Source organism: Dermacentor albipictus, chromosome 5 (genome assembly GCF_038994185.2).
Source record: "Dermacentor albipictus isolate Rhodes 1998 colony chromosome 5, USDA_Dalb.pri_finalv2, whole genome shotgun sequence".
Lineage (NCBI taxonomy): Eukaryota > Metazoa > Arthropoda > Arachnida > Ixodida > Ixodidae > Dermacentor > Dermacentor albipictus.
In genome coordinates, this window is record NC_091825.1 from 3,083,344 (window position 1) to 3,155,432 (window position 72,089).

A 72,089-nucleotide genomic window follows, 5' to 3' on the forward strand; every position below is an offset into this window, starting at 1 on the left:
TCTTTGTACGTGACTGTCACGCACAGGCACCTCCGGCACCGTGCACACCACGATCTGCACCTGAGGGGATAGCTCGCGCAAGTCGTCCACCCCCTTCGCCAAGCGCTGGGCTAGTCCTGGCCCTTTCCTGTTTAGGACGTCATTTAGCCCACCTGCTACTACGACAAGGTTGCGTACGTGGGCATTTTCCGTAAGCTTTTCTTTTGCTCGCTCCATGACAGCACTCAGTGTCCGCCCTGGAAATGTGCCCACCGCCACTCTTTTGTCGCCTTTCACCCTCTCCACAATTGCTTTTGAGCACCCAGCCATGTTTGAGTCGCCTGCGATAATCACCCTTTCACTCTCTCCTACCTCTCCCTGCTTCCCTGTGTCCTTTTCCGCGTGATTCTGACTCGACAAAGGGCATTGTCCCCTGGGCTCCTGCTTTTTCCGCGTGGCCTCAAGGTAGGTGCCGCTCTTTCTAGCTTCCTGTGGCTGCAGCGTCGCCTCACTCGGGGCGTGTTGCGCTGCTTCACTATAGCTACGCCGATTCACCGGTGGCGAGCTGGCGACCGCTTGCTTTGGCTCCCTGCCTCCCACTTCGCCTGTAGGGTCTACCCTACTTTCTGAGTCTTTGCCACCGCTTTGGTGTCCTGACCCGACATTCTCCGCTGCACGCGTCTCAAGTGCGTCGAGCCGCTTTTTCAGTTCGGCGCTCCTTTCTTTCCCTTCGTCAAGCTCGGCCACGGTCCTTACTAACTGCGCGGCCTGCACCGCTTCCACCTTGACCAACTCGGCGACTTTCGCCTGCAAAGCTACCCGCTTCTCCCGCTCCTCCTTCAGGTCTGCTTTCAGCTCTTCGAACTTGGCTGTCCAATTTCCTTCCAGTTTTTGGACTGCTTCCCTGACCCCTTCGCACAGCCTGCACGTAAAGCTAGACTCCTCCGCGTCTGCTAAGCTCTGGAAACTGGTCTCGTCGAGGGAGCACCAGCGCAGGCACTCGTCGCACTGCACTTGCTCCGCGTCCCCCGCGGCCTTCCCTTTCTTCGGTTTCATCGCTAGGCCTACGTCCTTAGGCTCAACGAGCACGTCCGCCAAATCACTCACGCAAAGCCGACCTCGACCACTATCCCAAACAAAACTAAAGAATTATCACTCCCTACTCCATGTAAGCATCCGAAGAGCTAGCTGAAAGAATTAAATAAGCCTATCAAATAGGTCCCTCCTACCACCTAGGCCTAACGGGGGAGCCGCCAGACCTAGACAAAGCCGGTACGTTTACTGACGCGTTTACTACTCCTACCAAGAATTCAAAATTTGCGCCCCTACTCCATGCAAAAGAAAACACTTCAAAACACTAGCTAATAAAGATAAAGGAGTACTTAGCTACGAACGAAGTCGCTGAAGCCTCGTGCACAGGAGCGTCCGCGAGCCACTTCCATTCCATCATTCTTTACACGGATGGATGGATGGAAGGTAGGAGCGTCCCCTTTGAAACGGGGCGATGGCAGTTGCCACCATGCTCAGATTTTTATTTTGCCTTTTATTTTTATCTGTGTTGTGTGTTATTCAATTTCTTGATTTCCTTTAAATACGTCTTCCTAGCCTTTTAACCTTATGTCACCTCTCTGCTTTTGAGCCACCAATCCTCCAATCGCCTTTTGCTAATTTCCACCGCACATTTATTTACATGACTATCATTATCTCTGAACCCTAGGGCCTCAGGAAAGGTGACTGTGGCCGCATCGACATCGGGATTGGTACCATCACATTTTAGTATGAGGTGTTCCATTGTCTCTACATATTTACCACACACAGTACATGTGTCTTCTTCGTTAAATTTCTTTTTATAGCTCCGCGTTCTAAGACATCCTGATCTAGCTTCAAAGAGTAGGGCACTGCCTCTTGAGTTATCATAAAACGCTTCCTTCCTGATCCGCTGTTTCCAGTATCGATATAGTTCTACACTATACTTCTTTTCCATTGAATTTATCCAATTTTTACCTTCCGCATTTTTAACCTGTCGTTTAATGCTCTGTCCTTTTTCGTCCTCGCGTCTGGCATACTTATTGGTTAGCTTCCAAGTTCTTTTCCGCCATTGTGAGTCAACGCTCTTTCTGTATAGGTATTTAAGCACCTTAGCTGCCCACCTGTTATCATCCAATTTCCTCAGCCGTTTTTCGTATAGGATTTTACTCTGAGCTTCCCTTGCTTCGAATGATGCCCAGCCCATATCTCCATGTACTGCTTCGTTTGTGGTTTTCCCGTGGGCACCTAGTGCTAACCTTCCCACAGCTCTCTGATATACTCCTAGTCTCGACTGAACCTCTGCGCTTAAACACAGGACCGCATTCCCGAAAGTAAGCCCCGGCACCATAACTCCCTTCCAAATGCCTCTCAGTACCTCATACCTGTTGTAACCCCACAATGCCTTATGTTTCATTATCCCGGCATCTCTTCGCTCTTTTACTATTAGAGACTGTTCGTGCTTTTCCGTGTACATCTGCCCTTTGTTTATCCATACCCCGAGATACTTGTATTCGGCCACTCGGGGTATTTCGTGGCCTTGTATTGTAAGCTCCTGATCAGTTGTATCGTTGAAAAACATCCCACCGGACTTAGCTGCACTAAAACTGAAACCTAAACTGTCTCCTTCGTCCCCACAGTAATTAACCAGAGTTTGCAAATCTTCCTGGCTATCTGCTAACAGTACAATATCGTCCGCATACATTAAACCCGGTAGTCGTTGCTCAACAACCTTTTCGCCTAATCTGTACGACAGATTATACCCTAGATTGCTTCGTTGTAACCTTCTTTCCATGCTTATCATATAAAGCATGATCAGCAGCGGTGATAGAGGACAACCTTGCCTTAATCCTTTGTGAACCTCGATAGTTGTCGTACTCTTGATTCCTTCCCATGTTATTTGAACATTATTTTCTCGATATAGTTCCTGTAGAAAATCAATTACCTCATTACCGATACCTTCAGCTTTTAATATGTTCCACAGGAGTTCCCTGTTCACATTGTCGTACGCACCACTTATGTCCAGGAAGGCTAAATACAGAGGTCTATTTTCCGCCTTAGCTATTTCTATGCACTGGGTAAGCACGAACAGGCTATCATCTAAGCGCCTACCACTTCTCAACCCGTTCTGAAGTTCTCCAAGTATTCCATTGCTTTCTACCCATGACTGCATTTTTAATTTCACCGCCTGCATCGCCAGCCTATATATAACTGATGTTATCGTAATTGGTCGGAAAGATTTTATGTTCTTCTTATCACCTCTCCCTTTATAAATCAAATTCATTTTACTCTGCTTCCAGCTGTGCGGAATTTGCTTATTTGTTATGACTGCCTCCGATGCTATTTGTTATGACTGCCTCCGATCAGCGTTTCCTTGCTTCTTGGGCCAAGTTCATTAATTAACTTGATTGGAATTTCGTCTATCCCCGCGGACGTGCATTTTGGAACATTTGCTTCCGCCTTTTTCCAGTTTAGATTGGTCAGTTCTAAGCTGTTTTCTATTATGCTATCCTGTGTTGCTCCCTCATTTGGGGCGATTACCCTATCGTCTTTCCTAAATGACTCTGCTATAACTGAACCAATGTAGTTCACAGCGTCATCTCCCTCTAAACAATTTCCTTCGGTATCGTGAATCTGTTCCTCTTTTCTGTGATTAGCTTTACCCAGCCAGCTTATATGGTTCCAGAATTTTCTTGACCCCCCTTTAGTTGCATCGCGAACTTCAGCCAGCCAGCGATCAGAGGACTGCTTTATTTTTGCCTGGACGAGGACCTGCACTTGTTGTTTCTTTTGTCGATAGTATTCCCATTTTTGGCCTATTTCCTCTTCAGATAACTGCGCCTTCTTTGCTTCTCTGTGTTCCCGAGATGCCCACCGTCGTTGTTCGATGGCCTCTCTAATTTCCTTACTCCACCAACTTCGTGGCTTCCCCTTTCCTCTCCAGCGGTTTACTCCTTTTACCTCTTTTATTTTTGTACTAATGAGTAGTTCTAACTGATTATAATCCCACCTCTCCATGGGATATTTCTTTATTGCTTCCTCTATGCCAGCCGCTATTTGCGCTATTTGCGCGTCATTTAATTTTGCGTACTCTTTTTGGCTTCCCCGTATTTCTCTTTTGAGTAGGGCTCCCAACTGTAGACTAATACGTTTATGATCACTTCCGAGGCTGTACTTCCCCTCTTCGTCTATTTCCATTATGGGCGTCTTGCGCTGGAGTGTGAGGTATAGTAGCGGCGCCTGGTGGCGGCGTGGGAAACGACATCTGGGTCGTACCAGCTTGGGTCGTATTGAGCCCTGGCTGTGGCGAAGCACGTTTCTAGGCCGAGTTTTGCGCCGATTCGCACTTTTTTCTGCCCTGTTGCGAGTGCGAAAAGGCTCGTCACTTCTCACAGACCATGCCGACCACGCTGCGAGCTCGCTGCAGCTATACTTTAACGAAAACGAGCTCTCCGTGTGCCGCGGGACGTAATGCTGGGAGCAGACGGAATCGGTGACGCCGATCCGGAGAGACCTAGCCCAGCCTCGAGAAGGCGTTACCTTCATTACTTCTGCGTCGTGGGCTGCCATGAACAAGGCCTGAATCCCAACATCAGATTCTACCGTTTTCCTTCAAGGCCTCACGAAGTGGAGCGTCGGGCGCGCTGCATAGCTGCAGTTCGTCGCGCTGAGTAAGCGAAACTTCGCGCCACATGCTGACTGCTTCGCCTGTCTTGAAGCTTGCTTGATTATCTGCGTTCTAAATTTCGGTCTTTTGCACCTACAGTCCCGACAGCACACCGACATAGCAGCAGGCATGGCTGGTAATTCACGATTCGAGACCCGGCCACAGCGACAATGAACAATTCGACCGATGCGAAGTGAAGTGACCAGGTGTGTGCAAATGACCACAAATGGCCGGGCTGATTCGGTGACAATTCACTACCCCACTACGAGCAGCACAAGTTAGAGAGTTAAATGTGCTCATACTTGACCTCAAGTCAGCATGTTGAGGCAGCGCAGCAAGGTAGTATTGATCACAGCAGATCGATGTTCGAGCGCTGTCATTAAAAGCTACGTCAAGCGAGCAGCGCACGAGCTCGCGCTGCAGCGCGATTCGCACGTACGTGCGAGCTCATATGCATTGCATCAGTTATTACCAGTTACTAAAAGGGACAGATGGCCGCTAGGACAACGCAGACATAACTACTTGTTTAGCGGCATGCAGTCAACAAAGATTGCAGGAGGCCCGCCGTTTCGCGGCATGTCGAAAGACCGCTGCCTTCGCGGCGCGTACGATCGTGTGCTCGAGCAGTTCCGCACACATGATGTCTGCTTATCGCTGCTGTGGATTTATTTATAGCAAGCATTTCCTTGCGTTTGTGCGCCTGAATCTAGCAGCGTGCAAACCTAACCTGAAGTTCCACTTCGTACGCGACTCGCTTCACTGACATCGCGCTAAAACTTAACCGCTTAATTCTTGAACGGCATACAGGTATTCGGCACTGCATAATTTCTTGCCCTTACGCAGCGTGCCACCCCTGAAAAAATTTTCGGCACCGGATATTCGCTGCAGGCCGTGATACAACACAACCGAAAGTGGCGGGTCCATATATTGTAAACGTGCTTTCAGAAGCAGACGACCGAGCTTGGTATGACCCATTTTAGGACAGAGGGCGCTTTTTAGCACCTTTTTCGCAGCGTCCCCTGGGCTAAAGCCCCTCAATCTCCCAAAGTAGCGCCATTCACTTCTCTCCTCCTCCGCTCGGCGCGGCCTCGACGGTGGCGCCGCCGGCAGTGGGCCTGCCGTAGCAGACGACGGCTAACACGCTACGGGAGGAAATCTGCGGAAAAGTTCGTTCGAGTCCTGCGGAGCAGTTTTTTCAATCTAGATCTTGCTTTGTCAGTCGGTAACTGGCCTTAAGAATGTCGTGTCGGATTTGCGGAAGAAATAGAGAAAAGCACCATTATTCAAGGCGTATTTAAGGCGTAAAGCGCGCGCACGTTGAAAGTTCGTGTTGCTGAAACACGACACAAGCACGCGGTGTGCTCAGACACGCGAGTAATTACCAGAGTTTCAGGTTTTGACAGCGCGAAAGTATGTGCACGTGGTTTCGTAGGTTAATTTACGTACCTGCAGGATGCTTTTGTTCGGCCGGCGCGTGAGAGATTCCGACTGTCTGCGGTCAGCAATGCCTGGCAGCAGGGCCGTTTCTGTTCCGCGCCTTTTACAGATGTACGTAGCTCATGCACAGGTTGTGGTGGCCATGAGCAACGTTTTCACACATAGGCGGTATAGATAATTTTAACAACTTACCAGCATATGAAATCGTTATTTATTTATTACAGTGCAAATGGTTAGAATTTCATAGAAAAGAAAGAAGGAACTTGATGGGACAACTGGAAAGAGGTTCAGAAAATAATTATCCCCCTCCCTCATTGGCACCAGCAACACTTTTGTTGAAGTGCTAATTTTATCTCTGTATACTACGTGCGTCTGTATTCTTTTGCGTTGTAAGTTTTCACAAGGAATCAGTGTTGCGTTAACTGGAACAGTCAAGGCACACAAGACAGAAGAAAAGTTGATTCTTGGGTTTTACATCCCAACACCACGATCTCATAAGGCACGCCATAATGGGGGCTCTGGATTAATTTTTTTTGCAGCTGGGGTTCTTTAACGCACCCCCAATGCACTGGACACGGGCCCGTTTTGACACGGGCGTCAAAAGAAGAGGTTGGAGGAGCCGTGTCACTTAACAAAGCCGCGCGTTCTTTGCCACTTGCTCGAAGTCAGCCCGCCCGATCTTGTGAATCCACACTTTTCTTCGTTTTGCGTTGCGCCCGGCGGATGGTAAAACAAAAAGCTTTTTGCCGTCACTGGGTCTGTTGTGGCAACCGTAGGCGCAGCAGCACGGCATCGCAATTAAGCACTCGGCCCTAACACATTGTATAAAACTACCGCGCTCCTTCAAACCGCCTGCCGTACTTCGTCGCGGAGGCCCAAAAATGGGGGTCGCAGGCCCAAGATTGGGGGTCGCAGCGCGCTGGAAAGAAAAGATATACAAAAGCGCGGCGCCTGCTCTGCGCCGGAAAGAAAAAAATATACAAAAGCGCGGGGCCCGCTTTCACGTGACACAGATTGGCCAATGGGGGAGCGGAGGAGGCTGGGGCGACAGGAGGAGTGGAGGAGGAAGCGCCTGGGTGAGCGGGGTGGCGGAAAGATCTAAGAATGGCGCTACTTTTGGAAAATTGAGGGGCTTTACCCTGGGCAAGGCAAGAGCCCCATTGCTAGCTTGCTATACAATCCCTGCGACATTAAGCAGTAGTCAATGATTCATTCAATGACACCATTCGAGATGTCAGCGCCACCTATTGCTATAGTCGGGAGATACCCGCAACGACGGCATATGGCCTCTGAGATCCAAAGATCCCGCAGGCCATAGAGCCGCAGGTCAACTAAAACGGTAAAATATGTGCGCTGGATGGACGTAGCGCTGCTAAGCGTGAGGTCGTGGCATCGGGAGAGGAGAAAAGGGCGCGCGGCGAGTATTTCCTCCTCTCTGGCTTGTGCCATCCTGCGCGGCGCTGCTTGAAAGTATTGCTGTCGCATGGTGCGGAACGATTTGGAGATGTCTTAGATCGTACTTTGTGAAATTTACGCAATGTCCGTTCATATAAGGTCGTCAGGGAAGCCTTTCGGTGCATCGGTAACTACCGTACGCGGAAATATTCCTTAGGGGCGCAAACATATGTGACGCGCATTAGAGAGTTTTAGAACAACGAGCTTTGCGGGTGTTAGCGTTGGGGCATGCAGGAGTGAAGAGCTTTAGAATAGGGCTTTGCGTTTGCGGACAGCGTCTTGCGCTGACAGCGCCACTTTCTAATAGCTTTCTGACAGCGCCAGAAAGCTATTAGAAATATTATTATAAGATATACCATTTTATGATAGAAATAGTAATTTTGACTTGCGTGTATTCGCGTTTAAATTACAACTTATAGGTTATTCTGTAAGCAGCAAACAATAAGTTGCGCTTAGTTTTGAGCAAACCAACTTTATGTGCCTTCACCAGCCAAGCTTAGCCGTGTTAGACCTAGGTGCCATAATATCCACAATCGAATTCGGAATCAGCGGCATCTAATGAATCAATCTTCATAACACACGCTAGTTGAGAGAACGGTAACCGCAGTCACTTATCCTAGCTCGCGAACTTCACGCGTTACCACAGATCGAACCCAGTTTGGTGCTATCGATCTAAGGTTCCCAAGCGACCCTAGCCGACTGCCAATGATTGGCCGATTGTTGGGAAATAGTCGGCAGCTGGCTTCACTGGCCAGCCGACTTCCGAAAACAGTCGGCCCGACGCCTCCTTCCAGCTACCTCGGCACGCGGCCGGCCGCGCGGGCTGGGCCTCCGTCAGAGCACGACTGGACGCCGAGCGCGCCAAACGCTCGTCGGTGCGACAAGCCGGCAGTGCATCGGGCCGGCTTTAGTTGCCGACCGAATTTTGGCTGCACCTATTTTTTGTTGTTGTTGTTGTTGTGAGACAGCTTAAAATGTATTGCACTAAATACGCAACTACAATAATAACAAGCATTTTGCATATGCTGCCACAGCTGATGCACAATGCCGAAGCACCATGCAACTCTGGACCTTTTCTTAAGTTCTTTTTTAATGAGTTTGCTCGTGTTAATTGCTGCTTGGTTTCAGCTCACGCTTCGCTAAAAGGCGGCATTTTTTGTTTCTCCGCATTGGTGAAACGCTTTGCATTGCTTTTAAACTGGTTCGTTCGCAGCTGGTTCGGTTCCACTGGGTACGAGGTGTCTTTTTCGCATGAACCGTGGCAAGGAGAGATACTAACTAGACATTCTGTGAAAAATGCAAGAAGGAAGAAAGCGACCTCATTGCGAAATTTGAGCGCGAACGAACAAGCAATGTAAACGCGCATGCCTACTTCCAACGACAAGCTGATATAGCCTCTGGCGACTCGGACTAAGGGAAAAAAAAGTAAAGGAAAATAGTCCAGAGGCGGACAAGAATGCGGGCAAGAAGGGAGGACCGAGCCCGAGGCAGAGTAGCGTGGCCGGGTAACCGCAGTATGGAGCTAGGAGGGGAAAGAAAAAATGAAAGAAAAAGACAAAACGTGTGCGACCAGGGAAGGCAGGTGGAGAAGCGCGGGAAACTTTTCGGTCGCTGTAGGCTGCGCTTGCGGACGAGAAGCCAGCGGTGTCTGTCGTCAGTAAATTTTGAATAAACGGTACGATCAAACTGAGCCCAAGATGAGAAATTCAGAAACGCACCCAAGGCAGCACCACAAAGGCACTTGCATGCGGAAGAATTCACATGGATGAATACGCTATCGTGCGTCGCAACAAATGTACAGTTTAATAGTAATATTTTTTTAATCAGTATAGTTTTACCTATACAGCTTTACCTATTTTATAAGTTTGTGTCTGAAAACATGTAACGGCTCACATAGGCAATATTATATAGGTTTCTTTTTTCTTGTCCAAAAATTGCTGCTGTCAACTTTATACGTTTTCACGCTTTCATATATCGATATTGCGCAAGAGGAACAGTCTTCTGGACAATGGCATCACTTCCCAAATGGCAGAGTGCGAGCTGTATGCAGGCGGCCACGCAACCTATCGCAATTTCGTCTAAAATAAAGCTTCGTCATTAGAATATATGACTCATACATGTACTGCCTCAGTACACGAAATTGCATCCGTCGGAAGCCTCATTGTGGATATTCTATATATGAACGTCCGGTAGATATGCCGCACTTCCTCTAGCTGGCACATATATGAAGAAAAAAAAAACACAGACGTTTGACGTGATCGAACTTGCGGTTTGCGCGTTCGAATATACATGTTTTCTAGCTTTTATATGGGGCTATGATGCACTTATACGTGACAAATCGAGACCACGGAATGTCCGAAATGACATCTGATTGATAAAGACATATATCATAATGCACAAACGAGGTTTACGCCTAAATGAGTATTTGTAATTAATGACATAATGTAGCGAATGGGTACAACCACACACAGAGACGCGCGTAGCTGGAGTGCCTTAATGGTGGCGTAAGTTGACCATTGAAATAAAGAAATAACATTACTATAAAAGGTTCTTTACTTGCTGCTACCAGTGTCACCGGCTATATAGGAGAGGTTGTGCAGCCTGAGAGCACGTGAGTCAGAGAAGAGGCGATACACGAAAGATACGCACTTAATAGATTTGCACGAATATAGCGCGAGTTCTTTCCCCGAAATTTCGAGCCTTGGAACGCGCCTCGCATTATATTCGGGTTCGTGACATGAACATAACGTGTGCTATTTCTCTTTTACTTTATCTAACGCTGACATTTCACCGTGCGCAAGAGCGCGCGAGCTGGGAGTTCTCACTGTTCATTTCGCGCCGCTTTTATCCTCCCGGTTTAAAACGCTCTTAGTGCCGCATCAGCATGGTTACGGCGTATTAATCGAAACCTTGTGCAAGACGATCGGCGGTGATGTGCAGGCGCGCCAAGCGAGCGGCCTTCGAAGTCGCCCGATGAATCGTCGCACAGTGCCTTCGCCGTATTCGATTCTGTTACGGGTATTTCTGAAGTGCTGCCTGCCGAATAACTTTGGTCGCATGGGGGGCAGAAACCGTCATCGCCGACGGTGACAAAGAAGTCACCAGTAACAACAAGTAATTGTGCAGGTACTCGTCCTTCCACGGCATTTTGCGACGGCAGTTCGCAAGTAACAAGGAATATATTGCGCTTTGCGAGCACCCGCTTTTATACGCCGTTTCCTGTTTCCTTGCGGCATCACTTCGTGTAATATATATATGTATATATATAGTTATTTGTGAGACCGAAAGTCCCCTCTCACGATATATTAGTGGTCGCGTCATTTTGTGGATATACGCTAAGTGTTTAATTGGTTCTTTAGTTACGTGCCACAAGGGACCACGCACACTGCCCGACAGCCGCTGAGCCAATTCGCATAGTTAAGAAGCTGTGTTGATGCAGCTTTGTCTTGCAGAGGCCGCCAAATTTCATGTCGTGTCATCGGTCACAAGAAAAGCGAGCATGATAAAGTAACGTGGCGCGAAAGGTCTTCACGAGTGGTTCAGGCAGCAATTGCACAACACTTTGAAATTGAGCCTTCAGGCCATGCGTTCACACGCGCCAGTGCGTTCCGACAGGCTGCGCAGTGCTTTGAAGAAGTGAGAGGCAGCAGTTTTTTGTTGTTCTTGCTTTTGCGTAACAAATGTTGACAGACGAATATACTATATAATGACGGAATATATACCAGCTATACAAAAGCGATGACGGCGGTTCATCACACGGGGAAAAACAGCAACCGTCACATATATGTTAGTGACAGTTCATATGGCAGTTACATGAGCTTCCCGCTAAAGGATGGTTCTGTGTTTTGTTCTGGACTGATCGAACTCTAATTAGAGTGAATTATGAAATCGGAATCAAATTTATTTTCCCCAATATATGCGGGTGCGCATGCAACGACCACTATTATGAGAGCAAGAGTACGTGGAGACCAGTGTGCAAGTCGCAAGAAGAAGACATATCGCGTAAGTATTAAATTAGCTTTACCAAAAAGCACAAGATTTCAATACTTCAAAAGCGGATATGTTTGCAAAACTATTGTATCGTTCATTATTGCTTTCTTTTTTTCGTAGTTAAACTATCGAGAAAATAACTATTTAACGGGGAACAAAATTTAATCAAGTGGATATTGCATTAGACTGGAAAGAGTCAGGCAAAATTGTTCGCGAATGGCGTGTTAATTGTCAACGGCACTGTCGTTGCACAGCAAAAATCGTAAGCGCAGGCGACTCGACTGTACAGTGTTAGGAAACATTTCAGTTGGATGTTTTCACTGGGGAGGGTGAAAGAAGCGATTATACGAAGCCGAATTGCGAAGAGATGTCAAAATCTGCAACTTTTGTAGCTATTGTCGACTCGTCTAAGAATAGTTAGGGCTGTATGCCAATTATTGTATATCTTAAAATGGAGCATTTCTGCGGCCGACGTCGATTTGATTGGGAAAAACTAGTTAGATCAAATTCTTCCAGTTTTTGCTCAATGGACTCATGACATTCAACAATCAAGCAGTTAAGAATTAATAAATTCATGGTATATCATGAGTGTTTTTTCAAGCGCCGTCTCCTGTGAAGCATATCTACCATTTTAAAGCTCCCTGGAAAGCGTATTGAGTGCGTATGCATGCACGCACATATATATCGAACTTCGTGCACATATAGACGTGATGCTTTGACGATAAATATTTATTAAAATTCAAATTATTTATTTCAGCCAGAAATAAGGCACAGATAGCGGAGGCGCAGAAAAAGCTGTCAGATACAGATTGACAAAGCCGCAGCCCCCTTTCGCTTGGCAGAGCCTTTACAGCGAGACTTTTAAAACAAAGATAATTGCACACGGTAATAACAGTTATATAATAATGAGCAAGTACAAAAAGAAACAAAACAAGATTGTACAATATTTAGACAAAAAAGAAAACATAACCTACGTGCTAACGTACATAGCACCCAAAGTACGTACAGTTCGACGCATTGAAGAGGTCAAAATTATTGTATACAGAAGCTATATACATATTCGTATAGAGCTACCAATCCCTGCAAAATATAGAGCACAGATTTTTATTACACAGACGCACGCACGCACGCACGTACGTGCCCAACACACACACCAAAAGGAAACGGCAACGCGCTCATAGCAGGCGCCTGAAAAAAAAGAAAGGAAAAGACTGGGGGAACCGCGGTCGTCTTGCGCGGTCGCATCTCCCTCTCCCAGAAGGAATGGAGAGGTTCTTGGAAAGCAGCATCAGCTCCCACCAGTGAGGACAGGGCGAGAAAGCGAAGCGGGGCTTTCTCTGCTATCTAATTTTTCTTCGTCAAGCGCAAAGGCTGTTTCACATGCTGCGACTGCAACGACGAAAATCGGTGCTGTCGCACGCGTCGCAATGCGATTTTTAGAGGGCTAATTTCACATGATTGCGATTTCAACAATGCGAAAGGTGCGAGGCCCAGGGTTGCTTAGTGCCAGGTTTCGTGGCACACGCTGCATAATTCTTAATGCAGAAAATGTCAAACGCTGCCGAGCGTGATAAACGGACCTGCCTCGCTAAATGAGTTGAAGAAATCGGCGTTCTGAAGTCAGCTTCGCCGCAGTAGACTGGTGTTACGCGGTGAAGCATCTCAGAACTGAAGAGTGACCGCTTTCACCGACATATATAATATGTGTTCCTTAATGGTGTACGCGTGCACCTGCCGTCTCCTATTACATTACGCGCGCCGAGGCGCCTTAGTGTACAGGCCGGCCTTCAGCGCTATTTCGGACGTGGCTGTGATGCTTTGAACCGTTGGTTTGTCGACCTCGTAAGCCAGTTAATGTTTACACGGCCATTTTTTTCTGAACTGTTGATTTCTTCCATCTTTGTTATGTGTGAAAAGGTGACAGATACACAATATGGGGGGAACGCATGCACTTTCATATTTTCTCGCGCTTAAAAAAAGCCGGAGGAATAAGGTTACTTCACTGTGCCATAGAAACTATATGTTTGCTCTCAAAGGTAATTCTGATTCATTGGATACGTTCCTGTGCTGTGTTTATTTTCTTGAGTGTGCTTTAGTTTTTGCACGTTAATGTTTCAAACTCGTTTTTATTTTCACAGACTGAACATCCCACGTCTCGGTTTGACTTCCTGGTACTAGGATACTTGCACTTAGCATGGAGTGATGAAGCAGAGCAGTGTACTTTTATTAAATGTGCAGATATTAGCAGTATAACAGCCGTTCATTAAAAGAAACATGTGTGCTGAAAATAAAGTGTTCTTACCCACATTCCTCGTTGTCTATTTATTTACTTATTAATAATGTCAACCCTCATAGAGGGTCATAACAGAGAGGACAATACAATTACATAAATCAAATATGGACAATGTCAATGTACGAAAAGTTGCTTAACACTTGTCGATTCACAGTGAATACGATGTTCACATGAATGCTGTTCAGCACACTTCTGACATTTATCAAAATACGTACAATGAATATCAAGTTGCACATATCACTTGGCACTTCAAAACTAAATCGAAAACTCCCATAAATATGCCTCAGCAGCATTTTCAAAGTCGGTGACATCTTTTAGGCTAACAATAGCGTTTGGCAATTGGTTCCACATTTCTGTCGCATCCAGGAAAAATGAGTATCGATATGTATCACTGTTGGTACAGTCCGGCTTTATGACGTAGTCGTAGTTAGTTCACGGATATCTTTTGCCTGGAGCATGTAGATATTTGAGCTTATCAATCTTAAGTTGATCCTGCATTATTTGATAAAGCACCTTCAGCCCATATTTTTTCCTACGTACCTCAAGAAGATAGAAGTTGCAACGCTGTAACATAAGTGTGACCGATTCCTTCCTTCGGTATGCCGAACAAATAAAACGTGCCGCCAGACTCTGTATCCTTTCCAACTTTCTCTTAAGCGTCACTTGATGGGGACACCAAACAACGGCTGAATATTCTAGTATCATCCTAATGAAGGCGGTGTATGCAATAAGTTTTACATTACGGGATGCGTGTTCCAGTTTTGTTTCTCTCACAAAATATAACTTTTGATAGGCAGTCATGCAGACGTTATCTATATGTTGGTTCCATGTCAGTTTTGCTCGTATTCCTGTATTCTCATCAGCAAAACCACTTATATGGGGAACTGATCATGATGAGTGATAATGAGCATTTTAAAGAACAGCCTTGAACCCTACTCATGTACTGGTAAAATGTATAGATGCAGTGAAAATGAAACAGAAGGCAAAATAGCAAACATGATGCAGTATTTGTCAGACAATTATGTCAGCAATCTTTGCATAAAACAATTTACATAGAGCATACTAGCACTACAATGTACGCATCTTTCTTGTTAGGCATACATTACCACAAGCTCTTTAAATGTGGTCACAAGAGAGAAGCTGGCTTTAATGAGGAACTATAGAGGTCAAAGGCAGCCATGAAAATGTATTAAGAAATAATCCAATGCATAGCATTTACTCAGTTCAGAGAGCTTCCAAAGTTGCCATAAGGCCTTGATAGCTGTGGATGAGGGAACAGTTGTAGTCCAATTGGAGTACGAGAAATGAACATTAAGATCGAAACAAGTAACAACTTGTAATGCAATTAAAAATCTTGCTACACCTTTAAAAAGACAGTGAAATGAAATTAGTGTGACAATTTCCTTTTCCTTTTACTTCATTTAGGTTCAACATACTTATTTTAGTAACACAAAAAACCAGAGGCGTGAAGCACATAAGATGCTAGTCTGTTTTTATATTCTGCCTTCTCTAAATTCAAAGTTCAGTAAAGTTAACTTAGAAAGCTACAGTGAAGCCATTGCATCTGCCTGTATGGTGTATAACAGCAGCAATCGCCAGCCTAACTGCTTGGGTTTACAGTGCCTTATTTGTATTGTATACCTTTTAAGTGCTAGCTATTGGAAGATTGATTAAGGTGGCCAACATGCTGAACCAGTAGTTTACTGAGTAAAATACATGGAGAAAGGTGGAAAGATAGGACAGAGCACAGGGGATGTATTCCGTGTCCACCTAGTGGAAATGTCCATTTCATCCGCTGCTGAAGTTCTGATTGGCTGGGCTGGGGTATGCACGAGAAGGAGACATGCTCCCCCAGCTAATTCAGCAGAAGAAGATATGGAATTGTCCACAAGATGAATACTTACAAAGCTATTTAATAACATACTTCTGTAACCAACATGCCTGCTATGCCATCCTTGCTTTCAATGTCTGTCTTAGTAAAAGTGTGAAAGAACCAGGTTTGTGTGTGTGTGTGTGTGTGGAAACATTTATTGTACTGAGGTCCGGAGGCTCGACTTCTCAAGCCAAGGCGGGCCGCTCCCACGTTGGCACTGTCAGGCCAAGCCTTTCAGCGACCAGGTTTGTGCATGAAAAGTTTTCCTGAGGGTGTGTGCCTTGAAGCCCGTAGTGGTAATCAGAGGAAACGGGGGTGGATCCAGAGCAGCACCAAAGGGCAAGCCTTCATCGAAACAAATATGGAAGGAAGTGACCGCATGCTCAAACTTGTCAGCTCACAATTTTGCCAAGACCAAGTGATGTCAGAAGCTGATAAAGCCTACATGGTTAATGTATAACCGTTTAGGCCAAAATTATTTAGATACTTTTTATGAGGACTACGTATTTACTGGAAATCTCAAAATAGTTATGTTAGTGCAGAATACCTTCCACTACGTGTGACGTCCTTGAAAGAATGAAAATGTTTGAGTTGTACTTGTGTGGTGCATGAAGTTACTTTAAAAAAAAAACCTCAGCAATGGAAACAAAATGCAAAGAGTAGTATTCGAAATAAATTGCCACCTCTTTAGTGCTAGATGAATTCAAATAATAATAATCATAATAAGCAAATGGAGATCGGGCATACAATATAGATGCTTCGGCTCCCACTTGAAAGCCTTGTTCGTAAAGATTGTGAACAAAGCTCCAATTGAACCAGTTCTCATTTTTCATTTTTATGGCTAGAATCTAATTTTAAACTACTTACCGTGCCTCTTTTGACCAAACCAGACAGGCTGCCGTCAAACTCTTCACTACTTCAATGCAAATAATTGGAGGTTGGCAAATACATTTTTCTAATAGGAATAGTAGGTAACGAATAGTCAAACACTGATGCATACAGTTACAGCAGGCATATTTATCTTGGAATTAAGCACCATGCTTATATTGTCTAGTAAAAAAAGGACAGCTATCAAGGAAGATTAGGATTATTTTTAAGCAAAAGCAATCACCTCATATACTTGAAGCAGATGCAGTGCTTCTCAAGAATCACGTCCAAACTGCACACACTAAAACATTAAGCTGGGATATTCAAAAAGACAAGCGCATGTTTTGCTCGCCAAGTGACTTTTAATGTGCTCAATTATGTAAAGTGTGCTATTATATGATTAATGTAATTTGCTAATGTAAAGAAAGAACAAGCCAAGATCTCTTGTTTCATATATAAGCGCTGAATCAAGAAAGTAATTAAGGAAGAAGAACACCAGAAATAAACACAAATATTTGTGTGCTTTCTGGCATAAAATAATTCTCATGTAAGCCACATAACATGCTTTCCAAAGCATCCCCTACCATAACTTACAGCTGCATCACATGAAGGCACTTTCTAAGAACACACATGCTTTATGATCATTCACTGTGTTAGTGACTCCCACTGAAGTAGACTGAGAACATATCTGGGCATTACATTCTATAGCTGATATAAAGTGAAAAGACTGCTGCTTGTAGGTATGAATGAACCAAGTGAATAAGAAATATAAGTTCTCAAACCTCTAGTAGTAAGTGTGGCAGCACTTAAGAAGAACATAGTGCAACTAAAAATTGCAACACATGATGAAATAACTGAAATAGCTAGGGAGAGTTTAATAGACCAATAAACAGAAAACTGCAAATTCCCAACATTTCTGAATACTTTTCTTCGCATGTACTCACCTCATAAGTATGACTTCCCTTAATGCTCGAACCTCTGCGTTAAGTTCATAATTCCCCATTCTGGCTGCTTCGCTCATACTGAGTGACATCTAGCACAAACGTTGGCAAAAGTAGCTGAGCATGTGCACGTGTTGTGAGGCAAGCTGCCCACATCTGGCAGCTGCATGCCAATTTCTCAGAGTAGATGAAAGGGAAGCCTTGAGGGTAAACCATAGAGAAGACGGATACCTTGGTTCAAAGAGAACTGAAAACACCAACATGGAAAATTTGGACAGCCCACAGAATCAGTAGAATCGACATAGTTTGGAAAAACTGAAAAGATGCATTATGATCTTTATGTTACACAGGTTCCAGTCAAGTTGAAGATTTTCACTGTCTAATAAACTTATGAGACAATACATGACCAGCAATACTGTATGGAACCTAAACAATTTTAATAAAGTCACCTAGAAGTCAGGATAGAAAAGTGACTGAATTGAGGATGCTAAAATGGATGACGTGGAGGCAGATTGTGAAGACAGGTCTTAAAAGGTGGAGGCAGATTGTGAAGACAGGTCTTAAAAAATTTACATTCAACACACACTTAAGTTGGCAAAGATTGGACTCAACGTTCAAGAAGAAATTGAATAAGATAATTGATTGGCATACATACATGAGAGAGCAGCAACAATACAGCAGAGATAACTGTCATGCAAGAGGAAAGGATGTCAGTCTAAAAATTAACATTTCATCAGAAGAATGGTTATGCATGGGCTCAGGCTCACGTACAATTCTGTATGGTACGCATGATGTCAGAACTGCATCGCATAAAGAACTGTGGCCTTACATGCCTCGATTATGAAATGATGTGGGCCAAGAGTGGAAGAAGGATAGCATCAAGAGGGGGCCTCCTCCAAAAGGAGAACGGTAGGGAAACGGGGCGAGAGAGATTTTCTACGCAACAGATACAGAGTCATATGAGTCATAGTCATAGAAACCATGACCCAAAGAGCTGCACAACAACGTATATAAATTCAAATCTCTATACAGTTAAGCCTCAGTATAACGAAATTCTCGATATAGCGAAGTATTTAACTTTTCATAACCTCTTCTCCATAGAACACCATGCATTTCGAGCCTCAATATAAAGAAGTGTGTTTGTGTGCAATTTCAATATAACGAAATTTCGCTTCGGCCGCAGAGGAGTGCCAAGAAAATCGATGGTAACTTCCGCGGACGCAGATAGTCAAATGATTGAATTACAAGCGGCTGCTTGCAAACGCACCTCTCAAACTGCGTGCAGCGCGACAAGAACAGCTTGGAGCCGCATCATGTTCCGTAAGTTCAAGTGCGATCAGACCCTATCGCGCCCCGCGCACTTGTGCTTTAGGTGCGAGGGTGAGACAAGAAAGATGGTGGCTTCATAAGTGCAACCTTCCCACGCGAGCAATGGCAAAGTGGGGAAGGAAAGCGAGCTCGCAGTAACGCGATCAAGCGCGCGCGAGGAGGCGGAGTGGGGGGGTAAGTTGGCGCGCGTTTCAGCCATGACTGCGCGTGGCTGTAAACGCGGCTGAGCGCATACGCAGCCGCGCACCCTGCTCTAGAGGTAATCTGCTGCGTGTGGAAAGAGCGGGCATGCCAAGACGGCGTGGCATCATGTCAGCTGTTTTCCCGCACGTTTAGTATTGAAGGCCGCGCAATCTCGAGTTTTGATGACCCGTTGGAACAAGACGCAGACGAAGCATTGGCTCCCAGCTGCCGGCGCTTTTCATGATAGCGTCGTCGCAGTGCGACCGGGCGACGCTTTGGGGGCGGAGTGCACGCGAAAGCATGTGGCGTCACTTAATTCGTACGTACCGCTGATCTGAAGATATCAACGTGGAATGAAACCGTATCATTCATCGCTGACTCCTATATTCGTCAAAATAAAATGTTTTCCCATTCAAACTTGCTTTTTTTATTGCCCAATAATTCGGAAAATTCCATGGCCCCTTTCCATGCAACAAAAATCGATCGGCGACGGTACTGATTTGCATAACAGATCGAATTTCAATACAAGGAAATTTCTATATAACGAAGCGAATTGCCGATTTTACCTACTTTGTTATATCAAAGTTTAAGTGTATAACGAAATTTCCTGTTCTCTACACGGGGGCAGCATGTGGGCTTGTTCGTTGATTATCATGGAACAGCATGTAGTGTAGCGCAGCAAAAACAAGAACACAAGAAGAAATGAAACACAGACACAAGCGCCTAATTATGTCTGTGTTTTGCTTTTTCTTGTGTCCTTGTTTTTGTTGCATTACACTACATGACATTCAATACTTTCACTGTCACATTCATGAGCACTGAAAACCTAGAATCAACTAATATCTTGCCCGATTTGCCATAATTAAATAGAAAAATGTGGGTATAGCAGGTCTAATTGAGTTCTGGTGGTTTTAGTAACACTGACATATAGCTTTTAGGAATGTTTAATCGTTTCTTCTGTTAAGGCAGAGTACATGCTCAATTGCTACAATAAGTGTGAACGTAGGCAAAAACGACATTTTTGGCTCTTGCATCAATTTTATGGTATGTTGCGTGATCTAATCAAGTGGTTTCAATTTGACGAAGTTCTCGATTTAACAAAATAAAACCTCACATCCCAATAAAATTTATTAACTAGACACTGTACTTTATAACCAAAGTACTGTATAACTATAAGCAGCTACAGCTGCCATGAGTGGCGAGAAGAATTGAAATGAAATTACTTTAGTCGAAACACGCCGAGCGCTGCTGCTAAAGTACGCGCCACATGCATTGGGTGACTGCGGGAACCGCGGTACCACGCGCAGTTATTCAAAGCAGCACATAAAGGTGCCGCGGACTCAAATTGGTTAGTAAATGCATTTGGAACCAGTCTTTCGATTACTCAATTGATATATCAGCCACACACTCGCATAGCACGGCAACGTGGCAAACGCGGCCATGCGGACGCTTCATTATGCACGGATCGGCTGGTTGCAATATTGGGGCACTCTGTGGGTGCATGTTTAAAGCACAGCGTTTTTTGCCTATCGCGTGATCGTTGCGGGTGCTCCATGGCTGAGTGTATTGCATGGTACAGAATTGGCCCCAGTACCGAAAGTACACAGGTAGGGTGGTCCGTGTAGATGAAGCTTGATCGCGAGCTCAACATAACCACGTCATAATTATTCTGTAGCGATTATTTATGCGAAAGCGTCAAATGGCCCATTGAGCAAAAAAGCCGGCGTCTGTCGTCTCAGCGAAACAGCACCTCAAATCTCATTGGCTGCGACCACGTCACAAGCGCGCCTCGACGAAACAGAGCGGGTGAAAGGGTACACCTGCTGTCGCTATAGTGCACCAGGTGTTGCGTGAGGGGAGAGGGCGTCGCCGCGACGCCACGTCATCCTTGCTCTCGCAAGCCGCCCCCCCACCGTCTGCATCTCCCCCCTCCACTGGGCTTAACTGCTGTGCGTGCCTGCCGGCCTTGGTGGCCACTGCTGTTTGTTGGTCTCTGGTCATGCAGCACGTCGGTGGCATGCGGTGTTGGCACCGCAGGCTGCTGCTGCTGCTGCTGCTTGCTAGCTCGGACCCAATTTAGCTCTAGGGTGCATCACTTGCAGCGTAAAACTCGAAGGACTGCTCAGCGGCGTTCAATTGGGCGTTAATGCTTTCGCAATCACAACTCAGATAAGACATGCTTAGCTGTCCTCATATGTTTTTCTTTAGTTGCCAAGTGGATGCATCATTGTTCACCATTCACAGTCTTCAATCTGTCGTCATCATTGCATTGTCATTTCAAATTAGTTGTAATATCACGCCGTCGGATGCTGCCGCCTTCACGCTGTGTAGTAAATACGCAGTCATTGCCATGCATGCACTCATCATCCCAAAGTTGTTATGCCTCAATCGTGATGACTCTAGAATTGTCATCCCATCGTCGATCATGCCATCGTTGTCACCGCATCAGCATTGTACTGTTGTCGGCATTCGACAGATGCAATACACAGATTAGCATTACCTTTTCAGCTTCTAGAACAGAATGCACGTGGTGATCTACCGCAGTAATATTATGAGAGACACTTGGGCGGAACAATTGCTGGCCTCAATTGCCGAGCCTCCCTGTAACATCATTTATTTCAATATCCATAATAATCCTAAATTGTGTCACAAAACTTCTACAACAAATGTCAACATGGTTTCCATAAGACCTTGTCTCTCATAAAAAACACAACTATATTGTCATGTTCACTAACTTGATCTCCTCCATTGAACTTAGTTCTTGCGTTGAATGGATGCTTTTAGCGTTTTAAATTCTGCTACTTTGTGCCACTGCCTCCTTCTCCTGAATAAGGTAACTTAATATTGATCCGCATGCAATTACTAAAATTCACTGAATGCTTTCTTCATGACTAAACACAATTTTTATGTTAACAATTCCAATTCACAAATCTGTCTTTTGTCACTTCTGGCATGCCACAATGCTGAGCGTTTAGGCCCTTGATTTTTCTCATTTTAGATCTCGCAAAGAACTTAACGTAGAAAACTAAACTTTCTGTTGATGACTGTGTGTTTTGTCGTGAAACAATAAAACTCTGGCAGGTCCGTTTCTGTTCAAACAGACTAAACAAATGGCCCACTGATTATAAAAAGGCAGCGTCTGTCGTCTCAGCGAAATGGAACCTCAAATCCCATTGGTTGTGACCACATTGCGAGCGTGCCTCTACGGAGCAGAGCAGGTGAAAGGGTTCATCTGCCGTCGCTCTAGCGCGCCAAATGTTGCGTGAAGGGAGTGGGCGCCGCCGCAATGCCACGTCATCCTTGCCCTCGCAAGCGGGCGCAAAGTCCATATCTCCCCCCCCTCCACTGGGCTTAGCTGCTGCACGTGCCCAGTGGGGCAATGTCTCCACTAATGTCTCTCCGGAGTGCCATCACTAGTTAAAAACATAACACCAGTACCCTAGCAAAAAAACTGATAGAAATTTCTATAGTCTCTTAGGAATATGTATAGGTTGTACAGGTCCTTCTAAGAGTGATATATATTCCTACCTGACCCATAGAACTCTTTACCAGACTGGCAGGCAGCAGATAGATCTCACTGTGCTGCCTACAAGCCCAAATAGCATGATGTACGTATCAGTCTTTTAAACCCAGATAGAGATCATCATATGACATACAGAAATCTTATTGAGGCACTGATAAAGCATGTTAGAAATAGCACACATGCCGGTGCCCACACGCCTGAAGAGACGTTTTTAAAATGAACTGAATATACAACCCTGAATGCATTGCCTGTCACGTGAACGGATTAACAAACACAGTTGGGATATTGGAGTATCAAATAAAAATGAAGTGTGTAAACTGTGCAATTATCAAAACTTTTTACAGCTTGTATGCAGATATATTATCCTAAACATGTTTCAACATAAATTAAAGCACACATTTTCAAAGCACAGCAGCGTTACTTAGTCTATGAAACTACATTGGGGAAGTTGCATGAGAAAAGTGTCAGTCCATCTTTGTAGCAGGTGTGCTCCAGTTCTTTTAATACAAAATTACACTTACAAATTTTGCGAGACGGATGTGCAACATTTAATGCATATCCAAAACAGGATTACTGTCATCATCATCATCATTATATTTATATCCACTGCAGGACGCAAGCCTCTCCCTGCAATCTCTAATTACCCCTGTCCTGCGCCAACCGATTCCAACTAGCACCCGCAAATTTCCTAATTTTCGCGCATCACCTAGTCTTCTGCCATCCTCTACTGCACTTCCCTTCTCTTGGTACCCTTCTGTCATCCTAATGGTCCAACGGTTATCTAATCTGCGCTTTACATGACCTGCCCAGCGCCATTTTTTTCTCTTAATGTCGATTAGAATATCATCTATACCCATTTGCTCTCTTGTCTAAACTGCTCTCTTTCTGTGTCTTAAAGTTATACTTAGCATTCTTCGTTCCATCCCTCTTTGCACGGCCCTTAACTTGTTCTCAAGCTTCTTTGTAAGTCTCCAAATCTCTGCGCCATATGTTAGCACCCATAAAATGCACTGATTGTATACTTTCCTCTTCAATGATAAGGGTAAGCTCCCAGTCAGGAGCTCACAATGTCTGCCATATGCAATCCAACCCATTTTTATTCTTCTGTGAATTTCCTTCTCATGGTCAGGGTTTCCTGTGATTAGTTGACCTGGGTAGACGTACACCTTCACGGACTCTGCACTCTAAAAATTTTCACACCCTTATGGGTGTAATGCGGGTGTATTCATCTTTTCACCCTTGTAAACACCCTTGAAACACCCTTTTTTAACGAAAAAGGGTGTTCAACAAGAAAACACCCTTGGAACACCCCAGTCTTTCTAATTTACACCCTAATTATAAGGGAGTAAGTGAACAAGCTTACAGTATATGATGAATGAACATTGCCAGTTAAGGCGTTGATTTTGGCTGTACATGAAACGCGCGCTATCTGCGCTTGAATCAGGTAGCTGGAATGATTAGATCGGGGCACCTAGGCAGCAGCGCACTGGCTCCGAACAGTGGTCAAAAATGAAGTTTCCCGCGAATGTTGATATTGAACGGATGACACTAACGCGCAGACTTTGCATAGCCAGATATCTGCAAAAGGCTTCATATGATCAATAGCAAAATATTTACAATGCTATCACTGAATACTTAAAGGTGTGCAACCAGTTAGACTGGGAATGGTTAGGAGTGAGGGCTAACGGTAAATAGCTCACCAACTTACGGTTCGTAGATGACATTGGCATACTCAGCAACACTGCAGACTATTTGCAACAAACGTTTGAGGAACATGTCGAAGAAAGTGTAAGTCTGACTGAGAGTTAGTATGCAGAAGAGAAAAGTAATGTTCCGCAGCGTGGCGAGAGAACGAATGTCATGGTCGGCAGTCAGCCTCTAGAACCTGCGCAGAAATACGTTTATTGAGCTTAATTACTCGCAGGGGCCTCTGATCAAGGAAATTAACAAAAATAAAACATTAGCTGGAGAGCTTACGGCAGGCATTACTAAATCATGACCAGGGAGCTTACTGCTAACCATTGCTTTCTACCGTTACTAACGTATGGGGCCGAAACTTGGAAGTTACCAAAGAAGCTTGGGAAGACGTTGAGGACCGCGCAACGAACGATGGAATGAAAATTATTAGGCATGATGATAATAGACTGGAAGACAGCGATGTGGATTAGAGAGCGAACGGGAATAGCTGATATACTGGTTGACATTATGAGGAAGAAGTCGTGCTGGGCAGACATTGTAATGCGTAAGGGAGAGAACTGCTGGTCTATTGGAGTAGCAAAATGGGTGCTAAGGGAAGGAAAGCACAGTCGAGGACGGCAGAGAATAATGTGGACGTGATGGAATCGGGAAACTTGAAAACACGTGGAACCAGTTAGCACAAGACAGGGGTATTGGAGATCGCTGGAGAAGCTTTCGTCCTGCGATGGACGTCAAAATAAGCTGATGATGATGATGATGTGACGACATCCATGCTAGCTTCGCGGCATGTCTTTCATGTTATGTCATGCATGCGTGTCATGCACGTTCTGATAGCTCGATTTCCGTCGATTGTGGGGGGGGGGGCGCTAGTAGCGGCATAGCCAAGTGGGGCACACCGGGCACTTGTAACGCTCACTAAAAGTAAAATTTTTGCTGCTGTGGCAATGGCCCCGCTCCTTCCCCCTCCACGGTCAATTGGGACCCCCCCCCCCCCTCATACGAAAAAATTTTCTGGTTACGCCACTGTGGGGACGGGGGTGTAAGATTGCTCTAGACCCCTCCCCCTAACTTGTCAACGGAAACGGGGGACGGGAGGGCAGCTGCCGCCGGGCCGCAAACCTTAGGCAGCCCAATTAACGGCTGCATTTCCCTTTGGACGTGAATACTGCATTAATGCCATTACACTGTAGGATTCATGGCGGTTCGAGGGCATGCGACAATAAAAAAAAACACATACAGCCATCAGAAAGTCTTAGCTTGAGCAGATCTTTGGGAGCTGGGCAAGACTCTCACAAAAGAAAAAAAGCTTGGCACCCCTCTTACAGGCATTGTCAACTCTGGGTCCCACCGCTGACTGTACATTTCCGGTAAAAAAAATCACCCATGAACTCCTCTCGGATTTGTCTAAGTGTTCGTAAGCATTGTGACTCTTCCTCATCTACACGCAGTCCATGTCGTTATCAATGTTATGAGACTTGATCCGACAAGTATAAGCGCCAGCGCTGCGGCGACACGGGCTGCTCTGGTCGGCAGCGCAAGCAAAGTACTGCAGGTGGCGGGGCCAGGCGCGCTGGTGACGTTCCGTTCGTTTTGAGCCGTTATCGCTCTTTAGCCCTCCTCATCCGCGACGAACCATTATCAACCGTTCTCCGGCGGCGGCTGCTTGTGGCACGGTCGCGCGAACCGTATCTTGAAAGCGAACTGCATTGTAGACAGAGTGTGCCCACTGCTGAAAACTTCACGCGCTGTGTTCTCACCGTTTACTTCGCTTTGAAAACAGACGCGCGCACACCTATCTTGAAAGTGATCTGCGAAAAGCGCATAGTGCGGCATAAGCTGAAAGCTTCGTGAGCGCAGTGTTCTCGCCGCTTCGGTCGCGTTGAAGCCTTGAAGCGAGAGCTAGTACGAAGGTGAATTCACTCGCTGCTGCAGGTTCTATATTGAAAGATATCGTGCGGTACGGACTGACGGACGGATGGTTTTTCTTGTTGGGGAAGTATAGAAATGATTACGTTATAAAAAAAATCGCAGGGTTCGCGAATTTCGCGATAAGAACCAACACCAACCTACTCTCCCACCCCCCGCTGAGCGATGCCGTCTTGATCGCCCCCTCCCAACCCCAGGAAAAGGGACACTACCTTTCTATCTCAGTTGAAGAAAGGATGATGAAGCGGTAACAACGACAATAACGGCATTTTCTAACGAGTTGTCTTATGGCCTCTGAGATTTGCGCGCGAAGCTGGCGCGCGCGAACCTGAGAGGCCATAATTGGCCGCTTAATAGCATAAAAAGACAAAGATAATGCCAAACGACATAACTAAAAATTCAAACAAAGAACTGATCTTAGCTGTACTGTTTGGGGAAAAGAAATAAAAAATTAGACAGCCGCAACACACGCCACTAAAGCCACCACCGCCGGCATAACGCGGAACCAACTGCTGGCAACATTCATTCGCGCGTCATTGCTTCGTGCGCGTCGTTACAGTGCTCTAGAATATGGGTAGTGGGTTCAGGGAGCGGCCGCCGGTGAGGCGGCTTGTGTCGACGATACCAGATGGCGCCACCAGAGCATAGGCTGTATGAGATGCGGCGCGCTGCGCCGTGGCTGCGCACTGTGTATAGAATTGTCGCAGAAATAAACAAGGCTCTGTCTTTTAAAAGAGGTCCTACAAATAGGTGAGGCTGTACACAGATATTGTCGGCGAATCAAGAGAATTAGATATAGTAGTAGCCAACAGCCGATAGCGCGGTCGTGCGGACGAGCGGCCCCGTTGATCCTTCGCAACGCTGATCGTGCTCTTTTGCAGGTACGGCCCCCATATTTCAACGTTAGTGCATAGTAGTATTATCGCCGCCCATAGGAAAGGCTGAGTAAAGGGAGAGGAGTAAACATTCTATAGATCATCGGGGTTATCCAGCCGCCCACTCGAAACTGTCGGCAAACGTGGCCGAGCGTACTCCAGCTTGAGCCATCGGAAGTGTTTTAGTAGAGGGGCGGGGCAACGAGAAATCGCAATAAAAAAAAAACGCTTCACTTAGAGACCGTTGTGTGTACCGCGAACTATATCCGAATGCGATAATATTAAGTGTGGTATGCATGCCCCTGCTTTAATTGTTCTGATGCATGCATTTCTTTTTCTTCAAAACGAAGGGTCAATTGCCGCCGATGTATAAACGCTGATGAATGCAAGACAAGACAAAATAACTTTCATAAAATAAAGCACTCCTTTATTGCAGCGCTCCAACTATGCCCAATGTGAAACAAATTCTTGAATTTAGCCGCGCGACTATGAGCACTTGCCCATATCTTAGCATGAAGCTTCTTTTTCCTTCGAGCTTCTCGCGACTCATTGATTAATTGAACATAAAAATGTAACCTTGTCAAAACATAAAACTTGACAATGCTGGCTGTGAGCGCTTCTGAATGCTGGCTGCACCCTACACCACATGAAATCTGAGATTTGCCCAGCACCATAACATCTACTATTCTGTTACTGCACAGGCTTTCCTGACTAAAAAAAGTTGTGAAAAGGTTTTCCAGCCTTCTCACCGTCAAAAAAAGCACGCGGGACGGGTAGAGCAACCCTCCTTTGTCACAAATTGCAGTGAACTCATTGTCCTGGCTTTTCTCATTTGGCGCCTGTAGCAGCAAGTTTTTGCATTCGACACAGTCACTGCGTGCAATGAACTTGCGCGCTACATAACCTGCCATGTAGTGTATTAGCCGGTCATCGCTGTTTTCAATGACATAACCGCTGTGATCTGGAGATATTTGGCGTAGTTTGCCTTCAGCCAATGAGAGATTGCCCGACTCTATGAGTTTGTCAATGTCTTCCTCTGCAGTGTTGGCATCATATGCATCCAGCAAGGAACTAAGTGGCTCATTGCTGTCGGCGTTTCCTGATCTCACTACGCTCGCTAGATTATAAAACGAAAGACAATTCACTACAATAAAAAAATTGGGTTGATGTAGGGTGATCATTAGATCCACAGGACTGCCTTACGATACCGAAAAAGTTCTCCAATAGATCCTGGCTCAAGCGCGATGTCATTAAATACTTAAAGCCCTGTGTACTCAGGCAGCTGGGTAGGACTGCTAGCCGCGCGGGCGGGCGCGCCGAGCCTACAGCCCACGCTACAACAGCGCCACCGCTTAGATCCGGGACCTGTCGACACTCGCCGCCTCACCGCATCGCATGGAGCGCGGCGGCTCCTGAACCCACTACCCCATATTCTAGAGCACTGTAGCGTCGTCTCCGCAACGAGAGCCGCCATCTTCTCGCGCCTAACGTTTCGTATGGTTTTGTTCTCTGCAATCCGCGCACACAGCTCATCGGTGGCTGCACGTCTGCTCGGCGTCGCAATGCGGCCTGCGTCATTTTCTGGTGCTCGCGCAATCGGTGTGAAACATGTCGCATGTGAAATGTTTGATAGAAGTGCCTCACGTCCAAGTCAAGCCGCCGTACGGGTGTATGGCTGTGCGCCCCGTTCTCGGAAGCGTCGACGGGTTTCCGGCATGCGGATTTCAGGTACGTGCAAATGCGTTTCGCCATCCTATTGAGCTCCGGAGCAAAGCGTGCAATATTTCATGTGAAAGATGCAGTGCCCGTGATCATGGTGTGAATTTCGAGCGGCAAACGAGAACTTTGGCACTTAGAGCACACCGCGGCTGCTAAGTCAGCGTGGAAATTGTTTTACGTTACCGTAATATGTTGCTGTCAGTCTAATCTGCGGCTTGTGGATAGCTAGCCCATTGACGTTTGCTTGTGGCAGCGATAGGTGTATAAATGGAAGCGGTAATAATTTTCGAGAGCAGAGTTTTTTCGCTCGATGCTTGGTCGTGTTTATGGCGTTAGGAAAGCTACAAAACTAAATGGCTTGATCGTGCTTAGTTCCAACTCTAAGGGGCGTAACGTTGGCGCTGTATATGTTTGTTTTCGGTGTCACGAGTACCACTTTCATGCTTTTGTTGCATGAGAGTGGTAGCTGCTGCGTGCCGTCTGGGTAGAACACAATAAAAGCAATTTCCTCACTCATACGTATGCAATGTGAGGTAACAAAATTTCCAGCGTTTTATTCGGAGCGTAAATATCCAGTATAGTTTAGTAAGAAACTCAAATTCTGGGTTAGCTTAGTAGGCGTGAAACAAGTGAAACTCGCATTCCTTTTTGAATTGTTCGCCCAAACTGCACCGCCCCCAGATGCGTCATCGGGTAATTGACAGTAGCTTCGCTACGTGAGTTGTTTTATGCGCCTATATTGCCCGGTTAAGTATCCTGTTCATTTATGCTGACGCTCGTTCATCTTGATTTTAAGCGGTTACTATCCCCGAGTACCGGACGATGCCAAACTTGTGAGGTGTAGCAAACGCGGGAAATTCAAAGTGGCGTGGCTGCAAGGCCCTGTTTTTACGTTTCTTGCATTCAAAGCCAACAGACACAGTATCACTGATTTATTTTCCATTTCTGCTGTACTTGATCAATCTAATGTGACAACTGCATCTGCTCTTTAATGTTCTCCATTTACTGTGTATTCAGCTTGGCTGCCACCTTCTCTTCAGAGGATGCCGCTGTGATAACTCTTTCGTATAGCACATGCCTCTAGGCCCTTGTGTTTCAAGGGCTCCCGCGAGGCAGCAGTGCTCCAAGTAATTTTACCATCCTATATATTTTCTATTTTGCATCATTCTTCCACGATGGATTTTAATGTTAATAGTATTTGTCATTAGTCATCGCCATAATGTTATAGCACGTAGATTTTACGCACTTCACATCGACAATTTTTAGGGCAGTTTACAGCCAAGTCACATCTTCCGTAATACATCGTCAACATTACCACTTGTCATGGCGCTCTTTGGCCAAACCTGGCCCTTGCGCCATAAAACACCACACATCATCATCATCAGCTTGGCTGCCAGAAAATGCTTGAATTTCTTTCAGTATCCAAGTGACGAAATATTTCACTGACGGCCGTGTGTGAAACACGCAAGATGACAAAACTGATAGCAAAATGATGAGATATTTCATTTATAGCGTTTGGACTCTACTTTTGGTGAGGATGTTGATCGACCTTGGGCCTGGCGACAGCACACCCGACATCGCCAAAGTGCAGCCTATCAGTTGAGTGCCCCCGAATGGACCATCAACATTGGAAAATGAAGCAAAGCCAGGTAGGGGCAATTTTTACTTTGGAACAGAATACTGACAGCTGCCTCTTTTTTTAAGAACTAAATAACATATTTACAAACCAATCCTTTCTCTTTGTGCAGCCTACATAGAATTGTTTTTTGCTTGTTATACAGACCTTCAGAAAGCAGTTCTGAACCTTTTTTGCATGCACAAATAAATAAAGAGGAGTGCACTTTCTGAAGAAATTGATGCACTGAAATGTGCGTTTGACACACAGTGAGATTGCATGTGTTCACTGGCACTTCTTGCATGTGTTCACTGGCTTCTTTCTAGCTTGAAAGAAAAATTTGTTGCACCTATTGAGCGGTAGAAAGCTGGATTGGGAATTTTTCAGGATGCTCTACAATTTTCGCACTGACACTTTTGCTTTGAATATTTGAGCAGTTAAGTAATCGTTACTAACTAATTAACTAATTAGAAGAAATGTAAGAATTGGTTTCACTTCCTCAAAACGATGGCAAACGACATTGCCTTGGTGCTGTCCAGCTACGTGGCAGTTGTACATATTTAAAGCTTGCACATGTCATACAGACCACCTGGACAAGGCATATATAGAAGTGGCTAAGTTGTGTGAGCCAGCCATATGTAGCAAATCATGAGAAACAGCCATGTTTCTTTCACTTAAGGGCATGATAAGATTTACATGCTCGACACCTTGCATCAGTGTGTTCTAGGCCTGTTCGTAGTTTAGCTGCTACATAAACAATATTTCTCCACATGTAAGCTCATATGCATCTTTCAAGTATATTGCCCCGTGTGTCCAAAATAAACCATCCTCGCGCTTCCTTCATTATGTATACATCTGTTGCTGTGCTAAATTTTTAACATGCAACTGCACAAATTTTCATCTAGTTTACATATTTCCTCGTTGTTTGGTGGCTTTATTTCTGAACAAGTTGTTTTCGTTAACCCCTGTTGCACACAGCAGTATACAGCATTTCTGCCTAGAGTGGGAATTGTTCTTTTTTTCAGATTGACATAAATACACCTTGCCTGGGCAATGTAAGGCATTCTACATAACACGGCCCTGCAATAATGTTTCATATTGCATTCCAGCATCATAAAGAACTGTTTACTTACCAGATTAGAATATCTATAAGTGTTGGAAGTAACAGAACTGGAAGAAGCCAGCAGATAATGAGGCCAAGGAAAGCATAGAGGAACATGTTTTAAGTTTTTTATATGAAGTATAGAAATGATGAATTCTAGGTAAGTGAAAGTGGATTAAAACATATCCACCTCTTGATGGGGAACGGACCCATCACCTTCACATTACGCATGTGGTATACTAACCACTGTGGTACTACGGCCGTGTTCGAGCGTCGACAATCTGAGGGGCCATTGTGGACGGTTGAATGCTGCCTCGGTGGCACAGTGGTTACTGCATCGCATGCCTAATGCAAAGGCTGTAGGTTCGTTCTCCCCCCATGCCTGTTTTTTTTTACCATTTTCATTTCCTTTTATCATTTCTACATTTAAATAGAAAATTACAAATAAGTTTCCACGTGCCTTCCCTGGCATCTTCCAGCTGTGATTCAGAAAAATTTGGCCCTCAGTATCCGTTCTTCTCGTTTGGAAGAACAGGAGCTTCATTTTAAAAATAATGAATTCACCTTGTTCAGCATCTCAATGTGGTCTCAAATCTTATCACATCATGTGTATTACTAAGTGAAGTTTTTGTTAAGATGATATAGCATGGGACCTAATTAGTAGCCTTTGTGTACAGATATATGACTAGTCTAATAAATAGGAGGATTTTAAGAAGCACTTCTAACATGGTCTGAGCATGTGTTTAAAAAAACTAATCTAGCATGATTTCAGGCATAGCTGTTGCCCCTGAAAAATATTTGGATCATCTGCATTGGCATTGTTTTTAGAGAGCACCAATACTGCTTTGATAGAAGTAGCCTCGTGGAACATGAATCATCGCTTCTTGCTTAGTCAAGGAAATATCTGCATATCTGACGTGCATGTGTCATATGCTCGAATGCTGTTTAAAGGCTGCTAATAAGAAAATTACTTCACTTGCCTTCCAGAGATTGCTTCAGTAGTCTATGCTACTCGATCATAAACAATTTACCAGAGTGAACTTTCATCACAGTTGGCTTTGCAATGTTTATGCAAAATACAATTGCCTACTAGACATGTGACTGCACTAAAACTTGGAATTAATGACCAGTAAGATTTATGGGACCAGCAAAACTTAGTTTATTACCCCAGAACAAAATGCGAGGCACTTCGGTTATTTCTGCCATAGAGTTTCTTACAGTAATTACTAGAGGGAACTCTGGCGCTGCAGTCGTACCACCATGGGAATGATGGGAAGCACATGGATTTGTCTGATATTCGTGCTTGTGAATTCAGACGTTCTTGTGGCTTCGTGTATTATACGCTATATAAATCTTATTGTCGTAAATTTCAGCGCAGTCTATACTCTTCGAAGTGCAGAAGACGACGCCAACACGCACAATTGCTATTAATTGCAACGATTGAGCTTGTCCAGGTAGCCAAATCGAAGGGCACCAAGCGTCTCAAGGCACTGTATGCCCGCGATAAATTCATCAGGGCGTTGCACTCGCTTGTCGTTACATGCCTCCGTCGCTTAATGGTTTCAATATCAGACTTCTGTTCTAGAGTTCCTGTGTTTGAATCCTGTCGTCGGACGATTTTAATGTTTATTTATTTATTACACAGTATATTGTTGAAAATGACTAGAATACAAAGTCACAAAGCCGTTTGAAGCCAAACAGACGAAGTTTAGGCAAATCCATGTACTTCCCATAATTTCCATGCGGGTACAGCCGTTCTTGTTTGATCTCCTGTGGACACTAACGTCAGAGTTCCCTCTAGTAATTATTGTATGAAACTCTGATTTCTGCGCCTCGCTCGTGCAGAAGCGGCACCACACCTGCTGCGTAAACATGCACTGCCTTTCGGCCGAGTGCAGGGAATGCTGTGAACTCACCATGTACATAGCCTGCACTAAGTAAAACAAATCGCAACGTGCAGTTGCTACCACGTTGAACTGGTGGAATGAGTAGTGAAATGCAGTACCTCCTGAACTAGTTCAGAAAGTGCAGGTTAATCAAGTGGAGATTATATAGCAACAGAAGTTGAGTGATTCTGCATTACATTCACGAAATATACTTCATGATACTTTTCCATTTATTTCCTCAGTTATTAAGAATCCCTGTTGCATTGTTGGACAAAACTACAGAATGCCAACATATTTTCCAGCATTCACTGGTAGCAAACATGTCAAAACATGTTCTAGTGTCTGGATTGCCGCTTTAGCTGTTAACCCCCAAGTTAATTCCGGAAAATGTACCAAATGTTTTACGTACTCAATTTTCGGTGTCATTCTCTTTCTAAAAATATATTACTTCATTGGTCTCTGGTTAGAAATAACACAAAAATAAGAGCTGCTCTTGAGGGCAGCTTTCCCTCAATGCCGACTGTAACTCATCTTTGACAACAAGAGCAGCATAACGTCGGGCAGAAAGAGTGCAACTAGTCATTGGCGATATTGGTACTACCTCCAGTCACTAGCACAGCTTGTGACCAATGGTTAAAGGTTGCGACTTTGTTGCTGCCCAATTTTAATTCTGCAGCTGTTACACTTGGGTGTAGCATGTGTACGTACGTGTGCATGCATTAAAATGACTTCACGCTAGAGCAAAACAACTAGTGCAGAGAGGCATTAGTCATCTTTATATATTTGCTTTGTAAAGATGCACTAACTTTATCTTTTGCAATACAGTAAAAGCTCGTTAATTCGAACCGCAAGAGGAAGCCGCTTCAGTTCGAATTAACGAAAGTTCGAACTAACGAAAGTGAAGGAGAGCAACAGTACACTGCGATTTGGAAGCAGTAGGGCATGTCAGAAATTTGGCGAGTCAAAAAGTGATGGCGTGTGCCGCGGGCACACGCCATCTTCGAGTCGAAGCTCTGGGTCCGACTGTGCCACACCACCGATGTCCAATGAAACGAACGTTAGCCGAGGCTTAACACCATCACAATGAATCGCGACGGCCGATGCCTCCTAAGCTGGAAACAGAGGTGCACAACCGATGAAGACTGCCGAGACAAAGACGCTGAACATGTGAAGGTGGCGAAGGCCCTGATTCGTTGGTTCTTGATTGCAAGCGCAGCTGCGACGTACTTGATTCGCTGTGTTTTGGCGCTTGCCGTGCCATCTCCGCACAGCATTAGCAGCTGTACAAGATTTGCGAAGTCTCCGAGATTCGCAGCGGGCAAGAAGTCTCGGAGGTTGCATAGAACGGAGAGGCGGCAGCCGCCGCTGCCTTCTGGCTGACCCCGCGTCGGTTAGATTTTTTTCCGATTTTGCCTTCTCTCGCCGTTCTCTCCGTTTCGTAGGCAATACAGCCTTGTGTGTAGGCAGTAGGCGCGTTTCTCTGGCCGTGTGCCAGGAGAGCGTAGTTCGAATTATCCGTGAGGGAACCTTCTCGTATTCGAATTAACGGACTTCTTTATACATAGACTTCTGTGGAGTTTGGCCAGACCAAATCGTACAGTTCGAATTATCCATAAATTCGAATTATTGGAGTTCGAATTAACGAGCTTTCACTGTATAGACTTGGCGCTCATTGGCCAAAGATGCCCTTGTGCTACTAAAACCTACCAATTAATTCGCTTTTTGCAGTAGCAGGTGCTTATTCCTTTTTCAGGATCGGTCTGTGAGTTTTAATTTGTTTTTCTTGAACTGTGCAATTCCCACTCACAGGACTGCATGTCATCTAAGGTGTTCCTTTTTCAATCAAGAATGTTGAGGTTGTGTTTGTGAAACTCGATTTCTTGCCTCGAACGAGCTTGTACAAACTGACCAAGCTGATAATTCTACCTGCTTATATAAGAAATGTGTTGCGGTTATGAACCCTCATAATGAATGACACACAGTATAAAAATTTTATCTAATAAAACAATTTAATGAAAATTTTCATGTTTTTCGCGTTCGTGTTCACTTCTCTACTCTCGTGTCCTGTCTGCATGCCTCACCTCTTTTTTTGCATATTAAATATCGTATAAACTTAACCATGCTTTTTTACCACAATGCAGGGGGAAAAGGTTCCGGTAACACTGCATTCAGTATGGTGGCCCAGACGTGTATGCAAGCAACCTCCTTCATGTGGACCAAGAACTACTCTGCAGTGTCTCACAGACTTCCATGCGAAGCCCTCAACATTCTCGTCCCAGTGGAATGGCTGCTCATCTATCTGCGTGTCCATCACCAAGATGGCCAGTTGTAAAGCTCCTGTACCCGTTTAAGACAGCTTAATGATTTTTTTATTTAGTTTTCATGGTTGGCCGTAGAATCTTAACATTTTTGATGTTTCTAACGTTTTTACCTGGCCCAAAGTGGTGCAATAACTTTAAACCAGTGTAATGTATTTAAGTGATGCTCACTCTAATGCCTATCTGGTTTTGTTTGTGTTTAAGAAATTTGAATGTCTGATGAGGTAACAGCATTTAAACTTGTCATCGTGGCTCTTTTCAGTGAGCTGCTAGGAAATAAGATGCAAAACTTATCACACGCCAGTTGTAGCATTTTTGTTTTCAAGACTAAAGTATACATGTTTCAAAAGATGGAAAGTGGGGAAAAAAGCCTCAAGAACATAATCATCCTAGGATTGTCATGTCCTTACAACTCTGCAATGACTAATGCCTCATACATCTTGGGAGCATATTGGTCGCAATGCCTACAGGTATACTTGATAAGAGAATAGCTTGCACTCAGATTTGCCACGCAGTTGATGGCTGATAGCTTTTGTTTGTCGTCTTCATGTTACTACTATGTATTCAATATGCATTTACATGTGCTGCGGTTTTTTTGCAGTCACACACACACACACACACACACACACACACACACACACACACACACACATATATATATATATATATATATATATATATATATATATATATATATATATATATATATATATATTCGTTTCAATAAAAATTTAGTTGAGAGTTAGCGCTCATCCTGTCTGCTTCTAGTATGTGTCCCTGTCACTTCGCGCTACAATCCAAGATCAGGTTACTGTACCAACTTGCCCAACTTTTTATCCTTGGGTTAAAGACACACTCAGACTTGTTCTTACTTATGTGACCGGTTATTTTTGTGCTTTATAATAAGATGCAGTGCTTTTCAAATGAAAACATGTGATAGTTCGTAGTGAGGTTATTTAAAAAAACTGTTCTGCTTAAAATTTAATTGAGCAAGCCTGCGCCATTATTCGGTGCTTATGTCTTTGTAATTGTATTGTTTTACTCATCTTCCTTTTTACTTTTAAAATGTGCAAACATTATTATGTAACCATTTCTCTTGAATGAAATAAATACTTCTGGCATTTCGTCACAAATTTTACAATGATTTTGTTCAATTAGGTAACCTTAGACTAGCTGATTGTTATTCTGGTAGCTTAACTTACAATGCCTGTAGAATATTCAATGCAAGCACATGGTGAAAAATACACTAAGTTATTGGGTATAAGCAGGTCACTGTCAGTAAATGGAGCATACGTATATTTCAGAAAATAGTGCATGCTTACATATTGAACAGCATGCACAGCTACACATGCTGTTTTGTTCGTAAATGCTGAAAGATTATTCGACGTGGAAGCACTTTGTTCTTGGGCTTTCAGTGCTACCTTTAAGTCATATATGTGAAGGTACTAGTAGAAGCATCCCGTAGAGATAAATGACAACTTTGATGAATAGAGGTATAAAATATGTGCTTAAAACGGCAAAAAACTGCTTGACAGGCAAACGTATGCTTCTGTAGTACTGCACTTGTTACCGTCGCCAATACACGCATTGCTTGCGCTCTATTGCATTCAATATGAGCTACAGCAGCGAGCTGTGTTGTCTTTCCCTCCTGGTCGAGCTGGTGTTGCGAAAATTTTTGACCAAGAAAAGGAGGTTTTTAATCATTTCTGAAATGCATGTAACTATGCTTTTGGCTGTGTGCTGTTTCCACGGAGTTATAAGTACTGGTGCACCAAGGTGCGGGAGATCCTGTGTCCTTAGTGCAGCGCGCATTGTTATTGCGCTCTGCATCCTGCCGGCAGTGTACTATCACTGCCGAGGAAGATTACGAAAGCATGGCGTGTGTGCCTTGCTGCAATGGCGAAACCTTAAATTGTTTGCCTGAAAGGGCCGCACGTTATGCTACCACATGACGGACCAGAAGCGCAATATGACGACGCCTCACAGATTCTGGCTCATACTGAACAAGGTAGTACCATAGCTAAGGCTAGGCAGCATTCACAACAGCTAGTCTGCCCATTAACTACGTGGCTGTAGTGAACGCTAAAATACTTGCAGGGATAACACCCTTTTGGAAGGGTGTTGTCACATGCTACACCCATATTGAAAGGGTGGTTGTCTGTGTTACACCCCATATAGAAAGGGTGTTGTTTGCTTTACACCCATAGGTGAGGTGACGTCATATTAACACCCCTTCTTTTGTGGGGTGTTAATGTGCACCCTTTGCTTGGGGTGTAGCAATACACCCAAAAAGGGTGTCACCCATGGGACAAGCCATTTACACCCTTAAGGGTGTTAAAATTTTTAGAGTGTAGAGGCTGACTAGCGATCTTGAACTCTTGTTCCTTTGCCCGGTTATTTATCATTATCTTTGTCTTCTGCATATTAATCTTCAGACCCACTCTTACACTCTCCCTGTTAAGGTCCTCAATCATTTGTTGTAACTCGTCCGCAGTGTTCCTGAATAGAACAATGTCATCAGCATACCAACGGTTGCTGAGGTATTCGCCTTCGATCCTTATTCCTAATCCTTTTCAGTTTAATAGCTTGAATACTTCTTCCAAGCGCGCATTGAATGGAGTAACTTTATAGAAAGGTCCTGCGAGCTATGGGGTGCAAGGTCCCATATAGCGGGCTACTCCCACGTTGGGACCGGGAGTTGTAACTCCCTGGCCGCATCGTGGGCTCGCTGGACGGCCCAGAGCTGCTCCGCCAGCTCCATGCTGCGTAATGCGTCTTGTAGCCTGGCGGAGTCTTGATCCTTGTTTGCGTAGGTCCGACCACACGGCCAGAGCAAGTGATGTACGCCTAGTGTGCTATGGCAATTTTCGCAATATGATGTTTTGTATAGGTCAGGCATCTAGTGATGTAGTCTGTTCTGCGTGGGGTACGTGTTTGTTTGAAGCATTCTGAACGTCAGGGCTTGAGGCCTGGTGAGCTTATTGTGAGGTGTGCTGTATATTCTGCGGTCTAGATAAAAGTGCTTTATGATGTCGTTATATGTGGAGGGAGGGTCCCGATTCTCGCTGGGATGGTCACGACCAGAATAGGTGGCATCGCGGAAGGTTAGGTCTCGCGCGCTCCTGTGAGCCATCTCATTGAGATTGCGAGGGGCGTCCTCGTTCTCTCCGAGGTGTGCCGGGAACCAGCAGATGGTGTGATGCTGCAGCGGTGCGGATCTATTGATTATTTGTAGTGCTTGTCTTGCAACTTCACCTTTCTGAAAGGCTTTGATGGCCGAGCGTGAATCGCTGTAGACGTGAGTGGTGGTCGGGTCTGTGAGCGCGAGTGCGATGGCAACCTGTTCTGCTATCTCGGACTTGTGGGTCTTGACTGTGAGAGCGTTTCTCACTTGACCTTGCTTATTGATCGTGGTGGCAAAGAAGGCCTTCCTGGTTGGGTACTGTGCTGCGTCAACGAAACAGGCTAGGATCTTCGTATCACGTATTTCGCGCAGGATGAACGATCCGCGTGCCAGCCTTCTGGGTTGATGGTGCGTGGGGTTCATGTTCCGCGGCAGTGGGCGAACCATGTAGGAGTTGCGTGTGTCCGTCGGAACGCTTTGATATAGATTCTCGATTACTGTGGTGTAATGGCCTAGTTTCGCTAGGATTTCTCTACCCGGTTTGGTTCAAGAGAGTCTTGTCCATTGAGCCCGTTCTTGAGCTTCGGCGATTTCTTCAAGTGTGTTGTGTACCCCCAGTTGCAGCAGGAGCTCTGTCTCGCTGTTCTTGGGGATTCCCAGCGCATGTTTGACTAGCTTCCTCAGTTGTACATTGAGTTTGTCCTTCTCCGCTACCTTCCCTCTGTGCAAGGCCGCCTCGTAGGTGAAGTGGCATAGCGCAAAGGCGTGTGTTAGCTTGAGGAGATTTTCTTCCTTAAGGCCGTGTTGCCTGTTGGCTACGCGTCGTATGAGATTCAAGGCATTATTCGACTTTGTCACGATCTTCTCCACTGTAGCGGCGTTAGAGCCGTTGCTCTCAATGAACATCCCAAGGACTCTGATTTTGCTGACGTCTGGAAAGGTTCCTCCGTCTTTTGTTCTTAGAGTAACGATGTGTGTGTCTCTGATTTCGTTCTTTGGTTTGGGACCGCTCCGCGATGGTTTGTAGACGAGGAGTGAGACGAATAGCATTGGAGAGATTGTGTCTCCCTGTCTGACCCCTTTCTTTATAGGTATCTTCCTACTTTTGTAATAAAGTTTATTTACAAAAGCAAAACAAAGCACTTTCAAGACTGTGAATACTAACTGTAGCTCTAAGATGTCCGGCTGAGTTTGTGAATGCCATAAATTAGACACTACCGACGTGATTTCATTAAAGCTACTTTCGGGGCTAGTTTGTGCATACTTAATTTGAAAGCTATAACAACGCTAATGCATCCATCCACAAAGGAACAAGGACAAGACACAAGCAACACGACTAGGGTTTATTTTACACTCCACTATATAAAGAATGAGCAAGCAACTTTAGCCACATTTAAACAAACACATAAGAGGAACAACACAGACTGAAGTACCAACTTCACCATGCCCATTTGTGCTCACAGATGCTGTATAGAACACCAGGTCTAATTGGCATATGCTTTCATAATATTACAACTTCGTATGAAGCTATTTTCTCTAGAATATGCATTTTTGCATTCATCCCAAAAGTGTTGTGATATGTGACAGAACACAAGTGAGCTTGTGCAAAAAGAACAAACTGGCATGGCACACTGACAGGAAGCAAGGAAACGGGACAAGCATCGCTATTGGTACAAGATCTACAGCAACATATCAGAACATGATAATACAACAATATTATTTAAGCAAAAGTGAGTAAAGATCTGAGAACTTATTCAAGTAAGAACATGGATTTACCATATTTAACACCACATAATCATGAACAAAAATAGCTAAACATCAGTGCACATATTGCAAAATCAGAAGACACAATTCTTCACTGGGTGCTAGTTCAACCACCACACGTCAAAATGTGTAAAAGTAGTTTAACCTGTGTAGCCTTCAGCATGCGAAAGCAAAGAAGACTATCAGAACAGGCTTCATATATAGTGTTTGGAGTCTTTGATTCAAACCGTAATACACTGTTAAAATAAAATTTTTGAGTTTGCTTGTTTCATTCAGAAAAAAAGATAGTGTCTTAGTCATGCTGCCACAGTTGACGAATAAACATGCACCAGCTACATTGAGTCAAAGGAGTAAATAAAGTGAGGCATGGTGTGAAAATGAAGCTGTTGTATCTAGTAGCCTAACTGCTCACATAACATTCAGCTGCTTTCCATGCCTCTGCATACAGACCGAGAAGCCTTACCTATTCACCATCTGCTAGTGAAGCACTGTTTGTTCACTGTGATCACCCACTCAAGGCAGTCACGTGGTTAAGTAGGGCCCTTCGCTACATGTAAGGACACTGACCCGAAACTGTGCATAAGTCCTGTAAAATATTGTGATTTTTTGGCCACTGCAGCTGTTCATCAGCAGCTGCATCACTACTACCAACATGCAGACCATGCAATTCCCCAAGCACTTAATCAACAAGAGTACAATAATGAAGAGTGGCAAATTGGGCTAGCTGGTTCATTAGGAAAACAGGAAGCTAACGCAAGAGAAAATAAACACTCTAGAATTTAGATGGCTCTGGCTTGGTTAATATATTCAAACATCAAAAAGCTGATTATTACAGAATGCCATAAAGTGTGGTACACTGTTACCAACTGTTTTTTTTAAAGCTATAACCTGTTATTACCAGACATTCATGTACCATGGCTGAAGACATACTGTTCATCGTTACCATGTCTTGAGCATGGGAATTAGTCTCTATCATAAAGGTTTCGTATTGTCCATTCATAAATAATGTTGTCTATTTCTATAAACACATAAAGGTGCATAACTTCGCTGGGTGTTACGTAAACTAGTGGCTCCTCTCTTCTGACGCAGACTGAAAGGTGCTTCGCTTGGAGAATTTCAAAAGGAAATAGTTTCTTGCATTTCAGAATTATACAAGAATTCACTCAAGTATGAAATCTACAAATGAGAGAAAACGCACTTGAGAAGCTGACAAATGCATGTTTTTAGTCCTTATAGTTCAAGTGTACTGGAGAGAGTGGAATGTTTGTTGGTTGATGACCATTCGCTAATATTCAGTGACACTTGTCGAGTCACAGCCACGGTTGTGAACTACAGCCTGTTTTTCACTTTCATCCAAGTTCAGACACAGCTTTCCAGTGCCCAACAAAACTGTCTGCTGACCAGCTCTCCTCTCCTGTACACCAAAAAAACTCACTGCTTCTGGTGAAAGATTTAAACTAGCTTTAGCTGCCTATAACTTTCGAGCAAGTACATAACATTCCAATATTTGTGAAGGAACATCATTAGCTCCGCTGACCAATTTCACAAGAAGTTCATTTCCGCCTTCAAATACAAATGAAGAATGCGACCAATGAGGTCCTAGTTTAGCCGCACATTTAGGAAGATGCAGGATTTGGTGTACATTGTATGTCGTTGCACCCAATCGAAACAAAGACTGTGCTCTCACAGCAAACTCTGAGAGAAGATCAGATGATCTCATTATGGTCATCTGAAGTGACGGTGTCTAGTAGAAGTATATAGACACCCTCCACAAGCAAACTGGAATGTCTGACATACTTATCTGGCAAGAAGCCATGAAGGCATGGTAATGAATAATGAAGAACCCACCACTTCCATTCACTAGCTCTCCAGATTGTGAAGTCTAATAATCTTTGTGGTGTACGTGTGAACCAATTCGGTGGCTTGATTGCCAATAACCTCCTGTTCAAAGAGGCTAACCTTTGTTGTGAACCAATCTAAACATCTTTTCTCTTTTAAATATGATCACATCTTTATTCTTTTTAAGCTGTTGTATGGCCTATATTTGTTCCAACAATCTTTCCTTTCTGAATCCTGGGCTTCATATTTGATCTATTTGCATTGTCTTTTCTGATAATATAAATGCATTATTTCTGACTCAATTTTTTGGCAAATGAGGAAGCTTGCTTCTCCTTGAAGCACATTACACCTATACAACACACATAGATACTGATAGACTATAGATCTGGCAAACTAATATGAATACACTATTACACTAATAAAAAGAATACACTAGTAGAGTTGTACAAGCAGAATAGCACAGATACGTCCAGAATAGAACTAAAAGTAATTTTATCAGTGTATCACTTGTATCGTTTCATAATGCAATAGAAACAAACTGATATAATTTTTATTAGGTTGCCCTATCAGATTTTTCGCTAGTGATCTTTCAGTGTAAATGCATATCAACTTTTTGACTAATGCTATTAACTGAACACATGGCTTTTTTTTTTGCTGCAAGTTTTCTTGGACTCCTGCTTCCCTTAAACTTATACGTTATAATATGCTTGCAAGATCAAAACTAGAGTATGCTTCACCAATCCGGGATAAACTGACAAAAAACAGAACTCTCAAATTTTGTTGAAGCCATACAAAACCAACCTGTACATTTTATTGTAGCTGCTTATTCCCATACTGCAAACATATTTACAATTAAAACTTGCCTTGATTGGCCAGGCTTGTCAACCAAAAAACTTACCCATTTATTTCACAGATTCTCAACTGAAACATATGTTATTACCTCCTTGTATCTCATTGAGAATGAACTACAACCTCAAGGTACAGATGCCAACTTGCCAAACCAATCTTTACTATTCCTGTAAAAGGCAGCCTCAGAACACACACACGCACACACGCACACACATATATATCAATGAGCTACAAGGAGGTAATAAAAACATGTTTCAATAGAGAATTTGTGAAATAAAAAGGTAAGTTTTCTTGTTGCCTAGCCAATCAAGGCAACTTTTAATTGTTGATATGCTTGCGGCATGGGAATAGACAGCTACAATAAAATGTACAGGTTGGTTTTGTATGGCTTCAACTAGAGTTGTGTTTTTTGTGGGTATATCCTGGATTGATGAAGCATACTCCAGTTTTGATCTTACAAGCATATTATACAGTATAAGTTTAAGGGAAGCAGGAGTCCCCAGGAAACTTGCAGCACAAAAGGCCATGTGTTCAGTTATTAGCATTACTCAAAAAGTTGATATGCATTTGCATTGAAAGATTATTAGTAATATGGATACCTATGTACAAGGTGCTTAATAAGAACAGAGTGTTTAATTTTGTAGGTAAATGTGTTCAAAGGACTAGTCATGATGTGAAAATCTCTTCATTTTACTTTTACCACCCCACCTTACCACCATTTTACCTTTACATCCACACACACACACACACAATCACACACACCCATATATATATATATATATATATATATATATATATATATATGTATACCATGGAACCCATTCCGTAACTCTAATGCTCCAAACGATAGAAAATACGATAGAAAACTGGGCAAGTTGTTGAAGCTTCATGGCAGCTACTGCATGACAGATGCCAACAACAATAATAGAATGGGACAGGATACAGCACTATCAAATGAAGTTTATTAAAAGAAAACAACCAATATATAACACACATCACGTGACCAACACCTGGCCCTCTAGCATATGCAGATATATACCAAAACAACCTTCACATCACCGAATGCACATGTTTAGACAGCAACACACAGGTCACGGCTGATTAATCAATGTAAAAAAACAATTGCTAAGGCACAATGCAACTCAGTGGCTTTACTTAAGATCTAACATGGCAACCTCGCTATCTCACAGCGAGATGGATGGCTGGCTAACACAGAGTGAGCCTTTCTTTCTAAAGTGATAAGTCTCCATAATTTATGTGAGAGCTTTTCACAGTGTGTGAACAGCAGAATAGTACTTTCAAAAACCAATGCTGCAACAATGCACAGAAAGGTGTGGATGCGCAAAAACCCTTCAAAAAACTATAGTACTTCTTTAATCGAATGTTTAAGCACCTTCCAGTCTGACTGATATATATTTTGTAGGCTTCAAGAAAAAGGAATCGAATAAACAACATTTCGTGTGGAAGACACAAACTGTATGCTGTATTTCACTTTGCAGTCCTCCCTGCTCAGACACCCATTGTGAAGAATGTGCTTGTTTATTGCTTCACATATTCCCTTCAGCTTATCTTTAAATGAAAACCCAATCCTCTCCTGGAACTTAGAAGCCACCCTTTTCTGCCTGTGCGACAATTAATAGAGGGGATAACGGCAACTTTGTTCCGCTCTTGCTCCTTAAGCTTCTTCCACCCTGGTCGCACCTTCAGTTCCTTAATTAACGTGCTTCAATATAAAAAAACCACTGAAGCTGAATAACCTGCCTCATTAAGCCTTGTCACCAGATTTCTTACACTTTCAAGGATAAGGTGAGGATAGCTCTTGGTTGAGGCATCTCCAATTGCATGAGTGGCAATACTGTACTTAATAAGTTTTGAATGGCTAGACCTATAATCAAGAAGGAGCTTAGAAGTTCTCAACTGATATCCCCAGCATACGTGATCTCGCATAAAAGTAAGCCTGACATAAGAAGTTGCAGAACATTTTTTTTCTGGAACTTCTAAAGTGAAGTTGAAACATTGCTATTGTTCTCTAAATAGCTTCAGTACTTCGATGACAGCTCTTTGAAATTTATTTGCTCATGAAAAACAAATAATCATCCACGTATCTGAAAATATTAAGAGCAAGCCCACACAGGTTCTGATTATTTTCTGGTCAACATAACTTAAAATATTACTGAGCACTGGTGCAACACCGGAACCTATACAGATGCCAGCATTCTGGACATATATTTTACTTTCCCACCAGACCAAAATTGACCTTAAATAGAAATCAAGAAGCTCCAGAAAGTTTGCAACAAGAATTTTACACCTTTCAGCAAATTTCAGCTAACCTGTTTGCTTGTGTATGCAGTCCTTAACAAACTGAAAGAGACGCACCTGCGGCAAAGAATTGTATAAATCTTCTGCATCTATACTAAAGCCTGCCCATTTTCCCAGATTATGCTCCTGCAGGAAGTGTACAACAGTCTGAGAGCTGGCAGCAAGGAATTGGTTGTTGATTCCCAGCCTGTCAAGGTGTGTCTGCAGAAATTCTGAAACATGAAGCCATGATTTATATTCCGACACAATGGTTCTGAAATAGATTCCCTAAGCTTGTGTGTTTTGCACTGAAGAAGGCGCATAAAAGAAAACCTTTTTCCACCTTAACATCATTTGAGACTGTTGTCAAACCAAACTGATTCAACTTCGTGACAGCTCAACATTTTATGTCAGCTATATTGGTATAAATTTCATTAAAATTGATGTCAGTGGCTGACACACCTTCCTCCGGAAAAATGCTTTCCAACATGACAACACAATGCCCTTGTTTGTCTCCAAGAAACCTCCAAGTTTCTGCCCCATACGTTAGCACAGGTAGCAGGCAATGATTCTATGCTTGATTACACTATATATATATATATATATATATATATATATATATATATATATATATATACTTTGTATTCACCATCCAGGGCCAGGGAACAAGAGAAGCCAGACACCACTGACCAATTTCTGACTAAAAGAATTAATTTTTGACCTTATACATCTTGTTTTCACTTATATGTCCCTCACCTCCATCCAGCTTCCCAACATTTATATCTAAAAAGCTTGTCTATCACCACATACAGGGTCTGTCCTGAAAGTAATGTCAGTAAATGAGAGTGGCTTGTTGGGCTAGTTGGTACATGGTTATGCTAGGAGAATGCCAGCAAACTTTAGAGCAGGAAAAAATCAAGCCACCTTCCTGTCTCTTTGTCTATGTCTGCCTCTCGAATTTTTCCTGCTCTAAAGTTTGCTGGCATTCTCCTAGCATAATGTCAGTAAATTTATTGTGATGTGACTGTATGTCAGAGCGGTCTAACTGGTTGAAACTAGTAATGACGGAATCCAGCTATGCAGCGGTCTGTCAGTCAGTGTGCTCCGAACATCGGAGAGTGTCGGACGGGCCCGTCCGTGAGAGCTGTTTTTTATTCTTGTGCAAGTGAAAATGCTGTTGCTCATTAGAACAAAGATTTGCGATGAAGTTTTGTGTGAAACTTGGCAATACTGCTGCGGAAACTGTTACTATGCTCAAGACTGCTTATAAAGAACATGCCTGGTCAGATCGGCAAGTGTTTCGGTGGCACAAGGCCTTTTGGAAGGCCGGGAAGAGGGCGAGGACAAGGACTGCGCTGGATGGCCATCCACGACCACTACGACTGACAATGTGCCACGAACGAGAGAACTGTTGAACTCACACCAACGATTAAGTGTTCGCTTAATGGCCGACATGTTAAACGTTTCGAAAACTCAAGTTCATGAAATTGTTACAAACGATATCGGCATGCGGAAGGCGTGCACAAAAATGGTTCCAAAAGTGCTCACTGACAACTAAAAGTCACGCCGCGTTGAAACATGCCAAGAAAATCTCAACATGTGCAAACGTGAGCGAAAATTTTTGGACAACGTCATTACAGAAGACGACACTTGGGTATTTGAATATGACCTGAAGACCATAAGGCAATCATCTGAGTGGCACACACACTCGTCCCCTCCCCAGAAGAAAGCCAGGATGAGCAAATCAAAGATCAAGATCATGCTCATTGTTCTTTTTTTGACATCCACGGACTGGTTCATGATGGGTTTGAAGAACCTGGAACCACTGTAAACCCCAAATTTTATGTGGATGTCCTTGAAAGACTGAAACGCAGGGTCCAACATATCCGGCCGGACATTGCACACAACTGGAAGTTGCACCACGATAATGTGCTGGCCCACAGTGCCTTCATCGTCACCGACTACCTGGTTAATGCAGTGGGGCCAACGATCCCCCAGCCCCCGTACAGCCCAAGTTTGACTCCCCCCTCACTTTTTTCTGTTTCCATGTCTCAAAACACCGCTGAAAGGCAATCATTTTGGGACAGCGGACGTGATTAAAGCAGCTAGCGCCACAGCATTAAAGGCCATTCCGGAGGAGGACTACTGCAACGCATTCGAGAGCTGGAAGTCTCGCTGGAGCCGATGTATTGACGCAAAAGGAGAGTATATTGAAGATTTTTAAACTTTTTGTAACAACAAATTCAATAAATGATTTTTAATCGCCTTACTGACATTACTCTCAGGACAGACCCTGTACATGCACCTTCAAGGTTTGTGTGTGGAAAGCGTTTCAACCTCTGCTTGCTTTTCTGGCATGGAATAAAACGGCATTTTGTCTCTAAACCACTTACTTTTAAACTATTCCGTTTGGTTCATTTTTCTAACTTCTGCAGAGTTGCATTCACAACTTTCATAGTTAACCGGCTCCGTTTTCATTCTTGCTTCCTAAAATATGCCCTCCTGTCATGCATAATTTGGAAGGCCCTCTATATTGTATTTCAAGACTATCAGTGCAATGTTGCATGAAGAAACCTATTCTTTGAGTGAATTATTGTTCAGCTTGATATCATGATACTGCTGCATGGTTGTTATTTAACTGTGCAAGAGAATGGTCCTGCGATCCTACCAAGAGTGCATTTCATGGGTATTACTCTCTTTCTTTTGACATTAGTTTATGAGGCTCACAGATACGTATCTGTGTCGACAATAACACCTGACATCTAATTTTGTGCAACATGCACTACATTTAATCAGATAAAAGTTGCATGTTTTGTCTCATTGACCAGTCTGCTCAGTGGCAGGAGGTCGAGACCACAAATGGGAATGGCTGGCCAAGATCTGTGGTGTATGTCCCGTGTTATGCATCCGACAAGATTTCATGGTGGCAAGAAGACATGTCAGACCTGATGTGATCTTTCTAATTATTGTGCACAGAGTTATCAGCATGATAATATCCTTAATGCTATAAAGGGTACCTCCAGCAAGCAGTCTATATGCTTATGCCTTTTTGTTGCTTATGGCAACAAAATCCAACATCCTTTGAAACATGCTCACTTGCTGTCTGATGCACAAAATGAAGAACGCTGCCTTCTCTAAATTTATTAGCAACAAGAAAGCCACTCTGGAAGCAATTATATACATTCACAGCAACACACACTAAAACCTACAAAAGGGAAAAAAACACAAACTAGGCTAACAATAAAAGAAACCTGACACCCAACAAGTGTTACATGTTACTCAAGTATGCACATTCAACCTGAGTTAGAGAGATAGATGCTCGACTCCCGCACTCCTGTGCATGCATGTGGATATGTTACGCCTCAGTTACTCTTTTTATATCATAACTGTCCCCATGTTTGTGAAATCTGGTGTACAACTGCAAGAACAATGATGGCTTGACAGGTGGTTAACCTTTCAATGAGTTCTATAAGGAGGATGCACCAACTCTTCCAGCCAATGTACACATTACCACATGAAAGCAGCAGCTTATAAACAGCACATCACCACACAGCAAAAATTATATATTTGCCACGTGTTATTAAACTTACATCATTAAAGTACATTAGAATTGGTGCTAAGGCTGGTGCACAATATATGCATATACTTTAAACAATCATAAATAATACAGGAGCTTGGAATATGATTAGCTATTGTCGGAACTGCTTTGATAATACAAAAGTCAAGGCTTTGTTTTTGGTATCACCCACTCCAATTCGCTTTCTTTCTTTTTCCAATTGAAGCATTGGCAAGGTTTGTGCCATGCGCTTCGACCATGATTTTTCCTTGTTCGCGCACGGCCATGACCATAATGCAAGAAAATCGCCCCAGTAACGCAGTGGTCCCTGCCTACTTTTTCATAGACTTTACCGCAATACATTACGTATGCTTCACCGCATAACATGACTGTATTGCGGCAAATCTGATTTTATGGAACTGACATTGTGTAACGGATCTGTTGTCCTTCTGCTGCTCGCATGAGCATAAGCTCGAAAAACCACAAAATAAAGACTTGGCTTGCTGCTGGTTGATTTCTAGCTAATATTTCGAGACGTCCACGTTGTTTACAAAAACATCGGTGAAGTTTCTCGCGCTCGGACGCGCTTCAAAAGGCAGCGTGACCACCTATAATTAAGGCAGTCATAAGCGGCAACGAAATCCACACAAGGTACATCAACTTCCACAAAGCTACTGGGCAACGCCATCAATAACTGGCACACGGGCCACCCAGGAGCTGGCAAACGCAGCGATGACATCCACACAAACCACGTCGATCAATCACAGGCACAGGTGAAGTCCGCAAAACACTACATGGGCAGAACTACTACGGCCATACTCAATCACTTCGCCACAAGCTCTCACATTTAACGTCATAAAACAGCTACAATCACTTCTCCACAGCCACTGACACAGGCGAAGACCGCACGGGCAGAACGGAAGCACCGATTCAGGGCTCGATCGTCACGTTCATCGCTTTAGAGCCACCTATTTAAAAATAATATATGGAGCCAAACCAAACCATTATTTAGCGTCTATTTGGGTGAACCTAACGCTTTCGCGTGACCAGATCACTATAACGTATAGAGTTTCCTACAAAATTACTAGAGGGAACTCTGGCGCTGCAGTCGTTGTCCTACCATGGGAATGATGGGAAATACATGGATTTGTCTGATCTTCGTGCTTATGGTTTCAAACTTTCTTGTCGCGTTGTATATTACGCTATATAAATCTTATTGTCGTATATTTCAGCGCAATCTATATTCTTCCAAGTGCAGAAGACGCCGGGAACGCGTACAATTGCTATTAATTGAAACGATTGAGCTTGTCTATGTGCCCAAATCGAAACGCGCCAAGCGTCTCTAGCGTCTCAAAGCACTGGCATGCCCGCGATAAGTTCATAAGTGCGTTTCATTCGCTTGTCGATACATGCAACCGTGGCCTAATGGTTTCAATATCAAGCTTCTGTACTAGAGTCCCTGTGTTCGAATCCTGCCGTCCGGCAATATTAAGGAGGTTTATTTGATTATTTACTACGCAATACACTGTTGAAAAGGGTTGAAAATGACGAGTTTACAAAGTCACAAAGCCGTTTGAAGCCAAAAGGACGAAGTTTAGGCAAATCCATGTACTTCCCATAATTCCCATGCTGGGACAACCGCTCCCATTGTAGCTCACGTAGACACTAGCGCCAAAGTTCCCTCTAGTAATTTTGTAGGGAAACTCTATGCTATAACGCTTACGCCCCCTTTCCACTCCTACGACCGGGTCGCAGGAACGGTGGCCTAATTCTTTTATTGTAGTGAATAAAACGTTTACAGTATAACATTATTGACTTCTCTTGATTATAAGCAAATAATATGTACGTTTACTTATTTAAAAACGTTAGTTAAGATTGGCCGCCGTTCCTGCGACCCGGTCGTAGGAGTGGAAAGGGGGGGTAACCGTTATAGTGCCCTGGTCGTTCGAACGATTAGGGCCCGAAAGCGTTAGGTTCACCCAAATAGACGCTAAATAATGATCTGGCTTGGCTTCGTATATTATTTTTAAATAGGTGGCGCTAAAGCGATGAACTCGACGATCGAGGCCTGAATCGGTGCTTCCATTCTGTCCGTGCGGTCTTCGCCTGTGTCAGTGGCTGTGGAGACGTGATTGTAGCTGTTTATTGTCGTTAAATGTGAGAGCTTGTGGCGAAGTGATTGAGTATGGCCGTAGTAGTTATGCTCATGTAGTGTTTTGCCGACTTCACCTGTGACTGATCGTGTTGCCCAATAGCTTTGTGGAAAGCGACGTGGTTCGTGTGGATGTCATCGCAGCGTTTGCCAGCTCCTGGGTGGCCCGTGTGTCAGTTATTGATGGCGTTGCCCAGTAGCTTTGCGGAAGTTGATGTATCTTGTGTGGATTTCATTGCCGCTTATGACTGCCTTAATTATAGGTGGTCACGCTGCCTTTTGAAGCGCGTCTGAGTGCGAGAAACTTCACCGATGCTTTTGTTAACAACGTGGACGTCTCGAAATGTTAGCTAGAAATCAACCAGCAGCAAGCCAAGTCTTTATTTTGTGGTTTTTCGAGCTTATGCTCATGCGAGCCGCAGAAGAACGAAAGGTCCGTTACATAATGTCAGTTCCATAAAATTGGCTTGGCCGCAATACAGTCATGTTGTGCGGTGAAGCTTAGGTAATGTATTGCGGTAAAGTATATGAAAAAGTAGGCAGGGACCACTGTGTTACTGGGGCGATTTTCTCGTATTATGGTCATGGCCGAGCGCGAACAAGAAAAAATCACGGTCGAAGCGCATGGCACAAACCTTGCCAATGCTTCAATTGGAAAAAGAAAGAAAACGAATTGGAGTGGGTGATGCCAAAAACAAAGCCTTGGCTTTTGTATTATCAAAGCAGTTCCGAAATAGCCAATCATATTCCAAGCTCCTTCATTATTTATGATTGTTTAAAGTATATGCATATATTATGCACCAGCCTTAGCACCATTTCTAATGTACTTTAATGATGTAAGTTTAATAACACGTGGCAAATATATAATTTGTGCTGTATGGTGTTGTGCTGTTTATAAGCTGCTGCTTTCATGTGGTAATGTGTACATTGGCTGGAAGAGTTGATGCATCCTCCTTATAGAACTCAGTGAAAGGTAAACCACCTGTCAAGCCATCATTGTTCTTGCAGTTGTACACCAGATTTCACAAACATGGGGACAGTTATGATATAGAAAGAGTAGCTGAGGCTTAACATATCCACATGCATGCACAAGAGTGCGGGAGTCGACCATCTATCTCTCTAACTCAGGTTGAATGTGCGTACTTGAGTAACATGTAACACTTGTTGGGTGCCAGGTTTCTTTTATTGTTAGCCTAGTTTGTGTTTTTTCTCCCTTTTTTAGGTTTTAGTGTGTGTTGCTGTGTATGTGTATAATTGCTTCCAGAGTGGCTTTCGTGTTGTTAACAAATTTAGAGAAGGCAGCGATCTTCATTTCGTGCATCAGACAGCAAGTGAGCATGCATTTCAAAGAATGTTGGATTTTGTTGCCATAGGCGACAAAAAGGCCTAAGCATATAGACTGCTTGCTGGAGGTACTCTTTATAGCATTAAGGATATTATCATGCTGATAACTCTGTGCGCAATAATTAGAAAGATCACATCAGGTCCGACATGTCTTCTTGCCACCATGAAATCTTGTCAGATGCATAACACGGGACATACACCACAGATCTTGGCCAGCCATTCTCATTTGTGGTCTCGACCTCCTACCACTGAGCAGACTCGTCCAAGAGACAAAACATGCAACTTTTATCTGTATAAATGTAGGGCATGTTGCACAAAATTAGATGTCAATTGTTATTGTTGACACAGATACATATCTTTGAGCCTCATAGACTAATGTCCAAAGAAAGACAGTAATACCCATGAAATGCACTTTTGGTAGGATGGCAGGACCATTCTCTTGCAGAGTTAAATAACAACCATGCAGCAGTCTCATGATATCAAGCTGAACAATAATTCACTCAAAGAATAGGTTTCTTCATGCAACATTGCACTGATAGTCTTGAAATACAATATAGAGGGACTTCCAAATTATTCATGACAGGAGGGCATATTTTAGGAAGCAAGAATGAAAACGGAGCCGGTTAACTATGAAAGTTGTGAATGCAACTCTGCAGAAGTTAGAAAAATGAACCAAACGGAATAGTTTAAAAGTAAGTGGTTTAGAGACAAAAGCCGTTTTATTCCATACCAGAAAAGCAAGCAGAGGTTGAAATGCTTTCCACATACATACCTTCAAGGTGCATGCACAGGGTCTGTCCTGAGAGTAATGTCAGTAAGGCGATTAAAAATCATTTATTGAATTTGTTGTTACAAAAAGTTTAAAAATCTTCAATATACTCTCCTTTTGCGTCAATACATCGGCTCCAGCGAGACTTCCAGCTCTCGAATGCGTTGCGGTAGTCCTCCTCCGGAATGGCCTTTAATGCTGTGGTGCTAGCTGCTTTAATCACGTCCGCTGTCCCAAAATGATTGCCTTTCAGCGGTGTTTTGAGGCATGGAAACAGGAAAAAGTCAGGGGGGAGCCAAGCCCGAACTGTACGGGAGCTGGGGGATCGTTGGCCCCACTGCATTAACCAGGTAGTCGGTGACGATGAAGGCACTGTGGGCCAGCACATTATCGTGGTGCAACTTCCAGTTGTGTGCAATGTCCGGCCGGATATGTTGAACCCTGCGTTTCAGTCTTTCAAGGACATCCACATAAAATATGGAGTTCACAGTGGTTCCAGGTTCTTCAAACTAATGATGAACCAGTCCGTGGATGTCAAAAAAAAACAATGAGCATAATCTTGATCTTTGATTTGCGCATCCTGGCTTTCTTCTGGGGAGGGGACGAGTGTGTGTGCCACTCAGATGATTGCCTTTTGGTCTCCAGGTCATATTCAGATACCCAAGTCTCATCTTCTGTAATGACGTTGTCAAAAAATTTTCGCTCACGTTTGCACATGGTGAGATTTTCTTGGCATGTTTCAACGCGGCGTGACTTTTAGTTGTCAGTGAGCACTTTTTGAACCATTTTTGCGCACGCCTTCCGCATGCCGATATTGTTTGTAAGAATTTCATGAACTTGAGTTTTCGAAACGTTTAACATGTCTGCCATTAAACGAACACTTAATTGTTGGTCTGAGTTCAGCAGTTCTCTCGCTCGTGTTACATTGTCAGTCGTAGTGGTCGTGGATGGCCATCCAGCGCAGTCCTTGTCGTCGCCCTCTTTCCGGCCTTCCGAAAAGCCTTCCCTATTGCAAAAACCAGCGCCACTGGTACCCAGTGCGCCGGATTATGGGCCCAGTGCAGCGCGCTGGACGTTGGGGCGCTGGGAAGGCGCTGGGAAGGCGCGGCACTGGCTACTCGTGCGAAAAACAGTTCTAGCGCGTTAAATATGCGGTGCCTGGACACCGTATATATTTTTTTGAATACAGAAAGCAAGGAAGAGCGCTTTTGTGCAATAAAAACAAAAGAAAAAAAACGTAAATAATAAAATTGCTCCTACAAGGATTCGAACGACCGACCTACAGATCCCAAGCCCGTCACTTTACCACTACGCCACGCCACCACTTTTTTTTTCGTTATTACATCGAAAAGAAAACTGAAGGTGTATGAAAAAGTGGACACAACTACACACTTAAAACTCAGGCAAACACACACATGCATCCAACAAGTGCATCCAGTCTGGCGGAGGTTCCTGCACAGCGTACACACTTCTTACATACGCAGCACTTTCGCGAAAAAAGGATTTTGTAGTTCGCGGGCTTTCGGCATGGCGATCGCAGAGTCTACTTCTCCACAGGCTATATAAACCAAGTACAATGAACATGTCATAGGGAGGACCACCTGTAACGTTAAACGGTAGAAACCTAATTGAGTATGGAGTTATGTCAATGTGCTTTTTAAATGTCCGTTGGAGAATGTCCCAAAAAAATACAGCATCCCTACAGTCTATGAAACAGTGATCTATGGTTTCGGCACGTGGACAGAGCCGACAGTTTGTTGACCATGGCACAAAGCAACCCCTCGAATTCAACCAAGTTTTAACAGGGAGTGTTTCCGAATGTAATTTAAAGAAAAATGTTTTAACTCCAGGAGGCACACACATTTTTCGGACGCGTTTAAGTACATCCTGATAAGGTCGATTTAAATAAGGTGCACGATACAAAGGATCGCCACGCCACCACACGGAAATAGGCGGATAATTTGCCGTGTCAAAGCCGAGAAGCAGTTTGTTTCGCAGAGCTACGTCTCGTACAGACATAGTTGATGCGCTATCGCCCAGCAACTAAAACTCACGCCTGTACCAGAAAGAAAAGTTTGCTGTCCGTATTCAGCAGTATCCTTGGAAGTGCCACACCATCGATTTTCACTTGCCATTGCTGTTTTAACTTCGAAAAAAAGTCCTAAATGAACCGCCGACCCGGGATGGTGTATGGCCTGTTACTGCCGATTTCGATAGCCATTTCTGGTTCTTCACGCAAAGGATATGCACCGTTTCCTTAGTACAGTGATGCCTTTCAGTCAAGACGCCTGGCTAGTCATAGATCTTCGTCAGAGAAGTGCGGACTAGTGCTGGGAGCCTTCGGCGATAGCACGCATACCTGTGTTTATGACGCGTCACATCTGCGGTCATCGCTTCTTATGCTGGCACTGTAGACATGAAAAAAATGTTTTTTTAAGAACATCGATGCGAAAGCTGACATATAGAGTGATTTATCCTTGTTAGATTCCTTGATTCCTGCGCCTAGACACTCCCAGAGGATGGACTCGGCGGATGCGCTAGGCCTAAGCTTCGGTGGGGAGCGATCTCGGCGCGGGTAGTTAAAATAGCAATCGCAAGTGAAAATCGATAGTGTGGCACTTCCAAGCATGCTGCTGAATACGGACAGCCACTTTTTATTTCTGGTACAGGCGTGAGTTTTAGTTGCTGGGTGATGGCGCATCAACCATGTCTGTACGAGACGTAGCTCGATTCTGCGAAACAAACTGGTTCTCGGCTTTGACATGGCATGACCAAGCATGACCAACGCCAACCATACCGCCGGACAGAAAGGCGGCGGTGACGCAGCGGACTTAACAGGTCGCGCGTTCGCGTGTTTTTGCCCGTGCCGGGCGGGGGGGGGGGGAGGGGGGGGAAATGCTGCTACTTCTGATCTGCCAATGGAAGACCAGTCTACAGTGCAGGCTGAACGCAGACTCGCCACGGTAATGTGAGTGATCCTTCGTTACTGACGAGAGCTGCAAATTTATTGGTATCTATCGGGCTTGATCTCTTCACCGTAGAAATGACGATACGCATTGAAACACCCTTACGCGTAGGCACGATTAACGTGCGGGGACTTACGGCAAAGAAGAAGCAGTACCAGCTTAATCGCGTGTTCATCGAAAATAATCTGGACATTATTGCTGTACAAGAGACAAAGATAGAAACTGAGGAGGGGACCGAACGCCTAGTCCAAACGTAATAATAATAATATTTGGGGTTTTACGTGCCAAAACCACTTTCTGATTATGAGGCACGCCGTAGTGGAGGACTCCGGAAATTTTGACCACCTGGGGTTCTTTAACGTGCACCTAAATCTAAGCACACGGGTGTTTTCGCATTTCGCCCCCATCGAAATGCGGCCGCCGTGGCCGGGATTCGATCCCGCGACCTCGTGCAAGTCCAAACGTTCATGTCTAGATATTATGTGTGCGTTTCTCATGCTGCTGGTAGAGCAGGGGGCTGTGTGCTCTTTCTACGCAATAATATTGGTATAAATGTGGAAAATGTATTTAGTGATGATTCCGGGCATATTATAATGTGCGATTTTATGTTTTGCAGGTTCAAGTTCCGCGCTATCTGTGTTTACGCGCCGAATAGAATAGCCGAGCGCAAGGTTTTTTTTTGAAAGCGTGGAATGTCACTTGAGGTGTGAGAGAACCATGGTCATGATGGGAGATTTCAACTGTGTCTGCAAAGTGGAAGACAGAGTCCGTAATCTGTCTCGTCTCGAAGGCAGTGCGCTCCTCTTGGCAGCACTCGTTGAAGAACATAATTTAGAGGATATAGGCGACGTTTTAGCCAATAATGATACACCTCGGTTCACTCATTTTCAAGGGGACAGCCATGCCAGACTGGATAGTGTCTATGTTTCTGGGGAAGCGTTGCCATTGTGCAGTTATTATGAAGTCAAACATGTTTATTTTAGCGACCACAGTTTGGTCCGTTTTTCGCTTGGTCCAAAGAAGCCGTCAAGCTTCAACTGGGGCCTTTGGAAATTCAATGAAAAATTGCTGCAGGACGAAATATTTATAAAAAAAATTCAAGATAGCATTCAAAAGCTGTTATCGGGTGTTCACAGTGACTGCATGGAAAGGTGGGAGTGTTTTAAGCAAGAAACAAAGTTAATAGCCATAGAAAGGTCCAGCGTTTTACACCACCAAGAAAAAAGAAATGAAATAGAATTACAAAGTGAGCTCAACTTTTATTTAAACATGGAAAGCATCCGTCCTGGTTGTTTCGCTAAAGAAATACAGCGAACGAAAGCACAGTTGGAACTTGTCGATAAGGAAAAATATCGGGGCGCAATCATTCGCGCACGCGCAGAACATCTATGGTGCGGAGAACAACCTACAAAGCGCTCGTTTTCGGATGAAAAAAGTAATGCCTCACGAAAGGAGATAAATGCGATAACATACCGTAATGAAATAGTACGTGATAAGAAAACCATCCAACTTGCCTTTGTAGAATATTACAGCGAACTCTTAGGACATGAAACGCAATGCGAACAGGGATTCGAAAATGATTTCTTACACCTTTTGCCAAGTCTAGATGATGAACAACGAAATAGATTAGAAAAGCCAATAAGCATCAAGAAAATAGAGCAGGCTATAGATGACCTGAGCCCTGGGAAAACGCCAGGACCTGATGGACTGAGTGGATCATTCTATAAAGCTTTCAAAACAGATATAGCTGCAGCTCTTTATTACGTTATCACAGAAGCCTATGAAAAGCGGGTACTGCCACCGTCGTTTCGCGAGAGTCATATTGTCCTGATACCCAAAACTACCGATCCCTCATCGCTCCTATCCGTGCGAGCCTATCGACCAATCAGCTTAACAAACTCAGACTATAAGATATACACTAAAGTTTTGGGCAGAAGGCTACAGAGTATAATAACACGATTGATAGGGCCACATCAAACATGTGGCATTAAGGGGAGGTCAATAACTACAAACGTACACGTAGCAAGAACAGTACTTGAGCACTGTGATGACTTTTCTGGTAGGGTGGCCATGTTACATGGTGGCCATGTAGGGTGGCCATGCACTGGGCCCATAATCCGGCGCACTCGGTCCCAGTGACGCTGGTTTTTCCAATGGGGTTGTGCCACCGAAACACTTGCCGATCTGACCAGGCATGTTCTTTATAAGCAGTCTTGAGCATAGTAACAGTTTCCGCAGCGGTATTGCCAAGTTTCACAGAAAATTTGATCGCAAATCTTTGTTCTAATGAGCGCTGCATTTTCACTTGCACAAGAATAAAAAACAGCTCACGGACGGGCCCGTCCGACACTCTCCGATGTTCGGAGCACGCTGACTGACAGACCGCTGCTTAGCTAGATTCCGTCACTAATAGTTTCAACCAGTTAGACCGTTCTGACATACAGTCACATCACAATAAATTTACTGACATTACTTCCAGGACAGACCCTGTATGTGGTGATAGGCAAGCTTTTTAGATATAAATGTTGGGAACCTGGATGGAGGTGAGGGACATGTGCAGTAAAAACAAGATGTATAAGGTCAAAAATTAATTCTTTTAGTCAGAAATTGGTCAGTGGTGTCTGGCGTCTCTTGTTCCCTCGCCCTGGATGGTGAATACAAAGTTATATATATATATATATATATATATATATATATATATATATATATATATATATATATATATATATATAATTTTGTACAATCACGCATAGAATCATTGCCTTCTATCTGAGCTAACGTATGGTACAGAAACTTGGAGCTTTCTTGGGGACAAAAAAGGGCATTGTGTTGTCATGTTGGAAAGCACTTTTCCGGAGGAGGGTGTGTCAGCCACTGACATCAATTTTAATGAAATTTATACCAATATAGCTGACATAAAATGTTGAGCTGTCACGAAGTTGAATCAGTTTGGTTTCACAACAGTCTCAAATGATGTTAAGGTGGAAAAAGGTTTTCTTTTATGCGCCTTCTTCAGTGCAAAACACACAAGCTTAGGGAATCCATTTCAGAACCATTGTGTCGGAATATAAATCATGGCTTCATGTTTCAGAATTTCTGCAGACACACCTTGACAGGCTGGGAATCAACGACCAATTCCTTGCTGCCAGCTCTCAGACCGTTGTACACTTCCTGCAGGAGCATAATCTGGGAAAATGGGCAGGCTTTAGTATAGATGCAGAAGATTTATACAATTCTTTACCGCAGGCGCGTCTCTTGCAGTTTGTTAAGGACTGCATACACAAGCAACGAGGTTAGCTGGAATTTGCAGAAAGGTGTAAAATTCTTGTTACAAACTTTCTGGAGCTTCTTGATTTCTATTTAAGGTCAATTTTGGTCTGGTGGGAAAGTAAGATATGTGTCCAGAATGCTGGCATCTGCATAGGTTTCAGTGTTGCACCAGTGCTCAGTAATATTTTAAGTTATATTGACCAGAAGATAATCAAAACCTGAGTGGGTTTGCTCTTAAAATTTTCAGATACGTGGATGATTGTTTGTTTTTCATGAGCAAATAACTTTCACAGAGCTGTCATCGAAGTACTGAGGCTATTTAGAGAACAATAGCAATGTTTCAACTTCACTTAAGAAGTTCCAGTAAAAAATGTGCTGCAACTTCTTATGTCAGGCTTACTTTTATGTGAGATCACGTATGCTGGGGATATCAGTTGAGAACTTCTAAGCTCCTTCTTGATTATAGGTCTAGCCATTCAAAACTTATTAAGTACAGTATTGCCACTCACGCAATTGGAGATGCCTGAACCAAGAGCTATCCTCACCTTATCCTTGAAAGTGTAAGAAATCTGGTGACAAGGCCTAATGAGGCAGGTTATTCAGTTTCAGTGATTTTTTTATCTTGAAGCATGTTAATTAAGGAACTTAAGGTGCGACCAGGATGGTAGAAGCTTAAGGAGCAAGAGCGGAATAAAGTTACCATTATCCCCTTTATTAATTGTCGCACAGGCAGGAAAAGGTGGCTTCTAAGTTCCAGGAGAGGATTGGGTTTTAATTTAAAGATAAGCTGAAGGGAATATGTGAAGCAAAAAACAAGCACATTCTTCACAACGGGTGTCTGAGCAGGGAGGACTGCAAAGTGAAATACAGCATACAGTTTGTCTCTTGCACACGAAATGTTGTTTATTCGATTCCTTTTACTTGAAGCCTACAAAATATATATCAGTCAGACTGGAAGGTGCTTAAACATTCGACTAAGGAAGTACCATAGTTTTTTGAAGGGATTTTGCGCATCCACACCTTTCTGTGCATTGTTGCAGCATTGGGCGTCATCCAGTTTTTGAAAGTACTATTCTGCTGTTCACACACTGTGAAAAGCTCTCACATGAATTAATGGAGGCTTATCACATTAGAAAGAAAGGCTCACTATGTGTTAGCCAGCCATCCATCTCGCTGTGAGATAGCGAGGTTGCCGTGTTAGATCTTAAGTTAAGCCACTGAGTTGCATTGTGCCTTAGCAATTGTTTTTTTACATTGATTAATCAGCCGTGACATGTGTGTTGCCGTCAAAACCTGTGCATTCGGTGATGTGAAGGTTGTTTTGGTATGTATCTGCATATGCTAGGGGGCCGGGTGTTGGTGACGTGATGTGTGTTATATATTGGTTGTTTTCTTTCAATAAACTTCATTTGAAAGTGCTGTATCTTGTCCCATTCTATTACTTTTGACGGCATCTGTCATGCAGTAGCTGCCATGAAGCTTCAACAACTCTCCCAATTTTCTATCTTATGTGTGTGTGTGTGTGTGTGTGTGTGTGTGTGTGTGTGTGTGTATGTGTGTGTGCGCGTGTGTGTGTGTTTAAAGGTAAAATGGTGTTAAGTTGAGGTGCTAAGAGTAAACTGAAGCTAATAACTGAACACATGGCTTTTTGTGCTGCAAGTTTTCTTGGAACTCCTGCTTCCCTTAAACTTATACTGTGTAATATGCTTGTAAGATCAAAACTGGAGTATGCTTCATCAATCCGGGATATACCTACAAAAAACACAACTCTCATATTTAGTTGAAGCCATAAAAAACGAACCTGTACATTTTATTGTAGCTGCTTATTCCCATGCCACAAGCATATTAACAATAAAAAGTTGCCTTGATTGGCTAGGCAACAAGAAAACTTGCCTGTTTATTTCACAAATTCTCGATTGAAACATGTTTTTATTACCTCCCTGTAGCTCATTGATATATATGTGTGTGTATTTGTGTGCGTGTGTGTGTTCTGAGGCTGCCTATTACAGGAATAGTAAAGATTGGTTTAGCAAGTTGGCTCCTGTACGCTGAAGTTGTAGTTCATTCTCAATGAGATACAAGGAGGTAATAACATATGTTTCAATAGAGAATTTGTGAAATAAATGGGTAAGTTTTTCGGTTGACAAGCCTGGCCAATCAAGGCAAGTTTTAATTGTAAATATGTTTGCAGTATGGGAATAAGCAGCTACAATAAAATGTACAGGTTGGTTTTGTATGGCTTCAACAAAATTTGAGAGTTGTGTGTTTTGTCGGTGTATCCCGGATTGATGAAGCATACTCTAGTTTTGATCTTGCAAGCATATTATAACGTATAAGTTTAAGGGAAGCAGGAGTCCAAGAAAACTTGCAGCAAAAAAAAGCCATGTGTTCAGTTAATAGCATTAGTCAAAAAGTTGATATGCATTTACACTGAAAGATCACTAGCGAAAAATCTGATAGGGCAACCTAATAAAAATTATATCAGTTTGTTTCTATTGCATTATGAAACGATACAAGTGATACACTGATAAAATTACTTTTAGTTCTATTCTGGACGTATCTGTGCTATTCTGCTTGTACAACTCTACTAGTGTATTCTTTTTATTAGTGTAATAGTGTATTCATATTAGTTTGCCAGATCTATAGTCTATCAGTATCTATGTGTGTTGTATAGGTGTAATGTGCTTCAAAGAGAAGCAAGCTTCCTCATTTGCCAAAAAATTGAGTCAGAAATAATGCATTTATATTATCAGAAAAGACAATGCAAATAAATCAAATATGAAGCCCAGGATTCAGAAAGGAAAGATTGTTGGAACAAATATAGGCCATACAACAGCTTAAAAAGAATAAAGATGTGACCATATTTAAAAGAGAAAAGATGCTTAGATTGGTTCACAATAAAGGTTAGCCTCTTTGAACAGGAGGTTATTGGCAATCAAGCCACCGAATTGGTTCACACGTACCCCACAAAGATTATTAGACTTCACAATCTGGAGAGCTAGTGAATGGAAGTGGTGGGTTCTTCATTATTCACTACCATGCCTTCATGGCTTTTTGCCAGATAAGTATGTCAGACATTCCAGTTTGCTTGTGGAGGGTGTCTGTATACTTCTACTAGACACCGTCACTTCAGATGACCATAATGAGATCATCTGATCTTCTCTCAGAGTTTGCTGTGAGAGCACAGTCTTTGTTTGGATTGGGTGCAACGACATACAATGTACACCAAATCCTGCATCTTCCTAAATGTGCGGCTAAACTAGGACCTCATTGGTCGCATTCTTCATTTGTATTTGAAGGCGGAAATGAACTTCTTGTGAAATCGGTCAGCGGAGCTAATGATGTTCCTTTACAAATATTGGAATGTTATGTACTTGCTCGAAAGTTATAGGCAGCTAAAGCTAGTTTAAATCTTTCACCAGAAGCAGTGAGTTTTTTGGTGTACAGGAGAGGAGAGCTGGTCAGCAGACAGTTTTGTTAAGCACTGGACAGCTGTGCCTGAACTTGGATGAAAGTGAATAACAAGCTGTAGTCCACAACCGTGGCTGTGACCCAAGAACTGTCACTGAATATTAGCGAATGGTCATCAACCAACAAACATTCCACTCTCTCCAGTACATTTGAAATATAAAGACTAAAAACAGTGCATTTGTCAGCTTCTCAAGTCCGTTTTCTCTCATTTGTAGAATTCTTACTGGAGTGAATTCTTGTATAATTCTGAAATGCAAGAAACTATTTCCTGTTGAAATTCTCCATCCAAAGCACCTTTCAGTCTGCGTCAGAAGAGAGGAGCCACTAGTTTATATAACACCCAGTGAAGTTATGCGCCTTTATGTGTTTATAGAAATAGACAACAATATTTTTGAATGGATAATACGAAACCTTTATGAAAGAGACTAATTCCGATGCTCAAGACATGGTAACGATGAACAGTATGTCTTCAGCCATGGTACATGAATGTCTGGTAATAACAGGTTATAGCTTAAAAAAAACAGTTGGTAACAGTGCACCGCACTTTATGGCATTCTGTAATAATCAGCTTTTTGAAGTTTGAATATATTAACCAAGCCAGAGCCATCAAAATTCTAGAGTGTTTATTTTTTCTTGCGTTAGCTTCTTGTTTTCCTAATGAACCAGCTAGCCCAATTTGCCACTCTTCATTATTGTACTCTTGTTGATTAAGTGCTTGGGGAATTGCATGGTCTGCATGTTGGCAGTAGTGATGCAGCTGCTGATGAACAGCTGCAGTGGCCAAAAAATGACAATATTTTACAGGACTTATGCACAGTTTCAGGTCGGTGTACTTACATGTAGTGAAGGGCTCTACTTAACCACGTGACTGCCTTGAGTGGGTGATCACAGTGAACAAACAGTGATTTACTAGCAGATGGTGAAGAGGTAAAGCTTCTCAGTCTGTATGCAGAGGCATGGAAAGCAGCTGAATGTTAAGCGAGCAGTTATGCTACTTGATACAACAGCATCATTTTCACACCATGCATCTGTCTGCCTCACTTTAATTACCCCTTTGACTCAATGTAGCCGGTGCAAGTTTATCCGTTAACTGTGGCAGCATGACTAAGACACTATCTTTTTTCTGAATGAAACAAGCAAACTCTGAAATCTTATTTTAACAGTGTATTACGGTTTGAATCAAAGACTCCAAACACTATATATGAAGCCTGTTCTGATAGTCTTCTTTGCTTTCGCATGCTGAAGGCTACACAGGTTAAACTACTTTTACACATATCGAGGTGCGGTGGTTGAACTAGCACCCAGTGAAGAATTGTGTCTTCTGATTTTGCAATATGTGCACTGATGTTTAGCTGTTTTTGTTCATGATTATGTGGTATTGAAAATGGTAAATCCATGTTTTTACTTGAAGAAGTTCTCATAACTGTACTCACTTTTGCTTAAATAATATTGCTGTATTGTCGTGTTCTGATATATCGCTGTAGATCTTGTACCAATAGCGATGCTTGTCCTGTTTCCTTGCTTCCTGTCAGTGTGCCATGCCAGTTTGTTCTTTTAGCACAAGCTAACTTGTGTTCTGTCACATATCACAACACTTTTGGGATGAATGCAAAAATGCATAGTCTAGTGAAAATAGCTTCATATGAAGTTGTAATATTATAAAAGCATATGCCAATTGGACCCGGTGTTCTATACAGCTTCTGAGAGCACAAATGGACATGGTGAAGTTGGTACTTCAGTCTGTGTTTTTCCTCTTATGTGTTTGTTTAAATGTTGCTAAAGTTGCTTGCTCATTCTTTAGATAGTGTAGTGTAAAATAAACCGTAGTCATGTTTGTAGTCATGTTGCTTGTGTCTTGTCCTTGTTCCTTTGTGGATGGATGCATTAGCGTTGTTTTAATTTTCAAATCAAGTATGCACTAACTAGCCCAGAAAGTAGCTTTAGTGAAATCACGTTGGTAGTGTCTAATTTATGGCATTCACAAACTCAGCCGGACATGTTAGAGCTATAGTTAGTATCCACAGTCTTGAAAGTGCTTTGTTTTGCTTTTGTAAATAAACTTTATTACAACAGTAGGAAGATACCTATGAAGAAAGGAGTCAGACAAGTAGACACAATCTCTGCAGTGCTATTCACTGCGTGCTTGGAAGAAGTATTCAAGCTATTAAACTGGGAAGGTTTAGGAGTAGGGATCGACGGCGAACACCTGCGCAACATTCAGTTTGCCGATGACATTGTTCTATTCAGGAATACTGCGGACGAGTTACAACAAATAATTCAGGACCTTAACAGGGAGAGTGTAAGAGTGGGGCTGAAGATTAATATGCAGAAGACAAAGATAATGATAAATAACCGGGCAAAGGAACAAGAGTTCAAGATCACTAGTCAGCCTCTAGAGTCTGTGAAGGTGTAGGTCTACCCAGGTCAACTAATCACAGGAAACCCTGACCATGAGAAGGAAATTCACAGAAGAATAAAAATGGGCTGGATCAGATACGGCAGACATTGTGAGCTCTTGACCGGGAGCTTACCCTTATCATTGAAAAGTAAAGTATACAATCAGTGCATTTTATGGGTGCTGACATATGGCGCGGAGATTCGGAGACTGACAAAGAAGCTTGAGAACAAGTTAAGGGCCGTGCAAAGAGGGATGGAACGAAGAATGCTAAGTATGACTTTAAGAGACAGAAAGAGAGCAGTTTGGACAAGAGAGCAAACGGGTATAGATTATATTCCAATAGACATTAAGAGAAAAAAATGCCGCTCGGCAGGTCACGTAATAAGCAGATTAGATAAACGTTGGACCATTAGGGTGACAGAATGGGTACCAAGAGAACGGAAGTGCAGTAGAGGATGGCAGAAGACTAGGTGATGCGCCAAAATTAGGAAATTTGCGGGTGCTAGTTGGAATCGGTTGGCCCAGGACAGAGGTAATTAGAGATTGCAGGGAGAGAGAGGCTTTCGTCCTGCAGTGGACATAAATATAATGAGGATGATGATGACAGTAATCCTGTTTTGGATATGCATTAAATGTTGCATATCCGTCTCGCAAAATTTGTAAACGTAATTTTGCATTAAAAGAACTGGAGCACACCTGCTACAAAGATGGACTGATACTTTTCTCATGCAACTTCCCCAATGTAGTTTCATAGGCTAAGTAACGCTGCTGTGCTTTGAAAACGTGTGCTTTAATTTATGTTGAAACATGTTTAGGATAATATATCTGCATACACAACATTGGGAGAGAGACGTGGCCAGCTCCGCCCTCGAGGATCAGCAACAGCTGATTGCGAGGGCCCAGGACGCGGCCCGAGCTCAAGGGATTCTGGACTGAGGACGCCTCTCCCTAGCTGATTCACCTAATAAAAATGTTTATTCTCTCTCTCTCTCTCTCTGCATACAAGCTGTAAGAAGTTTTGATAATTGCACAGTTTACACACTTCATTTTTATTTGATACTCCAATATCCGAAATGTGTTTGTTAATCTGTTCACGTGACAGGCAATGCATTCAGGGTTGTATATTCAGTTCATTTTAAAAACGTCTCTTCAGGCGTGTGGGCACCGGCATGTGTGCTATTTCTAACATGCTTTATCAGTGCCTCAATCAGATTTCTGTATGTCATATGATGATCTCTATCTGGGTTTAAAAGATTGATACGTACATCATGCTATTTGGGCATGTAGGCAGCACAGTGAGATCTATCTGCTGCCTGCCAGTCTGGTAAACAGTTCTATGGGTGCAGGTAGGAATATATATCATTCTTAGAAGGACCTGTACAACCTATACATATTCCTAAGAGACTATAGAAATTTCTATCAGTTTTTTTGCTATGGTACTGATGTTAGGTTTTTAACTAGTGATGGCACTCCGGAGAGACATTAGTGGAGACATTGCCCCACTGGGCACGTGCAGCAAAGCCCAGTGGGGGGGGGGGGGGTAGATATGGACTTTGCGCCCGCTTGCGAGAGCAAGGATGACGTGGCATTGCGGCGGCGCCCTCTCCCCTCACGCAACATTTGGTGCGCTAGAGCGACGGCAGATGTACCCTTTCACCCGCTCTGCTCCGTAGAGGCACACTCGCAATGGGGTCACAACCAATGAGATTTGAGGTTCCATTTCGCTGAGACGACAGTCGCTGCCTTTTTTACTCAGTTGGCCATTTGTTTAGTCTGTTTGAACAGAAACGGACCTGCCAGAGTTTGGTTGTTTCACGACAAAACACAGTCATCAACAGAAAGTTTAGTTTTCTACGTCAAGTTCTTTGGGAGATCTAAATTGAGAAAAATCAAGGGCCTAAACACTCAGCATTGTGGCATGCCAGAAGTGACAAAAGACAGATTTGTGAATTGGGGTTGTTAACATTAAAATTGTGTTTAGTCATGAAGAAAGCATTCAGTGAATTTTAGTGATTGCATGTGGATCAATATTAAGTTAGCTTATTCAGGAGAAGGAGGCAGTGGCACAAAGTAGCAGAATTTAAAACGCTAAAAGCATCCATTCAACGCAAGAACTAAGAACTAAGCAAGAACGCCCTCTCCCCTCACGCAACACCTGGTGCACTATAGCGACAGCAGGTGTACCCTTTCACCTGCTCTGTTTCGTCGAGGTGCGCTTGTGACGTGGTCGCAGCCAATGAGATTTGAGGTGCTGTTTCGCTGAGACGACAGACGCCGGCTTTTTTGCTCAATGGGCCATTTGACGCTTTCGCATAAATAATCGCTACAGAATAATGACGACGTGGTTATGTTGACTCGCGTTTACACTTCATCTACACGGACCACCCTACCTGTGTACTTTTGGTACTGGGGCCAATTCTGTACCATGCAATACACTCAGCCATGGAGCACCCACAACGATCATGCGATAGGCAAAAAACGCTGTGCTTTAAACATGCACCCACAGAGTGCCCCAATACTGCAACGAGCCGATTCGTGCATAGTGAAGCGTCCACATGGCCGCGTTTGCCACGTGGCCGTGCCATGCGAGTGTGTGGCTGATATATCAATTGAGTAATGGAGAGACTTGTTCATAATGCATTTACTAACCAATTTGGGTCCGCGGCACTTTTATGTGCTGCTTTGAATAACTGCGTGTGGTACCGCGGTTCCCGCAGTCGCCGAATGCATGTGCCGCGTACTTTAGCAGCAGCGCTCGGCGTGTTTCGACTAAAGCAATTTCATTTCAATTCTGCTCGCCACTCATGGCGGCTGTAGCTGCTTATAGTTATACAGTACTTTGGTTATAAAGTACAGTAAGTCCAGTTAATAAATTTTATTGGGATGTGAGGTTTTATTTGTTAAATCGAGAACTTCGTCAAATTGAAACCACTTGATTAGATCACGCAACATGCCATAAAATTGATGCAAGAGCCAAAAATGTCGTTTTTGCCTACGTTCACACTTATTGTAGCAGTTGAGCATGTACTCTGCCTTAACAGAAGAAACGATTAAACATTCTTAAAAGCTATATGTCAGTGATACTAAAATCACCAGAACTCAATTAGACCTACTATACCCACATTTTTCTTTTTAAATATGGCAAATCGGGCAAGATATTAGTTGATTCTAGGTTTTCAGTGCTCATGAATGTGACAGTGAAAGTATTGAATGTCATGTAGTGTAATGCAACGAAAACAAGGACACAAGAAAAAGCAAAACACAGACATAATTAGGCGCTTGTGTCTGTGTTTCATTTCTTCTTGTGTTCTTGTTTTTGCTGCGCTACACTACATGCTGTTCCATGATGATCAACGAACAAGCCCACATGCCGCCCCCGTGTAGAGAACAGGAAATTTCGTTATACACTTAAACTTTGATATAACAAAGTAGGTAAAATCGGCAATTCGCTTCGTTATATAGAAATTTCCTTGTATTGAAATTCGATCTGTTATGCAAATGAGTACAGTCGCCGATCGATTTTTGTTGCATGACAGGGGGCCATGCAATTTTCTGAATTATTGGGCAATAAAAAAAGCAAGTTTGAATGGGAAAACATCTTATTTTGACGAATATAGCAGTCGGCGATGAATGATACGGTTTCATGCCACGTTGATATCTTCACATCAGCGGTACGTACGAATTAAGTGACGCCATATGCTTTCGCGTGCACTCCGCCCCCAAAGGGTCGCCCGGTCGCACTGCGACGACGCTATCATGAAAAGCGCCGGCAGCTGGGAGCGAATGCTTCGTCTGCTTCTCGTTCCAACGGGTCATCAAAACTCGAGATTGCGCAACCTTCAATACTAAACGTGCGGGAAAGCAGCTTACATGATGCCACGCCGTCTTGGCATGCCCGCTCTTTCCACACGCAGCAGATTACCTCTAGAGCAGGGTGCGCGGCTGCGTATGCGCTCAGCCGCGTTTACAGCCACGCGCAGTCATGGCTGAGACGCGCGCCAACTTACCCCCCCACTCCGCCTCCTCGCGCGCGCTTGATCGCGTTACTGCGAGCTCGCTTTCCTTCCCCACTTTGCCATTGCTCGCGTGGGAAGGCCGCACTTACGAAGCCACCATCTTTCTTGTCTCACCCTCGCACTCTTTCACTCGCACCTAAAGCACACGTGCGCGGGGCGCGATAGCATCTGATCGCACTTGGACTTAATTTATACGGAACATAATGCGGCTCCAAGCTGTTGTTCTTGTCGCGCTGCACCCAGTTTGAGAAGTGCGGTTGCAAGCAGCCGCTTGTAATTCAATCATTTGACTATCTGCGTCCGCGGAAGTTACCATTGATTGTCTTGGCACTCCTCTGCAGCAGAAGCGAAATTTAGTTGTATTGAAATTGCACACAAACGCACTTCTTTATATCGAGGCTCTAAATGCATGGTGTTCTATCGAGAAGAGGTTATGAAAAGTTAAATACTTTGCTATATCGAGAATTTCGTTATACTGAGGCTTAACTGCATAGAGATTTGAATTTATATACCTTGTTGTACAGCTCCTTAGGTCTTGGTTTCTATGACTATGACTCATATGACTCTGTATCTGTTGCGTAGAAAATCTCTCTCGCCCCGTTTCCCTACCGTTCTCCTTTTGGAGGAGGCCCCCTCTTGATGCTATCCTTGTTCCACTCTTGGCCCACATCATTTCATAATCGAGGCATGTAAGGCCACAGTTCATTATGCGATGCAGCTCTGACATCATCCGTACCATAGAGAATTGTGCGTGAGCCTGAGCCCATGCATAACCATCCTTCTGATCAAATGTTAATTTTTAGACTGACATCCTTTCCTCTTACATGACAGTTATATCTGCTGTATTGTTGCTGCTCTATCATGTATGTATACCAATCAATTATCTTAGTCAATTTCTTCTTGAACATTGAGTCCAATCTTTGCCAACTTAAGTGTGTGTTGAATGTTAATTTTTTTAAGACCTGTCTTCACAATCTGCCTCCACTTCATCCATTTTAGCATCCTAAATTCAGTCACTTCTCCATCCTGACTTCTAGGTGACTTTATTAAAGTTGTTTGGGTTCCATACAGTATTGCTGGTCATGTATTGTCTTATAAGTTTATTAGACAGTGAAAATCTTCAACTTGACTGGAACCTGTGTAACATAAATATCATAACGCATCTTTTCAGTTTTTCCAAACTATTCAATTCTGCCAATTCTTGTCAATTCTGCTGATTCTGTGGGCTGTGCAAATTTTCCATGTTGGTGTTTTCAGTTATCATTGAACCAAGGTATCCGTCTTCTCTATGGTTTACCCTCAAGGCTTCACTTTCATCTACTCTGAGAAATTGGCATGCGGCTACCAGATGTGGGCAGCTTGCCTCACAACAAGTCCACATGCTCAGGTACTTTTGCCAACCTTTGTGCTAGATGTCAATCAGCATGAGCGAAGCAGTGAGAATGGGGAATTATGAAATTAAGGCAGAGGTTCGAGCATTAAGGGAAATCATACTTATATGGTGAGTACATGTGAAGAAAGGTATTCAGAAATGTTGGGAATTTGCAGTTTCCTGTTTATTGGTCCATTAAACTCTCCCTAGCAATTTCAGTTATTTCATCATGTGTTGCAATTTTTAGTTGCAATATGTTCTTCTTAAGTGCTGCCACACTTACTACTAGAAGTTTGAGAACTTATATTTCTTATTCACTTGGTTCATTCATACCTACAAGCAGCAGTCTTTTCACTTTACATCAGCTATTGAATGTAATGCCCAGATATGTTCTCAGTCTACTTCAGTGGGGGTCACTAACACCGTGAATGATCATGAAGCATGTGTGTTCTTAGAAAGTGCCTTCATGTGATGCAGCTGTAAGTTAAGGTAGGGGATGCTTTGGAAAGCATGTTATGTGGCTTACATGAGAATTATTTTATGCCAGAAAGCACACAAATATTTGTGTTTATTTCTGGTGTTCTTCTTCCTTAATTACTTTCTTGATTGAGCGCATATATATGAAGCAAGAGATCTTGGCTTGCTCTTTGTTTAAATGAGCAAATTACATTAATCATATAATAGCACACTTTACATAATTGACCACATTAAAAGTCACTTGGCGAGCAAAACATGCACTTGTCTTTTTGAATATCCCAGCTTAATGTTTTAGTGTGTGCAGTTTGGACGTGATTCTTGAGAAGCACTACATCTGCTTCAAGTATATGAAGTGTACTTGCTTTTGCTTAAAAATAATCCTAATCTTCCTTGATAGCTGTCCTTTTTTTACTAGACAATATAAGCATGGCGCTTAATTCCAAGATAAATATGCCTGCTGTAACTGTATGCATTAGTGTTTGACTATTCGTTACCTAATATTCCTATTAGAAAAATGTATTTGCCAACCTACAATTATTTGCATTGAAGTAGTGAAGAGTCTGACGGCAGCCTGCCTGATTTGGTCAAAAGAGGCACGGTAAGTAGTTTAAAATTAGATGCTAACCATAAAAATGAAAAATAAGAACTGGTTCAACTGGAGCTTTGTTCACAATCTTTGCGAACAAGGCTTTCAAGTGGGAGCCGAAGCATCTATCTTGTAT

At 43.4% G+C, this 72,089-nt stretch overlaps 1 long non-coding RNA gene across 1 annotated transcript; it reads left to right on the plus strand.

Annotated features, from left to right (window-relative positions):
• Positions 1–28,542: 28,542 nt before the first annotated feature.
• On the plus strand, positions 28,543–36,302 carry LOC139060368 (uncharacterized). The gene is made up of 3 exons (XR_011514755.1): positions 28,543–28,790; positions 30,294–30,430; positions 35,526–36,302. It is a non-coding gene; the product is annotated as an uncharacterized lncRNA (long non-coding RNA).
• The last annotated feature ends 35,787 nt before the right edge of the window (positions 36,303–72,089 follow it).